Source organism: Carcharodon carcharias, chromosome 19 (genome assembly GCF_017639515.1).
Source record: "Carcharodon carcharias isolate sCarCar2 chromosome 19, sCarCar2.pri, whole genome shotgun sequence".
Taxonomy (NCBI): Eukaryota; Metazoa; Chordata; class Chondrichthyes; order Lamniformes; family Lamnidae; genus Carcharodon; species Carcharodon carcharias.
In genome coordinates, this window is record NC_054485.1 from 2,665,331 (window position 1) to 2,737,419 (window position 72,089).

A 72,089-nucleotide genomic window follows, 5' to 3' on the forward strand; every position below is an offset into this window, starting at 1 on the left:
GAGTAGGTCAGTGTGCTTGCCAGATTTTTCATGATTTTTCATGTGATTTCTGCAAAAGCTAAAACCCACGCCAGAGATGATGCAAAAGATATCATTCTTAAACAGAACATAATTTGGTTCAAATCTTTTACAGAGAATTACATAAAATGCAATGGTTTCCTGAGTAACTCCAGCACCACAGTCCTCAGCCAATTCAATCCGTTCCAGGTGATGTCAGGAAACAGCTGAGCACACTGGACACAGCAAAGGCTATGGGCCCTGGCTACATCCCGCGTGGAGTAGCGAAGATTTTTGTTGCAGAACCGCACCCCTAGCCAAGCCGTTCCACTGCAGCTACAACACTGGCACCCACCCAACAATGTGGAAAACTGCCCAGCTATGGCAAAGCAGAAGAAATCCAATCCGGCCAATCCAGCCAATTACCGCCCCATCGGTCTACTCCGATCATCAGTAAAGTAATGGAATGGGTTATCGACAGGGCTATCAAGCAGCACTTGCTTAGCAATAACCTGCTCACTGATGCCCAGTTTGGGATCCTGCCAGGGCCACTCAGCTCCTGACCTCATTACAGCCTTGGTTCAAACATGGACAAAAGAGCTGAACTCCCGAGGTGAGGTGAGAGTGAATGCCCTTGACATCAAGGCCGCATTTGACCAAGTGTGGCATCAAAAAGCCCGAGCAAAACTGGAGTCAATAGGAATCAGGGAAAATTCTCCACTGCTTCTAGTCATACCTGGCACAAAGGAAGATGGTTGAGGTTGTTGAAGGTCAATCATCTCAATGCCAGGACATCACTGCAGGAGTTCCTCAGGGTAAAGTCCTAGGCTCAACCATCTTCAGCTGCTTCATCAATGACCTCCCTTCCATCATAAGGTCAGAAGTGGGGATATTCACTGATGATTGCACAATGTTCAGCACAACTCTTAACTCCTCAAATAATAAAGCAGTCTCTGCTGGCATGCAGCAAGGCCAACAAGTGAGAATCCAACCTTCGCCCCTTGACATTCAATGGCATTACCATCACTGAATCCCCCACTATCAACATCCTGGGGGTTACCATTGACCAGAAACTGAACTGGACTAGCCATATAAATACTGTGGATACAAGAGCAGGTCAGAGGCTGGGAATCCTGCAGCGAGTAACTCACCTCCTAGCTCCCCAAAGCCTGTCCACCATCTACAAGGTACAAGTCAAGATTGTAATGGAATACTCCCCACTTGCCTGGATGAGTGCAGCTCTAACAACACTCAAGAAGCTGGGCACATCCAGGACAAAGCAGCCTGCTTGATTGACACCACATCCACAAACATTCATTCCCTCCACCACTGACGCGCAGCAGCAGTATGTACCATCTACAAGACGCACTGCAGCAACTCACCAAGGCTCCTTCGACAGCACCTTCCAATGCCCATAACCTCCACCATCTAAAAGGACAAAGGCAGTATATGCATGGGAACACCATCACCTGGAAGTTCCACTCCAACCTACACACCATCCCGACTTGGAAATATATCGCCATTCCTTCACTGTCGCTGGGTCAAAATCCTGGAACTCCCTCCCTAACAGCACTGTGGGTGTACCTACACCACATGGACTTCAGCAGTTCAGGAAGGCAGCTCACCACCACCTTCTCAAGGGTAACCAGGGATGGACAATAAGCTCTCACATCCCATAACTGAATAAAAACAAGTTTACAGCACAGAAACAGGCCATTCACCCCAACAGACCAGCCCTGATGTTTGTATGCCACATGTACCTCCTCCCAACTTTCATCGTCTAACCCTAACAGAGAAGAGAGCTTTTGTTGGATAAATCTGGAACGACTTTTTTACTCTCTTCTCACTGCAGGTCCTCAGTATCATTTTTTCTATGGTCATTTGTCATAAATGAACTAATGTGGTGTGTGTTAGTGGTTTATTTAACAACGTGGACACTAGCTCTGTCTGATCCTGTCCTCATTTAACATCCAGATGCAATCTTTTCAGTCCAGCTAACAAACAGGAGGAAATAAAGCAACGGTTACATTATCCACACATTGTCAGAGAATTAAGGATTAATACCTCACATATAAAGACACAAATATTTCAAGTGACAGTTGCATTTGAAAACATGGCAACTTACTAAGTCAGTGGCTTTCTGCAATAGTTAAAAATCATAGAGACATAGAGTTATAGAGGTCTACAGTACAGAAAAAGACTCTTCGGCCCATTGAATCTGCGCCGGTCAAACAAGTACCTAACTATTCTAATCCCATTTTCCAGCACGAGACCCATAGCCTTATATGCCTTGGTCATTGCAAGTGCACATCCAAATACTTCTTAAATATTATGAAGGTTTCAGCTTCTACCACCCTTTCCGACAGTGAGTTCCAGATTCCCACCACCCTCTGAGTGAAAAAATTCTTCCTCACATTCCCCTTAAACCTCCTGTCCCTTACCTTAAATCTATGCCTCCTGGTTATTGATCCCTGCACCAAGGGGAAAAGTTCCTTCCTGTCTACCCTATCTATGCCCCTCATAATTTTATACACCTCTATCACATTCCCCCTCGATCTCCTCTGTTCCAGAGAAATTAACCCCAGTATATCTAATTTCTCCTCATAATTAAAACTCTCCAGCCCAGGCAACATCCTGGTAAATCTCCTCTGCTCTCTCTCTAGTGCAATCACATCCTTCCTATAATGCAGATTCCAGAACTGCACGCATGAAAAGAAGCACGAAACATTATTAAGGTTTAACAAGTTCTTTAATAGATCATTTTTCAAGTACTTGAAGAATACTGGACCTTACCCTAACCCTAACCAAACAGGATAACAGCAAGGTGCTTATGGTATAACCAGCATCCAACAGGCCCTGATCTGATAGGTAAACACAGCAGCCAGACCCATTACCTGGAATCAATCTGCACAACTCCAACCATTCAGTAGAACTCACTCACTACCATCATCTACCATGTGCACCATAGATTTTAGATTTAACGTGCAGAAAGAACGCCCATTTCTATAGTGTCTTTCACAACCTCTTGATGTCCCAAAGTGCTTTACAGCCAATGGAATACTTTTGAGCTGAGTCACTGTTGTAGTGTGGAAAATGCGGCAGCCAATTAGCACAGAGGATCTGGTGTTTGGGATCACAGAATTCAGGACTGGCCTATTATTTGATAGTAATTATGTCTTAATAACATGCCTGGGCACAGTCAAACCATTGAGAGTCCAGTTCAGGCATGTCCCCATCCCAGCTGCAAATGGTTTCCTGGTAAACAAAACCCACACATTTCTGGCACAACTGCATTCTGCCACAGTATGTCAGCACTTGTTGAATAACCAAGATGGTTAGGTAGTTTCAATCCCCACAATAAAGAGTGTCCTTGAATCCCATCAAGTCACAGCTTCTCCTCAGTCTTATTGACTTGTAGATGTAACATCATTTATCTAAGAAGATATTTCTTTCTCTGAAGTGATTTCCTCTCATCAATCCTGTGCCTAAACCAGGGCAACTATGCAAGGATCTTCAACTGGTGATTTCTGAGGTCGTGAATTTGACCTGAAATTGACAAGGCAATCACTAGATTTGAGATACTGCAACTTAAAACTGTTTCTCTTTTGCTTAAAAGGCAGTAAAGTAGCTTCACGCTCATGCCAATGGTCAGACCGTAATGTTGGGGTCATGTATAGTAGCAGATCTGTACTGTCTCTGCCATGCCAACAAATTCTTAATACTGTTATTAGGTGCAAAGTTTGAAAACGTCCATTCCCAACCAAATCCTCCCTTAGGATGCAGTCCAAGTGAGATCCTCATTAGTATAGAGAGTCACTGTCATTACAGCACAGAAGGAGGTCATAGCGGCCAACAGGAGGCCAGGGTTCAGTTTCCTCATGGTGGGCCAAATGGCCTCCTTTTGTACTGTACTAGTCTGTGTTTCTAAGCAAACACTATTGTGGGTTAGAATCTCCTTCCATTTATGGTAAAATCTCATGAATTACATTCTGTTGAAACCCAAGTTCTGCTCCTCCACCCTCTGCTCACAGGGCTTTTCTGATTTATAGAAGCTCAGTTTCACTGATCTTAGGATGTAACAATTGAAATATTACTGGTGCAATGAGCCCTGTGTGAAAAAATAATACTCTTTTAATATCAGTTATTGTAAGGGAAATTGAATACAAAAGTAGGGAGGTTATGCTTCAGTTATACAGAGCACTAGTGAAACTACATCCGGAGTATTGGGTACAGTATAGGTCTCCTTATTTAAGGAAAGATGTAAATGCATTAGAAACTGTTCAGAGAAGGTTTACTAGACTAATACCTGGAATGGGTGAGTTGTTTTATGAGGAAAGGTTGCATAGGCTAGGCTTGTTTCTGCTCGAGTTTAGAAGAGTAAGATGCGATTTGATTGAAACATAGGGATCTTGACAAGGTGGATGTGGAGAGGATGTTTCCTTTTGTGGGAGAATCTAGAACAATGGGTCACTGTTTACAAATAAGGGGACACCCATTTAAAACAAAGATGAGGAGAATATTTTTCTCTCAGAGGGTCGTGAGTCTTTGGAACTCTCTTCCTGAAAAGACGGAGGAAGCAGCGTCTTTAAATATTTTTAAGGCAAAGGTGGATAGATTCTTGAAAAGCAAAGGGGTGATAGGTTATCGGGGGTAGGCAAGATGCAGATTTGAAATTACTATCAGATCAGCGATGGTGTTATTAAACAGTGTAGCAGACTCGAAGGGCAGAATGGCCTCCTGCTTCTTGTTCGTATGTTTGTAAGTCCCCTGAGATCGGCCCAGTATTTGTGATAAAAGTCGGAAGCAGTTCTTAACCAATGTCCAATTGGCTAAAAATGTAATTAAAGAATCGTAGCCCCCAAGATGCTGATAAAGGGGTGTTCAATGATGGCAATGCCATTGAATGTCAAGGTGATGGTTGATTCTCTGTTGTTGGAGACGGTTATTGCCTGATACTTATGTGGTGTGAATTTTACTTGCCACTTATCAGCCCAAGCCTGGATGTTGTCCAGGTCTTGCTGCATATGGGCATGGACTGCTTCAGTATCTGAGGAGATCACTGCCTGAAAGGGTGGTAGAGGCAGAAACCCTCATAATACTTAAGAAGTATTTGGATGTGCACTTGCGATGCCATGGCATACAAAGCTATGGGCCTAGTGCTGGAAAATGGGATTAGAATAGTTAGGTATTTGTTTCACCAGAGCAGACTCGATGGGCCTTTTTCTGTGCTGTAGACCTCAATGACTGTATGATCATATGACCTTTCATCAAAACTGGAAGATGAACAGCCTCTAAAGACCAAAAAGAAGTTTGAAGAACAGTAGCTCATCATCCTACTCGGCACTTTGCAGCTGTCTGGCCTTAAGATTGATTTAATCAAATGCAGATCTTGTACCACGTTTCTCATTTTCCCTCCGACAGCAGATGCTGGTAATGTAGGAAACGGTTACCAGTCCTTCAGGGGTATGGGGGAGGTTGTGTGTTGGTTCTTGAGATAAGATTCCTCTCGTCCTTGGGCAGACGGGTACTTGACTCCATTGGTATCTATCTAACATTTTGACCCCCTCTTGGACCCCTGGAGCCTACTTCATTTTTTAAAATAACTCGTTTAGGACAGAGAGACTGGGTAGAGAAGTAATAAAAACAATGTTTTATTCAATCAGTCTTTTAAAGCATAATTAAAATGAAAGTAAATTATTGAATCATGATTGATTTTCATTACTTTGAAAACTATGAGATGTACTTTGAGACTTGAACTCACTCTAGTGAGGCTCCTCTGCGATCGACCTATAAAAGAAATAGTACAGTACCCACCAAAGCACCAAATGATGTTTGCTCAGCTCAGCTCAGTTTACCAAGTGAGCTGTGAGATGTCAGCAGACACCAATATTCCTGACCAGGTGAGAGAAAGCCAACTGGTTATGGAGCACTGGAGTCAGCCAACCCTACAGCCAACCCTGTTAACTAGCATGGGTTGATGTGTGAGAATGTTTGCAGTTACTTCAAAGCCTTCAGCATATAACCCTAAAAAACATTTTTCAGTGTCTCAAGTGTATTAGAGCCATGTGCCCTGCTAACCTGAGGATGAGGCCAATATCTTGTTGTAAATGCTTTGTCATTTCTTCAAAAGATATCCTCAGTTACTTTTGCACGGGATCTGTGGAAGGCTCAACTAAGGTGACATACTCACTACTTTTTCTTTCAAATGCTGGCTCTCCAGGTCTCCCTCCTCTCCCACTCCTACATTTTCAGCTATCGATTAAGCATAAATTAATAAATTAAGACATACTTAAAAACATTGACTTTGAACTGCATCAATTAAAGCTGCTCCCAGGCTAAAGATGCTGAAATTGGTTCCAAAAGTCCTGAGTGTTGTTAAAATGACAATGAACACTGGCTATGTGTTACATTTTATGTAATGAGCTACTAATATACACCCATTATCCATATGATTTGTGCAGCATTTTTATACACTGACAGTTCCAAATAACCATGTTTCCTGCAACTATATGCTTGAATCCCTCCAATAAGGTTTCTGCCCAATCAAACTGTCCTAAGAAAACTCAAAGGATATCCTCTGTGCCTGCAACTAATAACGCACTTTCCTTCCTCAGCTTCTCTGTAGGCTTCAACATAGTTGGCATTGGTTGGTCACATCACCTGTCTCCCCTCTAATGTCCAGTTCGATGGCACTGCTGTTGTTTGGTTCCTTTCTAAAATAGAAAGACATGGAAGTTACAACATGGAAACAGGTCATTCAAACCAGCCAGACATTAACAGTTGGAGACGATTAACAGTTAATGTTTTGGAAAAAAACAGTCCTAATTGGATTTCCATGTCCTATTCCTATATCTCTTTGCCCCTCTTTCCTTCATCCACCTGTGAAATCTAATCTTGAATGTTAACACAGTTACTGCCTCATCCACAAACCCTCAAAGAGAATTCCACAGATCGCAACTCTCTGAAGCGGTTTATCATTACTTCTGTTTTAAAACTCCTACATTTAATCTCCTGTCTATGGTCCCTCAATAACTCAATACAGGAAACAGATTGATTCTGACTACCACATCCCAATTTATTATGATTTTAAGTATTTATGCTATATAAAATACACAGAAACAGGCCATTCAGCTTAACTTCTAATCTGCGTTATTCAAACAAAAATCTAACCTTTTAACTTTCTTTTAACTGCTTTCCTCACAACCGGGCAGGATCTTAGCGAATCTGCCTTATAGCCTCTTTAATGCCTCAATATCCTTTTTATAGTCCAGAGCCCTCACTGCACACGATATTCTAATAGGTCTTAATTAGGTTTTATATAGGTTCATCATCATTTCTTGATGTTTGTGTTTTATATCTCATGATAAAACTTACAATTCTATTCATTTGTTATCCCCTAATCAACCTGTGGTTCTGCCTTTATCGTCCTGTGAACCTTTAGTTCCTACTCCCTCTACTCTTACACAGCACTGAATGTACTTCCATTCAATAATTGCTGTGATTACTTTGTTTACTCAAATGCATCCGTTTACACTTACATTGAATTCCATCTGCCAATTTTTAGCCATTGCCCATTTTATTAATATCACTTTGCAGCTTCCTTTGATCTTCTAAGAATTAACTACATGTTCCATCTTGATACAATCTCAAAACTTTGACAGCTCAAGTCTGGAATGCACTGCCTGGAAGTGTGGGTGGAGGCAGGTTCAATCAAAGCATTCAAGGGGGCATTAGATAATTATTTGAATAGAAGCAACGTGCAGGGTTACAGGGATAAAACAGGAGAATGGTACTAAGTCACGATGCTGACACATTGGACCGAATGGCCTCCTTCTGCTCCATAATAATTTTGTGATTCTATGCATGGAATAAAAGCAGAAAATGCTGGAAATACTCAGCAGGTCTGGTAGCAGCCACGGAAAGAGAAACATTTAACATTTCAAGTCAAGGACCTTTCTTCAGAACATTTCAAATTTCCAGTGTCTGCAGCATTTTGCTTTTGTTTATCTGAAGATGTGACTTTAGCTTCTACATGCATACTGATGACAGCCACTCTACCTCTCCTCCACCTCTATCTCGAGCCTTCCATTGCCTCTTGGTGTTTACTTGTTTGACATTCAGTTTTGAAAGCATCACAATTTCATGCATTTAAACATTGGGAAAACTAAAGTAATCATCTTCAATCCCTGCACAACTCCTTACCCTTGCAATTGATTCCACCCCACTTCCTTGGCCACCTTCTGATGTTGAACCAGATTGTTCAGAACCCTTGTTGTCCTAAATGCAAACCCTCTTGTCGCCACTGGTTTGCATTGGGTTCCAAACACACATCATTTCCAATATAAAATTCTGATTCACATTAGAAATTCCTTTATGATCTTACTCCTCTGTATAATTGGAACATTTTCCAAGCCTTCAATACTCTTCAACATATACTTGCATTAGGAGCAGAGCAGAGAAGGTGATTTTTTGGGTGAAGGGGTTATTTTATGAAAATAGGTTGAGCCTGTATCTTTTGGAGTTTAGAAGAACGAGAGATGATCTTATTGCGAACAAACAAATTAGGAGCAGGAGTAGGCCACTCAGCCCCTCAAGCCTGTTCTACCATTCAATAAATTCATGACTGATCTGAATGTAACCTCAATCCCACATTACTGCCAACCCCTGATAACCTTTCGTCACTTTGTTTATTAATAATTTATCTACCTCTGCCTTAAAAATATTCAAAGACTCTGCTTCCACCACCTTTTCAGAAAGAGTTCCAAAGACTCACAACCCTCTGAGAGAAAACATTTCTCCTCATTTTTAGAGGGTGACCCTCTAAATCTAGTTCTAGATTCTCCCACAAAAGGAAACATCATCACCACATCTACCCTGTCAAGACCCCTCAGGATCTTATAGATTTCAATTAAGTCGCCCTTTACTCTTTTAAATTCCAGTGGATACAAGCCTAACCTGTCCAGCCTTTCCTCATAAGACAACCCACCTATTCCTGGTATTAGTGTTGTAAACCTTCCCTGAACTGCTTCTAATGCATTTACATCTTTCTTTAAATAAGGAAACCAGTACTGTTCGCAATATTCCAAATATGGTCTCACCAATGTCCTGTACAACTGAAGCGAATCCTCCCTACTTTTGTAATCAATTCTCCTCACAGTAAATGATAACATTCCATTAGATTTCCAAATTACCTGCTGTACCTGCATACCAGCCTTTTGTGACTCATGCACCAGGACACCCAGATCCCTCTGAATCTCAGAGCTCTGCAATCTCTCACCATTTAGATAATAAGCTTCTTTTTTTATTCTTCCTGCCAAAATGAACAATTTCACATTTGCCCAAATTAGACTCCAATTGCCAGATCTTTGCCCACTCACTGAACATATCTCTTGTCCCTTTGTAACCTTTTTATGTCCTCTTCACAATTTAATTTCCTACCTGTCTCTGTCGTCAGCAAAATTAGCCACCATTCCTTCGGTCCCTTCATCCAAGTCATTTATATAAAGTGTAAAAAGTTGAGGCCCCAGCACTGATCCCTGTGACATACCACTCATCATATCCTGCCAACCAGAAAAAGACCCATTTATGCCAACTCTCTGCTTCCTGTTAGCTAGCCAATCTTCTATCCATGCCAATATGTTACCCCTTACACCATGAGCTTTTATTTTCCACACAAACTTTTGATGTGGCATTTATATTGAAACATATAAGATCCTGCTGGCACTTGACAGGGTTTTTGCAAAGAGAGTGATCCCCTTGTGGAACAGACCAGAACTAGGGGATACAGTTTAAAATACGGGGTCCCCCATTAAGGTGGAGGTGAGGAGAATTTTTTCTCTCTCACAGAGTCATTGGTCTGTGGAATTCCCTTCCCCAGCGAGCAGTGGAGGCAGAGTCATTGAACATTTTTAAGAAGAAGTTAAATAGAACCTTGGTTAACAAGGAGGTAGGTACGAAAGTGGAATTGAGGCCACATATCAGATCAGCCATGATCTTATCAAATGAGGGAGCAGGCTCAAGGGGCCGAATGGTCTATTCCTGCTCCTATTCGTATGTCCACATGTTAGTATAGACATGGTCAGTTTGCTGATTGTGTCATGATCTTTATTGCGTTTAATCAAAGCACCAACTGATAGCACAACTTTGTGGCATGAGTACTGTTGAATTATTCAATAATTACAAATTTGAACCAAATCTAAGTCTTATTTTTGTTTTGCTTTTGGTAAGCTCGACATGGCAATAAGTTAAATAAACAGAATACAAACAAACAGGTCACACGCTGTCCAGAGTTGGTACCCTCCAGCCATTATACAACGCCTTTTCAGGTAGCGTAATGCTGAACACTAAACATCGCTGCCTATTTAAACGTTACTAAGATTCCCCCCAAGTGCCTTGTAGTCGGCTTTCTTACACAATGACTTCTCCAGTCAGTGACAAACTCAAGTGTTAGAATAAAAACAAAAAAATGCTAGAAATACTCAGCAGGCCAGGCAACACCTACCGAGAGAAGCAGTTAACGTTTCATCAGAACCGAGAAAAGGTAGAAACGTGGCAGGTTTCAAGCAAGTGAAGGCTGTGGGGGAGTTTGGCGGGGGAGGGGGGAAGGTATTGGAAGCTTTAAAGGTGTGAGACCAACTTCTCTAAAAGCTTTTTTAAATAATTATCTCCAGCAATGCAATTTGGCACCCAGAAGTTAATCACTCATTGCTTGTGAAACTGGAGGGGGGTGGGTCTGGAGTCAATCACACCACAGTAGTTTGCAGATGCTTTTTCTAATTTCTGAAAACGCTTTATTTAACACTTGTATTTCAGTCAAAGTGAATCTACAAAACAAATCTTTAATTTAAAATGTATAAAGTCAATGCATCCTTAAGTCTCCCATTCCTGGGGGTAAAACCTTAATATGAAATCAGCAGGAAAGAATCATCCACACGTTCATGTACCTTAAAAATGTTGATTCTTGTAATGGATTATAAACTGGAAAATGCCATTTTTTCCCTCATAATCCCAAATTGCCACCTAGGGACTAGACAGACAATTTGCATCAACTGTCTGCAAATCCACAGGAAACCAATTCCATAGTGAATTACTCAAAATCAGTTCAAAACCACAAATAGGGGCAGCTTCTGCTATGAGGGATCATCAGATGATAAAGATTGCAGGAAAATGTAGCCAGTGGCAACATTCACACCCACGTTCAGAGACTGAACAGAGAATCCATCAGCTTCCGCCTTTAAAATAAGAACAGAAAATACTGTGAACTAGAAATTCAGCTCCATTGAGCTGCTCCATTGGAAGCTGGGAAGGGTGTTAATGTGGGCGTTAGTGCACCGCAACTATCCCAATTGGCCAGGTTGTGACACAAAACAGGTTCTGCTGATTTGTTGCAAATTCTCATAACTTTGTCAGCAGAGGTCCACTGGACACATGCCCTATCCATTCACTATTATATTCCAATATTAACTGGGATAGTTTTAGTGTGAAAGGAATGAAGGGAATAGAATTCCTAAGGTACATTCTGAAGAGCTTTTTTGGCCAGTATGTATGTAGCAAGTCCAACAAAAAACGGTGCAATTCTGGACTTAATTTTAGAAAATGAAGCTGGACAGGAGAAAGGAGTGACATGGGGGGAGCATTTTGATGGTAGTGATCAGAATTCAGTTAGTTTTAACCATAATTTAAAAAAGGACAAATATAGAACAGGAGGTAAGGTTCTAAATTGGGGGAAGGCCAATTTTGCTAAACTGGGCATTGATTCAGCAAAAGTGGACTAGGAACAGCTACTTGAAGGTGAATCAGTGTCAGAGCAGAGGGAGGCAGTCAAAGGGGAGATTCAAGGGTTCTGAGTATCACAGAATCACAAAATTTTAATGGCACAGAAGGAGGTTATTCAGCCCTTCGTGTCTGCACCAACTCTCCAAATGAGTGTTATGACCTAGTGCCTTTGCCCTGCCTTTTCCCTGTACCCCTGCACATTGTTTCTATTCAAAGATGTAAGCATGTTCCCACAAAGAAAAAGGGTGAGGCAGCCTGATCTCAAGCCCCTGGATGTCAAGGAGTTTACAGGGAAAGATAAGGAAGAAAAGGAAAGCTTATGTCAGAGAACCGAGAACTCAATACTACAGAAAATTGAGAGGAGTATAGAAAGTGCAGGGATGAAATCAAAAAAATTAGGAATGCAAAGAGAGGGCATGAAAGAATATTGGCAAGGGAAACCAAGGAGAACCCAAAGATGTTTTATCAATACATTAAGAGTAAGAGGGTAACTAAGGAAAGAGAAGGGCCCATAAAATATCAAAAAGGTAACCTACGAATAGAGGTGGAAAATGTGAATATGGTTCTTAATGAATACTTTGCTTCTGTCTTCACAAAAGAGATGGACAATGCAGACATTGTAGTTAAGGAGGAGGAGTATGAAATATTGGATGTGATAAACATAGAGAGACAGGAAGTATTAAGAGGGTTTGCAACCTAGAAAGTGGATGAATCACCAGGGCCAGATGAAATATATCTCAGGCTGTTAAAGGAAGCCAGGGAGGAGATAATGAATGCCATGACCATCATTTTCCAATCCTCGTTGGATGCAGGAGTGGTGCCGGAGGATTGGAGGACAGTTACTGTTGTACTTTTAGCTTAACATCCGTCATTGGGAAAACATTAAGGTCTATTATAAAGGATATAATAGCAGGGCATTTAGAAATGTATAATATAATCAAGCAGAGTCAGTATGGCTTCACAAAGGGGAAATCATGCCTGACAAATTTATTAGAATTCTTTGAGAAGGTAACAAGCAGGATAGATAAAGGGGAACCAGTAGATGTAATATATTTGGATTTCCAAAAGGCATTTCATAAGGTAATGCACATAAGGCTTCTTAATAAGAGCCTATGGTGTTGGGGGTAGTATATTAGCAAGGATAGAGATTTGGCTAACTCATAGAAGGCAGAGAGTTGGGATAGGGGGAATTTTCAGGATGGCAACCTGTAACTAGTAGAGTGCCACAGGGATTAGTGTTGGGGCCACAATTAATGACTTAGATGAGGGAAGTGAATGTACTATCACCAAGTTTGTGGATGACACAAAAATAGGTAGGAAGGCAAGTGGTGAGGATGATACAAAGAGTCTACAGAGGGATATAAACAGGTTAAGTGAGTGGGCAAAAACTTGGCAAATGGAATATAATGTGGGAAAATGTGAGGTTTTGCATTTTGGCAGGAAGAATACAGGAGCTGAATATTATCTAAATGGAAATAGACTAGAGAAGGCTGCAGCACAGAGGGATTTAGAGTCATAGAGGTCTACAGCACAGATAAAGGCCCTCCAGCCCATCAAGTCTGCGCCGGTCAAACAAGTACCTAACTATTCTAACCCCATTTTCCAGCACTAGGCCCATAGCCTTGTATGCCTTGGCATCGCAAGACACATCCAAATACTTCTTAAATGTTATGAGGGTTTCTGTCTCTCCCACCTTTTCAGGCAGTGAGTTCCAGATTCCCACCATTCTCTGGGTGAAAAAATTCTTCCTCACATCCCCTCTAAACCTCCTGTCCCTTACCTTAAATCTATGTCCCCTGGTTATTGATCCCTCCACCAAGGGGAAAAGTTCCTTCCTGTCTACCCTATCTATGTCCCTCATAATTTTATACACCTCAATCATGTCCCCCCTCGATCTCCCCTGCTCCAGAGAAAATAGCCCCAGTCTATCCAATTTCTCCTCATAACTAAAACTCTCCAGCCCAGGCAACATCCTGGTAAATCTCCTCTGCACTATCTCTAGTGCAATCACATCCTTCCTATAATGCAGATTCCAGAACTGCATGCAATACTCTAGCTGTGGCCTAACCAGTGTTTTACACAGTTCTAACATAACCTCCCTGCTCTTATATTCTATGCCTCAGCTAATAAAGGCAAGTATCCCATTTCCCTTCTTAACCATCTTATCTACCTGTCCCGCTACCTTAAGGGACCAGTGGGCATGCACACCAATGTTCCTCCAATCCTCAGTAATTCCCAGGGTCCTACCATTCATTGTGTATTCCCGTGTCTTGTTTGTCCTGCCCAAATGCATCACCTCACACTTATCAGGATTAAATTCCATTTGTCACTGATCAGCCCATCTGACCAGCCCATCTATATCCTCCTGTAATCTAAGGTTATCCTCCTCACTACTTACCCCCCAACCAATTTTCGTGTCATCCGCGAACTTATTGATCAACCCTCCTACATTCAAGTCTAAATCGTTTATATATACCACAAACAGCAAGGGACCCAACACCGATCCCTGTGGAACCCCACTGGACACAGGCATCCAGTCACAAAAACACCCCTCGACCATCACCCTCTGCTTCCTGCCACTCAGCCAATTCTGGATCCAATTTGTCAAATTGCCTTGGATCCCATGGGCTCTTACCTTCGTTATCAGTCTCCCATGTGGGACCTTATCAAAAGGGAATCTAGCAAGCTGGTTACTAAATTGCCTCAGTGGCAGGAAACAAAGGGTAATAGTTGATGGTGTCTTTGTGACTGGAAAGCTGTTTCCAGCAGCATTCTGCAGGGCTCAGAACTAGGTCTCCTGCTTTTTGTGGTATATTCTAATGATTTGGGCCTAAATGTAGGGACATGATCAAGAAATTTGCAGACAACACAAAAATTGGCCACTTGGTTGATAGTAAGAAGGGAAGCTGTGGACTGCAGGAAATATCAACAGACTGGTCAGGTGGGCAGGAAAGTGACAGATAGATTTCAACCTGGAGAAGTGTAAGGTGATGCATCTGGGGAGGTCAAACAAGATAAAAGAATATACAATAAATGGGAGGATACTGAGAGGTGTTGAGGAACTGATGGACCTTGAAGTGAATGTTCACAGATCCCTGAAAGTAGCAGGACAGGGTCGATAAGGTGATTAAGAAGACATATGGAATATTTTCCTTTATTAACCGGGGCATAGAATATAAGAGCAGGGAGGTTATGCTAGAACTGTGTAAAACACTCGCTAGGCCACAGCTTGGGTACTGTGTGCAGTTCTGATCACTTCATTGCAGGAAGGATGTACTTTCATTCGAGAGAGGACAGAGGAGATTTACAAGGATGTTGCCAGAACTGGAAAATTGTAGCTATGAGGAAAGCTTGAATAGACTGGGGTTGTTGTCCTTGGCACAGAGGAGGCTGAGGGGAGATTTAATTGTTGTGAGGGGCTTGGAGAGAATGGATGGGAAGGACCCATTTAACTTAGCAGAGATGTCAGTGACCAAGGGGCATAGATTTAACGTGATTTTTAGAAAGAGTAGAGGGGAAATGAGGGACATGTTTCTCACTCAAAGGGAGGTAGGGGTCTGGAATTCACTGGCTGAAAGGGTAGTGGAGGCAGAAACCTTCAATTCATTTAAAAGATGACTGGATATGCACCTGAAGTCTCATAACCTCCAGGGCTATGGACCGAGGGCTGGAAAACGGGATTAGATTGGGGGCTTGTTTCTTGGCCAGTGCAGACACAACGGGCAGAGTGGCCTCCTCCTGTGCCTTAGATTTTTCTACGTCTTCTAAATAGAAGGATTGTGCAGGAATGTGGGGATGGGGTGGGGGAGTGCCAGTGCATGAATTGCTCCTTAGGAGATCCAGCATGGACACAATGGGCTGAATGGCCTTCTTCTGTGCTGTAATGATTCTGTGATTCTATTCTATAATTCTATTCTGTGACTCTACATCAGTGTTGCTCTTGCTCTTTCTTCTGACGCTACAGGTGGCAGTTCCCGGTAGAAAATCAGATCAGGAAGTATGGGGTGAGGGGAAGGGGGTGGTTGGGAGGAAAACAAGAAGTCCATGGTCACACCATCAGCAAAATTATCAGGCCAGATAGCAGGAGTAGTGTCAAATAGGAGTTCAGAAGTGAGTACCTCTTCTACAGGTGTAATACTGAAACGTAAACATCACAGTTTATTTACATGTTAATGAGATTCCACAACCCGCAAGTTTTTCATTCTCCCATTAGCACGTTTGTCACATGACCTTATATGAGATTCCCCTTCATTATTTTCCTTTGTGTCTGGATTTGCGTCTTCATCATGAGCAACTTCCTGTCTTTATACCACAATTTATCCAATCAATTGTTGCTGGTTAGACTCTTGCAAACATTCTTCTGACCTTCCTTATTTCTACACATACCTCTGTACCTTGTGATGCAAATAGATAGTAAGGTTCAGCGAAAAATCTTGCGCTCATAGAGAAGGCAGCAGGGACAAGAACATCCACAAGCACCTCAATCGCCATGCAGACACCTACAGAGGTTTCACCTCACAAGGCCACACTGACATGGCTAGATTGCGTGCTCTGCACATGCACTTTGTTGTCAGTTCACAAAGAGACTAGTGCATGAATTACAAGATAAACTTGGGATAAAGTTAGGGTCCTTTACAAAACAGGCAGAAATACAAATAGCCAATGTAATTGAATCTCAAACCAGCGCAAGATGTTTCCCCTCTCTTAACCGTAGCTGTGTAATAATCAGCCTGTCATTTTCCTACATTTATGGTGGATTGACTCCTCACTCAGTTCTGGCGGCTATCCATCTACAAAAGATGAACATGCAGCAAACAATCCATTTCAGCTGGGGTGTCTTCACCTTTGCTGATTTTTAATTCTTTCACGGGATGTGGGTGTCACTGGCAAGGCCAGCATTTGTTGCCCATCCCTAATTGCCCTTGAACTGAGTGGCTTCCTGGTCCATTTCACAGGGCATTTAAGAGTCAACCACATAGCTGTGGGTCTGGAGTCACATGTAAGCCAGGCCGGATAAGGACGGACATTAGCGAACCAGATGGTTTTTTGCAACAATTGCTGATAGTTTCATGGTCAGTTGGTCATCATTAATGAGATGAACTTTCAATTCCAGATTTTATTAATTGAATTTAAATTCCACCAGCTGCCAGGGTGGGATTTGAACCCCTGTCCCCAGGGGATTAGCCTGGGCCTCTGGATTATTAGCCCAGTGATATTACCACTCTGCCAGCATCGCTGAAGAGACCAATCTTTGAAAGGTAGGTTCTGGTTGTTATCAGGTGAGTTGTTGTTTTCAGTGTTGGTGCCTGTTGCCATGCTGCTGTAGTTGCTGATCGTCATGGTGAGGCGCCAACCCACAGAGTTGATGTTCCCTGCTTGAGCAGTTCAACTGGGATTCCAGTCTTGCCAGGTGTCTTCCTGTTTGTAAAGCAGTCTATGTCCTTCTCAAGCTTGAGTGATGAGGTTTCTTCATTTAACTCATCCATGACAGGACTCTGCAGGAGGGTGTCAAATGCGGACTAGGAGATGTCCAGCTCACAGCAGTACAACTCACAGTAGCGTTCAACCCAGTAGGGTATCAATGCCTCACCATCTGCCAACTTCAGGGAGGCATTTGTTGATGGTTGGCCCAAGTGGCCTCTTGAGGCCTTCATACATAGCCTGTAGATTTCCATTGTCAACCAGCCTGGATTTCTTGACACTGATTGGTCCAGTGTTTTTTTGCACAGTATCTCCCAGCCTTTTACACAACTGTCTTGACTGCTTTCGGGTCATGCAGTGTTTTAACTATTGGGTTTATGCTGTGCATCATGTAGGCTTTGTTTTTTGCATCAATGACATTGTATCAACTCAGTTTACTAGGTTTCAAACCAGTCTTTGTTGCAGGTTTCATCTTTACCAGATAGTGCTCCAGCTGCTTCATAGATGATTGAGTTCAGTGACTTCCAAGCTTCATCGATACCAGCATCGGCACTTCCCGGTAATCCTTTGCAATCATTCTAGCGAGAGTGTGGAGTGCTGGTATTTGGCATCATTACTTGTGTGAGGGATGTTGATACGTGGTGGACTGTCATGTTTGAAACTGTGAAACTTTCTTGGCCAACGTGCTCAATTGTAATGGCATAGGCAAAATCAACAATAACTGACAACATCTTCTTGAGCTTTGTGCCTTGAATGAACTCTGTATTATCAACATCTTCTTTGTCATAAAGATATCATGGAATTACCCAAAGTCTGGATATTGGCACCAACTTGACTTGGTCATCACCAGAAAGCGCAATCTGCCCAGTGTTCTCCACAGCTACAGCTAGCACAGTGCAGATCGCATCTCACAGCAGCAAAGTGCAGGTGCACCTCTGAAAATGTCACTTCTCATTCAACACTTATTCAGTATCTAGTGGCTCTTTTCCACTTATTAAGCTCTTGACTGCTTATCATTATACATTATATTCTCTTGTAAACTTAATCACTGATAAATTATCAAGTGAGAATGAAAAATAGCATTCAATGGTTTCAGAGTGTAGTTAGTACATAACAAGAGCCTTTATACCAAGTCACAGATCAATTGGATTCTTAATTTGAGAAAACACAGTTTAACTTTCTCTTGTTTTTTAACCCTATCAACTTTTATAGATATATCATCTAAGCATTCTTAGAATCAAAGAAAGACTTGTATTTATATAATGCCTTTTACAACCACAGGACAAAGTGCTTTACAGCCAATGAAGTACTTTGAAGGTAGTCACTGCTGTAATTTGGAAGCTTGGCAACCAATTTACACACAGCAAGCTCCAACAAACATCAATGAGATAACGACTAGGTAAGCTTTTTACTGTTGATGTTGACTGAGGGATAGGTATTGGCCAGGATAATGGGGAGAGATACCTCCCCTGCTCTGTTTCAAAATGGTGCCATGGGATCTTTCGCATCCACCATGAGACCAATGGGATCTGCATGGCTTAACAACTCATCCAAAAAAATGGCATCTCCAACAGCACAGCACTCCCTGAGTACTGCACCAGAGTGCCAATCTTGATCCTTGTGTTCAAGTCCTGAAGTGGACTTTAGCCCCTAACCCTCTGACTCAGAATTGCCACCCACTCAGCCATGGTTGTGTTTCCATTACCTCCAGTTGTCAGGAGAATGATCTCTGCGTGATAATCTTTTGGTTTTACAGTCCTGCTGGAACATCAGTTTCCTTAGACATCCTAGACTATATGGAGAGCACATTTACAAGACCACATTCTTCAAATTGGACCCCTTAGCTCAGACTGTAGACACACTATTTAGAGGATCTTCCAGGAACCTGGGCTTGTTCATCAAAACATGAAACTGCCTTTGCAGCTGAGTGTACTCGTACTGCAAACCTGCCTTACAACCTTCCAAAACTCAGTGTACCTCCAACTTTGACATTTTATGCATCTCCTACTCCTTTTGCCTCACCCTTGGTGGCCATGCCTTCAGTTGCACAGGCCTTAGGCTGTGGAATTACTTCCCGCGAACTCTCTGCCTCTTGAATCTTCTCTCCTTCTGTAAAATCCTCCTTACACCAATATCTTTAATCAAATGAAAGCAAGATAGCAGATGCTGGACAGTCCGGCAGTACCTGTGGAGAGAGAAACACAGTTAAAGTTTCTTCAGAAACTCTTAGCATTAACTCTTCTTCGGAAAAAGTTTGCTTCTTTGTTAATCCTTCCTAATTTCTCCTTCATTGGCTCAGTGTCAGTTTTGCTGGATTATCTGCTGTAGAGGTTTCTGTATTTAAGAGTCTGTATAAATGGAGTTCTGATGAAATACCATCAACTTGGAATGCTAACTACCTGACTTTGCTGGTATTTCTGTTTTTATTTCAGATGTCCGGCACCTGCAGTATTTTGCTTCTATGTTTTTGTAAATTTATATGGCTTTTACCTTCAATATTTTTCCCACCTCTCCTCCTGATTCAAGGATGCCGTTTTCTCATATTTTCCAGTTTAAAAGTTCCAAACTCAAGATATCCTGAGACTAGCAGGTTGAGAACGGCACCAAGCACCAATTGCACTGATAGGTGTATAAAGTTGCGAGGGGCATAGAGGTGTATAAAATGATGAGGGGCATAGATAGGGTAGACAGGAAGGAACTTTTCCCCTTGGTGGAGGGATCAATAACCAGGGGGCATAGATTTAAGGTAAGGGGCAGGAGGTTTAGAGGGGATGTGAGGAAGAATTTTTTCACCCAGAGGCTGGTGGGAATCTGGAACTCACTGCCTGAAAGGGTGGTAGAGGCAGAAACCCTCATAACATTTAAGAAGTATTTGGATGTGCACTTGCGATGCCATGGGATACAAGGCTATGGGCCTAGTGCTGGGAAATGGGATTAGAATAGTTAGGTACTTGTTTGACTGGCACAGACTTGATGGGCTGAAGGGCCTTTATCTGTGCTGCAGACCTCTATGACTCTAAGTCCTGTAGACATGAAAGATGCTATATAAATGCAAGTCTTTCTTTTCAGCCATTGAAATTGACTGATATTTTGTCCTCCCACTTTATAGTAATGCACTGACCCCTCAAATTCTGATGATATCGGGGCACCTGAGGTCAATGAGCAGAAATCCTGCCCTGGCAGCTGTGCAGGCCCCAAGGACATTCCTGGCCACTGACTCATGCTGAGGCATGGTTCACAACAGCTGTCCTCTAATATCCCCTATCTACATGAACTCTCACACATAAGATATCCCCATTGTTCACTTGACCCAAACTAAGAAGGATTTTATCAGCCAAAAACCAGCTTGACTGATTATCAATTCAATCATCAGACCAAGGACTTCTCATCCATCATGGTTTAATTTTTAAAACAAGATCAAGTTTTCAAACTCAATCTAACTTTCAAACATCTCTTATCTGTTAAATTACGTTTACAGACATTTTGCATTCTATAAACACACAAAACAATCTCCTCTGGTAGCTGCTCCCCTCAATGTTTAATATTATTGCAATGGCTCAATGAATTTATCAAATTGCAAGTGAGCCAGCAAGGTTCCATGTTCAATCCCTTCTGCATATCGAATTAGGTGTTCATTGCTGAGGCCTCAGGAACCCTGCATTAAGAAAAGGAAGAAATATCTGAGAGTGTTCCTGCTCTTAAGTGCTATTCATCAAGTCCTGCTGGACCGACCTGTAATTGGTTAGGAACTCAGGCTATACTGTGATACTCTCTTGGTCAAATAGCTTACTGACAATCAGACCCAGGGTTGACACTTGGCCAGCTGTGATACTGAACAATGACCAATAGCTGTGAACCATAGATATCAGTTGATGCTTTAAGGAAATATCATGGGGGAAAGGGAAGATTGTGAACTGATAAGAGAAATTTGGCTACCAAAGATGATTGAAATTTAGCTAATTGAGATTGATGAGTATTCATCTTCCAAAATCTCTCAAATCCAAGGCATGACTCCATTAAATTTGGCCAGAAAAATAAAAAAAATGATAATGACTTTCTGCTGTGAGGGTTATATTTGGTTAAGAGCTCTGGGTTTATGCAGTGTACAGCTAATTCCACTTACATGACTAACTAATTAACAGGCTTGTGTTAAAGTTACTTGTTAAATACACCTACTGTAGTTCTAATTAGAGTTGTGAATTCCTTCATATTGCCCTCCCTGACTACATTTTTGCTCCTGCAGTGTTGTCAGTAAACTGGGATAATGCCATAATTATGGTGTTAATACTGTCTAATGACATGGCAGCCACTGATTTACACTCTTCATGGAAAAATGGATGAACCGTGAAACTCAATCCCAGAAACACAGATAAAAATAGATGGCAAATAATTCAATCATTTTAAATCAGTGATCTGGACATTGTGCAATAAAGCTGACTTCTATCCCCTCTTACTTACCTCTCATTTCTTAACTGCTGTGGAAGTCCAGCTCCATCAGACTTGTAGCCTGTTTCTTTTTGCTGATATTATTTGAGGGATAAATATTACTAGGCAATTGGGGAGAAATCCCCTGCTCTTCTTTGAAATAGTGTCATGGGATCACCCTCTTCAATGACAGACACGCTTAACATCACACCTGAAAGATGGTATCTCAGAGAGCCTGGCACTTCCTTTACTATTGGTTCCACCTACATTTTACGTCCAATTGTCTGAAGTGGAACTTGAACCCAAAATCATCACACAAGAATGTGACCACCAAGACTTGGCAGAAGTCGAGACATTTCTTGTCCACGTGCTGTTACCTTGGCTGATTAACAAGGTCACAAGGACATTGCCAATCGAGATTTCTCAGTGACATAAACACAAGCTTAAAGTCCCAAATTTCCCTAATAGTTCAACAGATTTAGCTCAAGTTAGAACCTTTGGGAATAAGGGCACACCCTCAGGATCAGCAGAAGAAAGCAACAGCACCATGAAACAAGCATTGCTTCAAATCTCTGATTTTCTGCACTACTGTTGGGACAATGTTGAGATAAATCTACACACAATTTTTTACATGATGTATAACTTCCTTATGGTTTAAGGATGAGCAATTATAGCCACATGCTTTCAATTTCCCCATTGGGTCAGGTTTTAACTGCTTGCATGGGAAATACTTTTGGACTCTCCACAGATAACAGCATCAAATAGTTTGGATTTTACACATACTTTGTTTCTGTTACAGTTAAAAATATCCCAGAAATGTGACAACAGAATGTCGACACCAAATGGTTCCAGTGAATTCCTGCTAAGCGAATATCTCTGATAAAGGGGAATTTGTGATAAATGGAATGGTAATTTAACCCTTTCTAGCCAGTAATTCAAAAGCAATACAATACAGATAGAGAGGACAAATAGAGAAGGCAGCCAAATAAGATAAGAACAGGAGGTCATTTAGCTCATGAAAATTGGATCACTCAAATGTTCACCTTGTTAATCCCAATTTCCAGCTATTCCTCCGCTTTCCAAGTATCTATCTCCCATAGCCATTCAAAATCACATGATACTTTTGTCTCAAATAATTCCATCAACAAAGCCCAGAGTTTCACTGCTGGGTCAGGTGCGTAGAGTCAGGAGAATTCCTGGCTCCACGAACCCAACCTTTAAAAATGTCTGTCTGCACTTGCGGCTTACTGTCAGGGGTGGGAGGGGCAGGCCAGATTTGAAGTCAGGCTAGACGATGTCAGAAGTCGGAGGTGGGTCTGGCATGGGATGGGCGATTTGGGCTCAGATAAGAAGCACCCCTTTCAAAAGGTCTGTTTGAAAAGCTCGATGCTATACTTCCTGACCCTCAGAGGAGATATTGTCGCTTTATAGGGTGAATGTCCAACCTGTAATTGTCCAACTGACCCCGGAACAGATGGCCCATCATGGGCATTTCCACTGGGAGAATTGTCATTGCTGCTGCCTATTCAAAGTGTACTCTACTGAACCACTGAAAGCATGGAGTGGGTGAGGGAGGTGAGGAGGACTCGGGAGTGAGGGGGTTGTGGGGAATGAGGGGGATGAGGAAATGAGGGGATTGGGGATTGAGGGAGGTGGGAGAGTGAGGGAGTGAGGGAGGAGAGAGAGTGAGGGAGTTGAGGAGGATTGGGGAGTGAGGGGAATATGGGGAATGAGAGGGATGAGGAAGTGAGGGGATTGAAGAATAAGGGACATGGGGGACTAAGGGGGTGATGGAGTGAGGGGGATGGGAGAGTGAGGGGGAGGGAGAGTGAGGGAGGTGGTGGAGTGAGGGAGATGGGGGAGTGAAGGAGGTGTGGGTGTAAAGGGGGTGGGACAGTGAGGGTTGTGGGGTAATGAGGTAGGTGGGAAGTGAGAGTGGGGGAATGGGGGAGTGTGGAGGATGGGGGAGTAACAAATGTGGGGGGTGGGGGAGTGAGGGAGGTGGGAGGGTGAGGGAGTGAGGGAATGGAGGAGTGAGGTGGATGAGGATGTGAGGGGGATGGGGAAAGAAGAAGGTGGGGCAGTGAGGGAGGTGGAGGTGAGAGGGATGAGGATGGGGAGTGAGGGGGTGGGTATGGGGGAGTGAGGGAGACAGGAAAGTGAGGATGATGGAGATTGAGGAAGTGGGGGAAGGGGGAGTGAGGCAGATGCAGATGGGAGTGGGGGAGAATGAGGAGATGTCTGAGAGTGGAGGATGGGGTGGGGGGGGGTGGGGGTGGTCATTGGGAGTTGTTGCTTTAAGGAGGTGGTGCCAGGCATCTTCGTGGGTCATTTCGAAGACGCCCAGAGAGGTACAGTGGATAGGTGCAGCCTTTTCCAAAGGGGATTCCAGACTGGGATAGCAGCAGGAAGAACAGGGGTTGATTGAGAGAGGAACTTGGGAGCTTGGGGAGGGGACAAAGTCCACAAAAGAGGGGATTGGAAGGCTGTTATGATTGGCAGCCAGGAAGGAAGGGAGGTCGGAGATCAAGACCCAAGAATGACCACTGGGGAAATATAGGAGAGGTCAAAGTATTGGTTATAACCTGGGAAATTTGTTAAAAAACACAATAGGAATGGAAACAAAGGGATTTCAGGCTATATAAGCATGGCCGAGATTAGGTGACACTTGGTATAAACAGGAATGGTGCAGGACATGGAATGAAAAGTGGAGCCTAAGGTAATTGTGCCTGAATGTTTTAAAGCCAATGTGACTGTTTTTATAACCAGAGCAGTTCCTACAGCAGCAAAAATTACAGCTTCTCATTTTCCAAAAGTACATTTGTTCCTTTCCTACTTTTTTAACTAAAAAATAATGTAAGTCTCTCAGTTTCTGGAAAGAGTGCATCCTGTTTCTGCCTATATGGCCTTTACTCAGTAGAAAAAAATGCAAAAACTGAAAAGTCTGAAATTAAACTGAAAAACACTGGAAATGTCCAAGAGGTTTATCAATAAGATCATCTAACATTTCAAATGCAGAGCTAAGGTTACACCTTGCTGAGGACCTTAGTTTAGCTTATAACAAAATCTTAGGCTGTCCTTTTTCTCACTTGATTTCTATTCTACATGTAGCATTCTGTCTTCATACCAGGGTCACCAAATCTGTGGGAAACGAATAAAGAATACTTTGACCGGGGGTTGGGGAGAAGTTTGTGAGACCATTGACTGGGATGAGGGGATGTCAGAGGGGCAAAGTGCACAATGTTTACAGGGTCAAGGAGGTCCAGAAGAGTTGCCCAAGAACAAAACTATGTCCTTGTGACATTCCACAGTTTAAATACTTCAATTAGTTTCCTCCTCTCCATTCTGTCAGCACATTGCTCACCGCTCCCCAGATGCTCAACGCTGCTCCTGATGTTCAATGTTGCTCCCCAACACACAAACACACCTCTGTCCAACTCATCTCCCAAACAGACAAACGCAGAAGCCCCTCTCCCCGACTCCCTTCCGCCACTCAGTCAGAGGCCCCTCTTTCCAAAGTCCCTTCTCCCCCCATTAAATCAGTAGATCCTCTCCTTCCCAACCTCAGGCTTTCCAAATGCCCTTGGGCTTGTTGCTAAATTGTGCCCCAGGAAGTCTACACATGGGATGTTGGACAGCAGGTCAAATTCCGGGTCAATCCTGGAAAATCTGGGTCACCTTGCTACACACAGCTACTTACAGCCTGTGTGTGCACATTGTACCTTGGTGCAAGCAATCTTTTTCTAACAGATCCTGACTATTATACTAACTCCACCAATTCTGCAGGCTGCATTGAAAATGATGCGTCTTATTTTTCTGGTATGTCCTGACAAGACAGCATCACGAATGCGGCGGTCCTCCCAGATTTGGTGACATTCATTAAAGAGAGATGGCTTCGCTCGGGCATATCCACAAGATAACAGTCACATACCCAAGGATTTTCCGTGTGGTGAGGTAGCTGGACTCAGAAGACAAGTAGGGCACCCAAAGTTACACTTCAATGATGTTTGCAAGTGTGAGATGAAGGCCCTAAACATCGGAACATTGACTATTGCACCTGGGAGTCACGTGCCAATAGGAAATTGTTAGTTCACTAGAGGAGGTGTTAGTTCACCTCCTGTGGGCTGGCATACACTACCACGATGACGAATGGCTACAGTAGATTGGCAACAGGCCCCAACACCAAAAACAGTAACCTACGTTGATGCTTATAGCTTCCTGTGTGGCAGAACCTGCCCCTCATAGATTGGCCTTTTCAGCAGTCAGTAAAGATGCACCATATGACAACTGTTCTCTGTGTGTCCATTACCTTTCGTAGATGGAAGGGTGCCAGACCAGTCTTATTTTTCAATGCATTGTACTTGCCAAGTATTTTGCTGATCTGCTGAGAAGTTAAGTCTTGCAATTTGTGTCATTCACTGCAGGGAATATTCTGCATTTTGTAGACAAACTGCAAGACAATTGCGTTCCGATAGTGACAAACACTTTGTGGGTCAGGCTGTGATGTATGGTTTCACAGTCCATAAACTCACTGAATGAACAATTAAACTGCAGATGAGTGTATCTTTTCTCCTTTGTAAATGCTAATTTTTCAATTAACTTTAACTGATCAGTTTAACGTCTTGTCATTCAGTCAAATTGTCTGAACATCCCTGGACAGTCCCAAAGAAATTAGAGCTTGATTTTCTCGATGTTTTTCCCTTCTGTTCCTGCCTCGCAGTATCAGTTCCGTAGCTTTAGTTACACACCAGCATTTCATCCATTTCACAGGCAAACTAAGATGCTCATGGGTTATTCAAGTGTGCGCGACTTAGCTTAACATTCATCTCCACACAAGAAATTTATAGTGCTAAAAACAAAAAAACTGCGGATGCTGGAAATCCAAAACAAAAACAGAATGACCTGGAAAAACTCAGCGGGTCTGGCAGCATCGGCGGAGAGGAAAAGAGTCGACGTTTCGAGTCCTCATGGCCCTTCGATTTCAACTCTTTCTTGGACTCGAACGCAAGTTCTGTCGAAGGGCCATGAGGACTCGAAACGTCAACTCTTTTCTTCTCCGCCGATGCTGCCAGACCTGCTGAGTTTTTCCAATTTATAGTGCAGTTCACTACGACAATCATTAGAGCCAGGAATTCTTAGCCTAATGTAGATGATGGTATGCCAGCTCCATACATGGTTCAAAAAAAACATGGATCATTTATCCAGGGTTTTTGTTTTAATCAATGTTGGGTTGCAACAGTTTCTACGAAATGAGCTGTGATCTGGAATGAGCTGCCTGAAAGGGTGGTGGAAACAGATTCAATCAGGGTGACCAACCTTCTCAGATATTTCGGGACTGTCCTGGAATTTGGCTTTCCATACCATGTCCCAAGTCTGAGTTTCCTGGAATGGCATTCGTGCGAGATTTCACTTGTGTCTGTGCATGTGCACTCTGCTGCTATGCATGAGCACATCCGGACGCAAACAGCCACAAGGGAGGAGGAGGAGCACTGGCCAACACGCTCCTGAGAGTTGTTCAGCTCCAGCAGGCGGGTGGTTCAGGTTAGGGGGAGCCCAGCAGGGGGATGGAGTCCCAGCCAGCGGCAGCAGTTTCAAATTTGAGGTCAGGCCCGAAACCGACATCACTCCAACACTCCTGCAGTCCCAGCAGGGCCCCCTCTCCAACTCCTACAGTCCCAGCAGGGCCGCCTCTCCCAATCCTACAGTCCCAGCAGGGCCGCCTCTCCCAATCCTACAGTCCCAGCAGGGCCCCCTCGCTGGATCCTACATCCCACCAGGGCCCCCTCTCCCAATCCTACAGTCCCCCATGGCAAATTGTCCCCTATTTTTATATCCCAGACTTGGTTATCCTGGAATCAATAATAACTTTCAAAAAGGAATTGGAATTAACTTGAACTGGGGAATCTATGGGGAAGGAGGAGGGGAGTGGGACTAATTGGATAGCTCTTTCAAAGAGCCAGTACAGATACATTGGACAGAATGGACTCTTTCAATGCTGTTTCATTCTATGATTCTATATTCATTCTTTGATTGCAATTCTGAAACTGCTGTGCCAATTCCTGGACTATTTGTAAGGATCCAGCTTTCTGCCCAATGCGGTTTAAATTCAGTCCCCAGTGTTCTCCATAGCCCACCATCCTTCAGGAGAGGTAAGTTGTGTCATTTTGTGGTCAAGGTTACAGGTGGAAGATCAGCACCTCTGAGGACAGTAAACTTGGGATAATTTAATCCCTGCATCACGTTCCTGGCACTCCTGGGTAGTCCTGGAGGGATAGGCCTGTCATGAGATACTGCTGATCTCCTGACTACCCTCCAGCTAATGTTGATGTAAAAGATCCCATGGCACTATTTTGAAGAGGAGCAGGCGACTCTCCCCGGTATCCCGGCCAATATTTATCCCTCAATCAACATACAAAAAATGATTATCTGGGTAATGTCACATTGATGTTTATGGGAGCTTGCTGTGCACAACTTGTCTGCTGCATTTCCTGCATTACCAACAGTGACTGTACGTCAAAAGTACTTCATTGGCTGTAAACTGCTTTGAGATGTCTGATGGTAATATAAATGCAAATCTTTCTTTCTTTTCTGTGTTGATACAGCATCATTATATTTCCATTTTCTACTTATAATTAGACATCGTGTTTAGAAATGAGATAAAGAGTACATCACACATACGCAGGCAAATGGAACAAATTATTTTCATCCGTCTACTTTGATAATATATGGTTGGAAGCACTTTCCAACTCTATCAATGTAGCACCAATCATACTGGCCCATAGAGAAGATCCCTGCCCTGAATGGAGGAATGATTTGACACTATGCCGCTGAGTCAAAGAGCTGTACTAAATCCATCTACAGTCATGTAGAGTCAGGTACAGGATGAATTCAGAGCTTGATCTATATATTACTCTGACATCAATAGAAAGGAGGTGTATAATATGCAGCTGATCTGATATAGCCTCTTTTATGTAACCGCCCAGCGTTAAAATGATCCACTATTAGTTTTAATCTTATAATTTTTACTCAGCATCTCACAAGTGTGGCAATGATTTCCTGTGTCACCAAATGAAAAAAACATCACAAATACCAAAAATATGACATTATTTTTATGATCATCTTCAGACACTGGCCTCTGCAGTACAGATTCTGCAGCTGGTCACATCATAATAAACCTATCATATTTATTAAGACTGGCATCTAAAAATACTCATTGTTTTACTGGTATAGTGATCAATGCAGCATTGGCATGGGGATCTATGTTCGTGCTGCCAATCTGCCCTTTTACTCATTTAATGGCTGGAGATTATCCACCATATTCCACTTACATTTTCCAACTTTCACTCCACATCACTGCATTTGCAGGTCACACATTTAGTCTTTCTTAATTTTTGCTTATTTTCTCACACTTTGTTTAAATAGACTTTTGCTATCCTTTCACAACCTCCACTGACTCCCTGCAAACTATTTCTACATTCTCTTCCCCCTTGGGGGTGAAAATTGCCTTGAATGGTAAACACAAAAGGACAATAGCACTTTGCAGCCTCTTATACATTCCATTTGATTTTCTGGAGCAGAATGAAAGCAGTTTACTGATTCGATATTGCCCGCTGTGTTCTACTGCTCATTGGCTATTGCCCGCTGTGTTCTACTGCTCATTGGTTATTGCCCGCTGTGTTCTACTGCTCATTGGCTATTGCCCACTGTGTTCTACTGCTCACTGGTTGTTGCCCGCTGTGTTCTACTGCTCATTGGTTATTGTCCGCTGTGTTCTACTGCTCATTGGCTATTGCCCGCTGTGTTCTACTGCTCATTGGTTATTGCCCGCTGTGTTCTACTGCTCATTGGTTATTGCCCGCTGTGTTCTACTGCTTATTGGTTATTGCCCGCTCTGTTCTACTGTTCATTGTCTATTGCCCACTGTTTACTGCTCATTGGTTATTGCCCGCTGTGTTCTACTGCTCATTGGTTACGGCCCGCTGTGTTCTACTGCTCATTGGTTATTGCCCGCTGTGTTCTACTGCTCATTGGCTATTGCCCGCTGTTTTATACTGCTCATTGGTTATTGCCCGCTGTGTTCTACTGCTTATTGTCTATTGCTCGCTGTGTTCTACTGCTCATTGGCTATTGCCCGCTGTGTGTACTACTGCTCATTGGCTATTGCCCACTGTTTACTACTCATTGGTTATTGCCCGCTGTGTGTTCTACTGCTCATTGGCTATTGCCTGTGTTCTACTGCTCATTGGCTGTTGCCCGCTGTGTTCTACTGCTCATTGGCTGTTGCCTGCTGTGTTCTACTGCTCATTGGCTATTGCCCGCAGTGTTCTACTGCTCATTGGTTATTGCCTGCTGTGTTCTACTGCTCATTGGCTATTGCCTGCTGTGTTCTACTGCTCATTGGCTGTTGCCCGCTGTGTTCTACTGCTCATTGGCTGTTGCCCGCTGTGTTCTACTGCTCATTGGTTATTGCCCGCTGTGTTCTACTGCTCATTGGTTGTTGCCTGCTGTGTTCTACTGCTCATTGGCTGTTGCCCGTTGTGTTCTACTGCTTATTGTCTATTGCCCGCTGTGTTCTACTGCTCATTGGTTATTGCCTGCTGTGTTCTACTGCTCATTGGCTATTGCTCGCTGTGTTCTACTGCTCATTGGCTATTGCCCGCTGTGTTCTACTCATTGGCTATTGCCCGCTGTGTTCTACTCATTGGCTATTGCCCGCTGTGTTCTACTGCTCATTGGCTATTGCCTGCTGTGTGTTCTACTGCTCATTGGCTATTGCCCGCTGTGTTCTACTCATTGGTTATTGCCCGCTGTTTTCTACTGCTCATTGGCTATTGCTCACTGTGTTCTACTGCTCACTGTGTTCTACTGCTCACTGTGTTCTACTGCTCATTGGCTATTGCCCGCTGTGTTCTATTGCTTATTGTCTATTGCACGCTCTGTTCCACTGCTCACTGGCTATTGCCCACTGTTTTCTACTGCTCATTGGCTATTGCCTGCTGTGTGTTCTACTGCTCATTGGCTATTGCTCACTGTGTTTTCTACGGCTCAATGGCTATTGCCCACTGTGTTCTACTGCTCATTGGTTAGGGCCCACTGCTTTCTACTGCTCATTGGCTATTGCCCACTTTGTGTTCTACTGCTCATTGACTATTGCTCACTGTGTTCTACTGCTCATTGGTTATTGCCCGCTGTGTTTTCTACTGCTCAATGGCTATTGCCCGCTGTGTTCTACTGCTCATTGGTTATTGCCCTCTGTTTTCTACTGCTCATTGGTTAGTGCCCGCTGTTTTCTACTGCTCATCGGTTAGTGCCCGCTGTTTTCTATTGCTCATTGGCCATTGCCCGCTGTGTGTTCTACTGCTCATTGGCTATTGCCCGCTGTGTGTTCTACTGCTCATTGGCTATTGCCCGCTGTTTGTTCTATGCTCATTGGCTATTGCCCGCTGTGTGTTCTACTGCTCATTGGCTATTGCCAGCTGCTTTCTACTGCTGATTGGTTATTGCCTGCTGTGTGTTCTACTGCTCATTGATTAGTCCCTGCTGTGTTCTACTGCTCACTGGCTATTGCCTGGTGTGTTCTACTGTTCATTGGTTATTGCCCGCTGTGTTCTACTGTCCATTGGTTATTGCCCGCTGTGTTCTACTGCTCATTGGTTATTACCCACTGTGTTCTCCTTCTCATTGGTCTCTTGGCATGTAGTAGACAGACAAATCAACTGTCCTCCTGGCCAATCACCAATGGTGAGAGAATTAGAGGTTAAACTGCCAATTTCCTGGCCGGAGAGGGAACAAATGAACAGGGAGCCACATGTTCATGGTCTATTGGTACAGTCTGCTTAGAAAGGCATAGACAAATCTGCCAGAAGAGAGCCAATCTTGCCATTAAGTGGACCCCCCCCCCCCCCCCCGTGCCCAATAATTAAACAACTGATGGGGTAAAATGGGGTGTAATACTCTGTAACAAAAAAATGGATATTGTCCTCTAATTGCAAGATATGGTTGATAGCAAGATCATAAGATATAGAGCAGAAGTAGGCTATTCGGCCCATCGAGTCTTCTCTGCCATTCAATGAGATCTTGGCTGATCTGATAATCCTCAACTTCGCTTTCCTGCTGAGTGAATGATCCTCCAGCTGCAGCTGATGTTTGTCTTGGTGTGTCCCTACGCCAGATTGCCCATGGCTCAGGTATTAATCCCAAGTTTATTATCTTGGACGTTCTGTTTTTTTAATTTAGCTCCTAACTGTTCAACTTCTTTCAGCAGAACCTCCTTTCTCATCCTGTCAATGTCGTTGGTACCGACGTGGATGACGACAACTGGATCCCTCCCCTCCCACTCCAAGTTCCTCTCCAGCCCTGAGGAGATGTCTTTAACTCTGGCACTGGGCAGGCAACACAGCCTTTGGGACTCATGCTCACGGCTGCAGAGAACAGTATCTATCCCCCTAATTATACTGCCCCCTACCACTAGTATCAGTGGTTCAATGACATTGCCCACCAAAATCCTCGGAACCTGCACACGTTGGCATGATTTATTTATTTTATTTACAATGATGGGTTGAAGCTAGATTTAAGTAAGGTAAGATTTGTGTTGTGGCAAATTGTATATTCATGTGTCTATTGTTAAATAAAGCAATTTAACAATTTGTACTTGACCTTCTTTCAAGTGGCTAGAAAAATGTACCAAGGATGCAATTAGAGGACAATATCCATTTTTTTGTTACAGAGTATTACACCCCATTTTACCCCATCAGTTGTTTAATTATTGGGCACAGGGAGGGTGGGGGGGGGGGGGTGTCCACTTAATGGCTGACCAATGACATAGTACCCAAGAAAGTATCAAAAGTCACCATAAATTTGTAACAGCGATTAACACAGTACAGCAAGAACCCTTTCTTCTTCCTGTAACCATTATCCAAAATGTTAATTTTTACCCATGTGTGCACAGATGTTTTTCCAGGTATAATCATCATGTGTGCTCTGCCTGAAGGCAGGTCCTTGGCTTATAGTAGGGTTGTCTTATGTCTTTCTTGTGCCAATCATTTCATTTGTCAATTTCATTCACTTATCAAGCCATTCGAGGTGTATTTATTGGTAAATTAGATTTTTCAAGCATTAGTAAGGATCTGTATTCGATAATTGCCAATTCACAGAACCTCACAGTGCAGAAGAGGCCCTTCGGCCCATCGAGTCTGCACTGACACAAGAAGCACCTGACCTTCCTACCTAATCCCATTTACCAGCACTTGGCCCATAGCCTTGAATATTATGACGTGCCAAGTGCTCATCCAGGTACTTTTTAAAGGATGTGAGGCAACCCACCTCCACCACTCTCCCAGGCAGCACATTCCAGACCGTCACCACCCTCTGGGTAAAAAAGTTTTTCCTCACATCCCCCCTAAACCTTCTGCCCCTCACCTTGAACCTATGTTCCCCCGTGACTGGTACAGTACAAGCAGTATAAATGTACAGATAAACGTGCAACACTACGTTTGTCCGTGTTCAAAAACATAAAGTGGCAAATAGGGATAGAGAAAGCAAAAACAGGGCAGTACAGCCCGTAACATGGATGGAAATTGTTAGTTGTAGAATAAATGAAATGCTGAAGGTAAATTCTCAGTGTCCAATACAAGGGAGAAGCAAGAGACCTTGTTGTACAGTTATGGTACATTGTTACAAATATAGAACAAAAAGCACCATTCTGTCCCTGCACAAGACCTTGGTCAAGCTGCCTCTACAACACTGTCTCATTCTGCTCCCTTCACATGGTTGGAGATGGAGAGATGCCTGAAATGGCTGGAGGAGAGCTACTATGTTAATATCGGGATAAGAACCCTTCATTATCACAAAAGGCTCAGAGAGCTTATTTTCCTATGCTTAAAATGTGTAGTTTAGGTTAAGTGGACTGAAGAATTTAATATGAATGAAGGCACTGGGCTGTGTCTGTCGGATAGATAATTTGAATTAGACAACTTGGTTGAGAATTAGAGTTAAGCAAGGGACATAAGCTTGAGAATTAGGTTAGTTATCAGGAGATATTTATTTTCATAGGTTTTTGGAATCAGTTGCTGATTTGTGCAGTGAGCACAGATTTGCTGCAAATGTTCAGCAAGGAGCCTGGTGGGGTGGGGTGGTAGGGGTGGTTGGGGGTTGAGGGCAGTGGGGGCTGATATCGCTACATCCCAAAGATAAAGGGAGTTTGGGTGATTTCCCTCATGCTCATTGTTAGTTGCTGGAACTCCTTGGTTGTCTTGGTCATCTTGAAGAGTCGGTGACCGATCATTATCGGGAAGGATCACAGGAATGGCAGGTGAGAATAAGTTTGTTTCTTGAATAGTCTCATAATCAAATGACTGCCAATGTTACCTGTCTAGATTTACATGTGTAGGATGACAACGCCAGCTGATGTACAGGAGGGCTGAGATATTTTCAGCTGCTATGGAGACACATCTCAGTCAGAGTTGGGACCTTTGGAAGAAGGTGAGAGAATACTTGAAAAATAAATTGTGAACAGCAGCTTTACAATTTGCAGTGAGATTACCTGAGTTTATAACCTGATTCTGAACAAAAATCTCTCCCAAAAAATTCAATACAAATAAAAAGCATTTTCTTATTACCGTTAAAAAATCAAAACCAATCCCTATAACAGGGAAAAAGATATTTTGGACTTGGCACAATAAGTGTATCTTGGTTTCTCGAATTTGCATTTGCTGTTTCCATAGAAACTGAAATGCTACACAGGTAGAAAGTCATCACCATCGCCTCATAAATTTTTATATTTAGTTCCTTTTTTTAACAACTCCATGCTATATATCTCAAAACTATAGTCCATTTTAAACCTCAACTGACCCTTTCTAAAGAGTGTGAGATCTAACATTGTTGCGCTATCATAATATTTGGCAATAGACCACTGCTTTCCAGCAAATTTGGCTCAATTATTGCCATAGAAACACACCCTCCATCAAACTCAAATAGACGAACTGTTGGAATAGACTAGCTACTTATTACATTTAATTTATTCAAACTGATATTCTTAAGTAATGCAGAACTCCTGAAAATAGAACAAAACAACAAACAGGTGATTTTTAAAATTTCCTCCAGCTTTAAAATTTGAGGTGACAATTATTACACAGAACTTTTAACATGGACAGGCCATTCAGCCCAGCTGATCGAGACTGCTTGTTATGCAGCACATGAGCCTCCTCCTTACACTATTTACTTAACCTCATCCTATCAACATATCATTTTATTCTTTTTCCCTCATCTACTTCCTTTAAATTCATGAATGATTATTGCTATGTCACTGGTGTTACTTTGCAAGTGTACCCAATCATTTAGGTGCAGGATTAATATCAACTTGGCGAAGTTGGCAATACTTGCTTCTGGCTCAAAAGTTGTGGGTTCAATCCCCCACTCCAGGACTTGAGCACAAAATCCAAGTGTCACCAAAGTTAGGGAGTGCTGCATTATCAGAGATGCTGCATGTGCTGAGGCCTACAGCTAAGGCTCCAGCTGCTGGTCACAAACTTTATGTTGCAGTTCATTAAAGATTGAAATTAAAGCCAATCTCACACACATTTTCACGTTAAAAATTCCTAATGTAAACACTGAGGACACTAAGTTTTGTGAGGTGTTTACTAACCATAAAGAGGGCGGCAACAGTTCAATCTGATATAAAAGCAAAATATTGCTGATGCTGGAAATCTGAAACAAAAGCAAAAATAGCTGGAAAAACACAGCAGGTCAGACAGCATCAGTGGAGAGGTACACAGTTGATGTTTTGAGTCCGTATGACTCTTCATCAGAACTAAGGAAATAGAGAAATGAGGTGAAATATAAGCTGGTAGAGGGGGGTGGGACAGGTAGAGCTGGATAGAGGGGCCAGTGATAGGTGGAGGCAAAGAAGAGATTGCCAAAGATGTCATAGACAAAAGGACAAAGGGGTGTTGATGGTGGTGATATTAGCTAAGGAATGTGCTAATGGGGACATTAAGGGTAGAAAGCAGGACAAGCAAGTGGCAGATGGCCCTGGTGGGGGTGGGGGTGGGGGGAAGGGATTGAAATGGGCTAAAAGGTGGAGATAAAACAATGGATGAAAATAAATTTGAAAACAGGTGGGAAAAGGAAAATTTTTTTTTAAATTATAAATTATTAGAAAATGGGGATCAGAAAGGGGATAGGGACGGAGGAGAGAGTTCATGATCTGAAGTTGTTGAACTCAATATTCAGTCTGGGAGGCTGTAAAGTGCCTAGTTGGAAGATGAGGTGCTGTTCCTCCAGTTTGTGTTGAGCTTCACTGGAACATTGAACAGTTCAATTTACCCTGGTTCAAAAGTCTCTTTAGTAGTGGCTTTGTATCGTTGTTCACATTAATTTACATTGGTACAGAGCGAGTTCAGTTATCTTAGTCAAATAATCAAAAGTAAGAAGCAACTTGGTTGAAACATATTAGATGCTGAGGAATCTGGACAGGGTGGATGTGGAGATGATGTTTCCCCTCGTCAGAGAATCTAGAACAGGGGTCATTGGTTCAAAATAAGAGATCACCCATTTTAGACAGAGCAGATGATTTTTTTTTTCTCTCAGAGGGTCATGAGTCTTTGGAACTCGCTTCCTCAAAAGGCAATGGAAGCAGAGTCTTGAATATTTTTAAGGCAGAGCTAGATAGATTCTTGATTAACAAGGGGGTGAAAGGTTATCGGGGGTAGGTAGGAATGTGGGGTTGAGGTTACAATCAGATCGGTCATGATCTTATTGAATGGTGGAGCAGGCTCAAGTGGCCTACTCCTGTTCCTAATTTGTATGTTTGTATGTGTTGATATTCCATAATAATAAAAGCAAAAGTTTGGAAGCAGGGTCAATCAGACTTCAACTGTTAATTCTGTTGCTCTCTCCACAGATGCTGTCAGACCTGCTGAGTTTTTGCAGCACTTTATGTTTTTATAGTGATATTCCATGTTGCCTAGGGTCTAGTGAGGTGAACCTACAACTTTTCAATGCTTCATTATGACATATTCTATATACTGGTACCATTAATCCCATGGTGGTCGAGGAAGTCAGCTCACCACCACCTTCTCAAGAGCAGTTAGGGATTGGCAACAAATGGCCTAGCCAGCAATGCCCACATTTGTGAAAAAAAATACCAATGCTAACTTTTCTCCTGTATTTCTTCTTTAGCTTTCTTCCCATCTCTTATGAAGGGACAGACCAATGACAGCACCAGTGGCCTGGCCATTGTATGACCCCAGGCAGCATTTGTAGGCAGCTTATATTTCACCCCTTTCTTGGATTCACTCAAGTTCTGTCGAAGGGTCATGAGGACTCGAAAAGTCAACTCTTTTCTTCTCCGCCAATGCTGCCAGACCTGCTGAGTTTTTCCAGGTAATTCTGTTTTTGTTTTGGATTTCCAGCATCCGCAGTTTTTTTTGTTTTTATCTCAGCATTTGTAGGTTTGTGGCTATGAAGGGTATCACAGTCCACCCTGATTATAACCTCCAATTTCTAACAGGTGTTACTGTCTAGCAATAACGTTTTGGGAACCCCGGCTGATTTTACTGTTCGTTAACGTAGCATTACCACGGCCAACTGTAGCCTGCCTTGTGTGCTGGCAGCACTGGGGCCTTCTGCTTTAGTGTCACCTTGGGTGATGCCTTTACTCCACAGACCACTGACTGGGGAGCTCCCTGCAATGCAAACCCTATGTAAATAATACCCACACATACTCTCTTACAAAAACCTGACTAATTTGAGAACCTGGCGTTCTACCTTTTATAACACAATCCAACATTTTAGATATTTGCCAGTGGCTTTTTATACAGTGTTACCCATGGTTCAGTTGGTAGCTGCAGAGTCACAATGTTGCAGGTTCAAGACCCACTCCAAGATTTGAGCACAAAAATCAAGGCTGACACTCAAGTGCAACACTGTGGGAGACCTGGACTGTCAGAGGTGCCATGTTTTAGATAAGATGGTAAACTGAGGTCCAATGCAGATGTAAAGCATTCTATGGCACTATTTAGAAAAAAGAGCAGGGGAGTTATCCCTGGTGCCTTGGCCCACATGTTTCCCTCAATCAACATCACAAAAATCAGATAATCTGGTCATTATCACCTTCCTGTTGTGTGCATGCTTGCTGTGCTCAAACTGGCTGCCATATTTCTGACGTTGCAGTGTTGACTACACTTCAAAAAGGACTTAATTGGCTGTAAAAGTGCTGTGAAAAGTCTGGTGGTTGTGGAAATGCAATAATAATAATTTCTTTATTGAACTTTATCACTCTACACTGCAAACTTGCAATCTAAAATGCAGTGAGGTGGGCTACATTGTCAAATCTGAAGTGGGATACATATCAGAGTCATTAAGAGATGGGCCAGAATGTTATGGCCCTGTTGGGGTGGGGCCGGGGTGTGAAATGAGGTGAATCATTCTAAACTCCATGGACTTCAGTGGGAAAGTAAAATCCCACTGGCATAAAATTCGACCCATGAGGTTGGATCTTGCACTCCCGCCAGTTGGTTTGAAGGTGGAGGGCCTCATAAAATCCAGCCCTTGGACTCAGTGTCTCCAAACTATTACTAGAAACATAGAAAATAGAAAAAGGAGTAGGTCATTTGGCCCTTCAAGCCTGCTCCACCATTCAGTATAATCATGGCTGATCCTTTACCTCAGCCGGAATCCTGCTCTTTCCCCATACCCCATGACGCCTTTAGCGTTCAGAAATCTGTTTATTTCTTAAATGTATTCAGTGACTTGGCCTCCACAGCCTCTGGGGTAGAGAATTCCACAGGTTCACCACCCTCTGAGTGAAGAAGTTTCTCCTCATCTCAGTCCTGAATGGTCTACCCTGTATCCTGAGACTGTGACCCCTTGTTCTAGACCCCCCCAGCCAGCCAGAGGAAACATCATCCCTACATCCAGTCTGTCCACCCCTGTCAGAATTTTATATGTTTCAATGAAATTCCCTCTCATTCTTCTAAACTCCAGTGAATACAGGCCTAGTCAGCCCAATCTCCCCTCATAACGACAATCCTGCCACCCCAGGAATCAGTCCGGTGAACCTTCGCTACTCTCCCTCTATGGCAACTGGTTACTGCTCCTACCCCAGCCTTGTTTATCCCAAACAGCTAAATAATAACCAGGACAGATGCATTGTGCAATCACAGAATTTTATAACACAGAAGATGGCAATTGGCTGTGCTGGTTATCCGAGGGCACTAATCTCTTAACTTTCCTCATCCTGTAATTGTTTTCATCTTCAGGTGTTCATGAATCACCCTTTTGTAAGATATTATAAATTCCCATCACTGTCACTGGCCGGGAATTCCATTTCCTTAAAAAAAAAACCTTAAAAAATTTCCCTAACCTTTTCCTTCATTCTTTCAATGATGATCTTAAATTTCTTCCTCCAGTTACTGACTCACCAACCATTGGAACGCTTCTCTTATTTACCTCAGCAAAACCCTCCCATCATTTTGAACATCTCTTTCAAGGGGACCAGACTTTCAAAGGTCACGACTGGGACGCATTGTTAACCTGTGGGAAGGTGGGGTTCTGTGATGATTGACATATTGTGAGACCAATGGGAGGGCGGCAGTTGAACGTGGAAAGTCATGTGACGACATTTCCCAGAATATGTCCAGCCCAAGTTGGCAACACTATTCCATAGATCATTTAAAATGTTCATCAGCAATGGGGCCGTTGGTGCCAAAATGGTAGCGACTGCTCCCTTGGAAACACCAAGGAGGTGGGGGATTGGACAGTGGTGGGGGGTTACAGGTCTGTTGCAGGCAATGCAATGTGATGTGCTGTGATGGGTGTTTACAAGAAGAATGATGAAATTTCACACAGATTTTTCCCGTCAGACCCAGTTTATCTTTGACAAGGGAAAAGGTGAAAACTATCAGGACGCTGGGACATTTAAGGAAAAGCAGGACTGTCCCAGTAAAACCAGGACGTCTGCTCACCCTATCTCTGTCACCTCCCAACTTTCCTCACCTTGATGGTAAACGTTTCCATTCTCTTCTGCCTTTTTACATTGAACAGCCACTTAAATACTTTGGAATAAAGACTGTCGCTATGTGCATAAACACAGTTGTTGTTTTACACACAGCAAGATCCCACAAGCAGCAACCTGTTGAATCCATTTTTTGAAAATATTGGTTAGGATACTGAACCGCCTTCAACAACAACTTGGCATATTTATATAGCATTGTATGTAGCCAGATGTTGCAAAGTGTTTCACAGGAACATTATGAAACAAAATTTTGACACAGAGCCACATAAGGAGGTTAAAATCTGGACCAAAGGGGTAGGCTTTTAATCTTAAAGACGGAAAGAGAGGTGGAGGGGTTTAGGGAGGGAATTCCACCGTTTAGGGCCCAGACAGCTGAAAGCCCGGCCACCAATGGTGAAGTGATTAAAATCGAGGATGTTCAGCAGACTGGAATTCCAGATAGTGTCTTGGGAAGTTTAACATCTGTATGAATTGGCAGATGCATTGGTTTAAAATCTTATTCAAGGGACAATGGCTGTGACGAAACAGCAACACCCTCTGCCCTGGGCTTGATGAGCCTGCACTGTGTGCTCCAGTCTTGAAGCAAAGCTTGAATCCAGAACCTCCTCCCTCAGAGATGCAAATCCCGCCGGGTGAACTCAACTGATAACTTCAGTATGCTCTATTCAGCCATTAGCTGTGTATTCCAGTGGAGAGTGGGGGGCGGGGAAGAGTGCAGCAAACAGCTAGAATGTCTCACTCTTCGTTCTACAGTAATCCTGAGGGACACTGTCAGGCAAGAAACTCGACCGTCTTTCTATTGCTTGGTTCTCAATGAAAGGCTCTGAAGAACCAGGTTCTGGAGGAAAAATTGTTCCCCAAACAATCAGAAAAACTTACTGTACTTTCCGAACACGTTTTAAAAGAAAAAGTCCGATCTTATTCATTGAATATTCCTAACATGAAAAGACTGACCGTTCCCATTGCAGCCTCTTGACTGTGAGTTTTGAGAGTGTGTAACAGGCGCTTGAGACACTAAACCCCCCACCCCCCTGGGTAAGGAGCACAAGAGGACTAGAGCCAGCCAGCCGATCCTTAGCTTCTGCATTCACTTATAGTTGAATTCTTTAAACGAATCACCGCAATGTTGGACATTAGAAACACTTAAAAATAAAAATAAAGTTACGTCTCTGACTCTCTCTCCCGCTCCCACATCCTGAAAATATCCCCTAACCCCAAGGTCCCCCCGCATCAGCTGCCGTGTCTAGTGAACAATACAGGGGATTGTTTGGTGAATCGCATTCGGGGCTCAGAAAACAGGCACAAGTGGGGTGTCTCGGCAAAGGGAACAAAACGGTTCATGGACTTCGCTAAAAAAAAAAAGAATTGGTAACTCTTGAGGGTTTCTTGAAGAAATAATGCAATAATTTCCTATCAGCCATTTTCGATTAAAAAATTGAATCCAGTTCAACGCAAACATGGTCCATTAGCAGAGCGGAGTTGCTGCAGTTGAACACGGGAGTTTTGGTTAAATCACACAGCACTTCACCCGGGAGCAGGCAGTGTCACAGAATGTGTGTGTGTGTGTGAGAGAGAGAGAGAGAGAGAGAGAGATGTGCATATTAAAACAGGCAAAAACATAGATTAATATCACAATCCACATGGTAATCCCAGTCAGATTCACGAATAAAACTTGCTGCATCGTGTAAAATAACTCGACTGATTTGCCAAGCATAAAATCCCAAATAAATTCATTTTTTTTTGGGGAGGGGGGTGAATAGTCTTCAGAATGTTTAATTCTGTCAGCCTCCTTGTCAATCAAACCTCATCTGACAAATAAACAGCCGCGTCTCTCTCCAGCTTTTTGTGCCCTTTCCACAGCCTCTAAATATCAGCTTCAAATCTTTACATTTTGTTAAAAATCACCAAATCGTCTAGACTTTATCCAGCTACCTACCCTCCCTCCCCCCTACCCCCACACCACACCACCCCCCCCCCCCCCCCCCCCCCCCCCCGAAAAATTGGGGATTTTTGTTTGAAAGAGGGGGCACTTTGGGGTTTTTTTTTTCTCTATTGTTTGATGACTGCTCCAGCCCCTGAGGCTTGACGATTGGACACGTCTTCCAAGCCGTGCCCTATTTCTCCACCTCCTTTATCTGTTGGGGCGTTGGTGCATATTAGACAGGCTGGGGTTTTACGCAGTTCATTTCTGTGGATGGGGAAGTGCTGATCGGAGCAAGGGGAGAGAGAGGGAGAGGGAGAGAGAGAGAGAGAGAGAGAGAACAACGGTTCACAGGGGAGAGCGGAGAGAGAATAAAAAAGGGGGCTTCGTTCTGTCTGCCCTCTCAATGCTTGTCTGACAGAGGGGGAGTGTTGGTCGTTTGCAGGTTGCGCTCCTGGAGCCTGTGTTTCCGAGTTGGGGGAGCTTCGAATTGCATTGACTCGCTAGTTTTCTTTGTTTGAATCGGTGTGTGTGAGTGAGATACAATTAACCAGGATGGGCAGCACGCTGACTAAACCAAAATCCCAGGATGCCAGTGGAGTAGTGGCCGGCAAAACTAATGGCCAGGTAGGATTTTTTGATCATTTTTATTATAAAAAAAACTGATTTTTTTTTTAAAAAAAGAGACAGAGAAATCCCTTGCAGCAGCAGCAGCAGCAGCACTAAGGGATACGCGTGGAACAGGCTGGATGTGTATTGGGGCTTAGAATTTAAAACACACTGTACCTTCAAATACCCAGCATGGGGTTTCCCCCACCCACCTCCTTTTTATTGAGTTTGGGAAAACATTTGAAAATGTTCAGGACAAGGATTTATCCAGTGTCGAGTGTTGCTTTTAAAAGATTTTAAGCTCCTCATATGGATCTTTAAAAGAAAAAATTAAAGTAAAATCTCCCAGAGCATCCGACGAGGTGTTTTGTTTGGGTATTTAATGTAAAAACAGGGGCTTTAAAACCAAAAATCATTTTTACTGAAGAGATGGGTTTGACATCAAGAACTGAACATTGGGGAGGAGGGGGTGGGAGGTGGGGTGAGGGGAGAAAAAAGAGTTGGATTTTATCCCATTGATTCTCCCTCTAGACCCCGGGGACCCTGGCATTCTGGACTCTTTCAATTGTCTTGTGTTAAATGCAGCATGTCCAGGGCGGCGAGTGGGGTTTATTTGTGTGTGTGTGTGTGTGTGTGTGTGTGTGTAGGCTGGTAAACGAGTTTTTCATTTTCATGTCGGGTTACTTGTGTGTATTTTACAGTCGTGTATTTGTGGCGAGTTGCTGGCAGAGTGACCACTCCTTGTGGACTGGCGGTAAGCCGCCGCGCCGTTCACAGGCTCAGAACAAAGGAGCGGGGCTGCAGCTGAATATTGCGCTGGATTTTGATAGATTTCACCTCTCGCCGACAAATGGAAGAGAATCTCTCAAAAACTCCTAAACTGCACGATGTGACCCTAAACGACAGGGTGAGGGGGGGGGGGGGGAACCCCAAATTGCCGCCTATTTACACCGAGCGCTGAGCAGATCACGTTCTGCTGTTTGAATTTGGGATTTTAAGTCGATTTTAGGTCGTTGCGCCGAAGAACAATAGCGCCGCCTGGCGGCGGCGAGCGAGAGTGCGGCCAGCTGCCGCCGAATTTCCTCCCCCACCAAGCCCGGGCTGGGTGACGGCGCAAATTGCGCCCAGTTGGTAGCAGTGAAGCCGGCTATCTCGGTGCAAATTAAGCTGCAAAGTTCATCGCTCTCTGAACAGAGGATTGTTCTGTCCACATTCACAAAGATCCGAGTTTCAGATTCCACTTTTAGAGAGCGGGGTGGGGGGGGAATTTCCCCGGGGGCAGGCGAAAGTTCTCCCTCATTAGCATTTCTGAATTGGTTTCAAATTGCTTGTTGGGTTTTTTGGGTACTTTCCCCCCCCCCCCCACCTTGGTCGCCATCCTGAAATAACACCGAAATTTTTGTTTTCCTTTGGTTGTGACTTGAATTCATCACAATTTTTTTTTAACCTTGAAAAACTCAATTCTGCACCCCCTCCTCCCCCCCCCCCAAAAGGTGGGAGTGAGTGACTTGGGTTGTTTACTTAGTGTTTGAAGCTGTTGTTGTGGTGCAGAGTTTGCCTGGATTTTAAACGGGGTGAGAGGATACAGGTTAAATTTGCAGTAGAAAAGCTCCCACTCCGCTAATCCACTGCCCAATCTCATTTCCAGGAAAATGGCCATGTGAAGACCAACGGCGACGTGTCTCCGACTAAACCCGATGGAGATGCCGTGGCTGTCCCAGCAAATGGAAGTGGCACTACAGAGGGCTTGAAAGAAGCAGCTGAAAGTTCAGGCGATACCATCGAACCAGCACCACCTGCAGAGGGGGAAGGTACCAAACCCGAAGCCACTGAGACTCCCAAGAAGAAGAAGAAAAAAACCCTGTCTTTCAAATCCTTTAAGCTGGGTAAAATGTCTTTCAAGAAGACCAAGAAATCCGAGGCAGCTGAAAATAGTCCCGCCGAAGATAAAAGTGAAGCCAAGGCAGCTGAACAAACTAAAACAACCAGCAACGAAGCTAAAGAGAATGCTGCGGAGGAGATGAAGGAGGAGAAACAAGCAGAAGCCAGTGCTTCTGAGGGACAAGAAACCAAAGCTAACAATGAAGAGTCTCAGACTAAGGAGGAGACAGCCCCTGCAAAGGAGGAACAGCAACAAACTTCAGGTGAAGAGGTCAAGCAGGAGACAACTGAGGAACCTACAAAACCAGCAGAAAGTGAAGAGCCCAGTTCAACACCTGCACCAGCTGACCAAAAGGAAGAGTAAAACTGAAACTGTTTACAAACTCTATCTGTGCCACGTGTTCACACAAGACCAACTGCCCCATCAAGCAGTCGACCCTAATCATGGACATGCACACAGCCCACTTCTTTTGTTGCTAGATCTGTTCAGCCAACTAGTCTTCAAATTGTCTCAGTATTAAAGTTTGCCTTTTCCACCATTGAATTTTAAAATGTATTTTCCTGGGAACAGCTTGGGTGCAATAAATATCCACTTCCCTAGTTTTGGGATTAAAATTAAGTTTATTGAAGAAATGAGAGGATGTAACCTGACCAATGCTGAATTCCTTCAATTGTCTACACGTGGCATTAATCCTTTTAGTCACATGATCTGAGAACATTGACATTTTAACTGGACATGGGTTTGACTGACACACTTTGGAGAATCCCTTTTCATCAGTTCATTAGCATTTGCATTTCCTGCTTTGTTTCCCGATTTGAGACATTTTTGTGCTTTTTAGGAAAACAGCAGTTTGATTGAAGCTTCTAGTTTTTTTTGTAGTTTTACAGTCTGACTACAACACTATTGAAATTTAAGTATGTGTTCCCATTGATGATTTTTTGAGGGGGAGTGCAAAGAGTTTTAAATGTGATATGTTTTTTGCTGTTTTTTGTCCTGTAAATAAAACTTTGGCCAAATTGATTTGCAATTTTTTATTGCTAACTTTTAAGGTGGTATAACTATTGTAACATTAAAAGGGAAAATAAATTTCACCAGTGTAAATCAACTTCCCCTTGCTATATTGAGTTGGCTGAGTGGTACAGTAACTTCAATCTCGGTCCATTTATGGCAGTTTACATTACCAGCTCTACAAAATACCTGTTGGTATGATAAGGGTGTAGAAATGTTTCAGGAAGAAAAGTGAAATTTCACAAATAGTGCTTTTAAACAGACAATTTAAAATACTGATTTGTCAAAAATTGGAAATAGATTTCAACAGTTTAATTGTCACAGCATAATTGTACAGTTTTAGACTGAAAATACCAATAAACTAAATGGAGAGAATTTTGTGCTGTGGCCACTGACTTGATTCTACTGCAAATGAAGTTCACAGCATTTGAAAACTCTTTAGTTCATGGCGAGTATTGTTTTCTGCTGACACTGCACAAAGCAATCATTCTAGAATCGAAACCCCAATCATTCAATGGTGCTCAAATCACGATGGCAATTCTTAGCATTCAACCTTATTGTCCCTCTTCCTACTTAAACAATCACTTACTTGAAGCAATGCTCAGAAATATGGGTCTTGAAGTCCAGGCAGCTGAATATTTGTACATTGGTTTTCTTGATACTCTTCCTGTTTTTGGGCCTTGGGGGTTCCAAAAAGGCTGTTCTTCACCTTGCCGAGTGCAGTCTAAATCAAAGCAGCTAAGATCATCAATTTGAAATTGCGAGCATTGATTTCATCTTCACGTTTTGTGGCAGAAGCCATGAATATTCCTATTTCAGAGACACTAGTTGGTATGTCACCCAAATAACGATGTGAGTTGGTGTGAGTATACTAGCAGGTTTTACTGCTGGGGCTGACCTTGTCTTAAATGTCTAGATATGCATTTTGGCCAAGGGGTCAGAATCAGGAGAGGAGTCTGGTCTACTCCCAGACTCTTCAAGCTGATTACAACACCGTAACTAAGCTAGCCGAGGGGAGTTGAATCACCAGAGACACAAGATTGAAGCTGCAAACTCCTTTGTAGTTTGTGAATGTAGATATAACACAACTACTGGATGAGTTCACTGATCTACTGGAATTTTGAAATAAATGGTTTTCCATTACTACCTGCAGTAAGCTGGTATTGATGCATAGGCAATCTCCACTTGATTCTCCTTTTGATATGTTCATCAAAATGGAAAACAGTTTGGTTATTGACTCAATATGGTACTTGAAAAGGCAATTGTTCAAAATTCCCCACTCAGGAACCAAATGAAAAAATACACAATTATTTAGGTGGCTGAAAGAGGCAGGTACAAGTAGTGTGGAATACATAGGAAAAATTGTGGAACAAATATTTCTTTGTTCATTAGATCTTCTAGCCAGTTGGAGTAATGGGACACCAAAGATTTGAACCCTGCTTCATCACTACAGGATTGGATAATACTGGCAAGATAGCAAAAATGTTGAATATGTGGAAACACTTCGAACATCAATAAAACCAAAGTCAAAGTAAAATTGACACATTTCCCCGATTCTATGAAGATAATGATTTGTAATGGTACATTTCAGGGACCTGAAATACTTTGTTTTAACTGTTTTAATGTGAGTCTGGTTACTAAAATGGGAGAGGCAGAGCACCATGAAAGAGCATCATTTCCCATACATTAACAGATCACTCTGTACGATGACCGTGATTCAAGATCACTAAGTTCCAAGTGTCATTCTGCATAAGGAATAAGGAGTAGGCTGTCAGCCTTTTGAGTCTGAAATAAAATCAGAAAATACTGGAAAAACTCAACAGGTCTGGCAGCATCTGTGGAGGGAGAAACAGAGTTAATGTTTCAAGTCCATGTTTCTCCACAGATACTGCCAGACCCGAGTTACTCTTTTTATTTTAGATCTCCAGTATCTGCAGTATTTTGCTTATAGCTCTTGTGAGTCAGCTCTGCCATTCAATTAGATTCAACAAGGGAGTCTCATCAATCTTCGTCTTGAATACAGTCCAAGTGGCCAGCCACAGCTCTTTGGGGTAGACAACTCCAAAGATTCACAAGCCTCAATCAAGTATGACTGACCCTTTATTCTAAATCTTAGATGAGTTCTTAACGGCATGAGGTAGGGATCAAATCTGGGATCTTCCTGGTAGGTAATATGACTCAACTCCTTGTACACATCATCTCAAAAGGATGTAAAACATTCCAATTAAAACTTAGCTTTTAAAAGAATTTTTAATCTCGTGTCATTTTGCGAGGGAAGAAGGTTGTTCAGGATTCTGAAATAACTGATGAGCTCAAACAAAAAGGTCAACAACATGAAACGTTAACATTATCTTTCCAAAGATGTAGCCAGTTTTGCTGAATAATTCCAGCACTTTGATTTAATTGCTGGAATTTCTCCTGCTCAACTTCAGTTCAACACCTCATCTGAAAGACAGCACCTCCAGCAATGCAGCAACCACCATACTAACTTCTGCAATCAACTCTTGCTGTAGTGGAGCATTCCATATCTGATATAACAGATCGAATACGACAAGCTGTTTCTCTCTCCCAACTAATTTCCTTTCCCTCCAGCATGAGACTAAACGTCAAAATTACTTCACCTGTGGAGAGGTTGCAATCATGTTCCCCGCTCAAGGTGAGCAAAGACTCACCATTCCAACAGCATTCTCTGGACAATGGTAAAGAGCAGGTGTTCCAAATCCTTTTCTTGGGCTGTTGAAATAAACTCACGGCAGGCTTGGCAGGGATTGGGGGGAAATTAAACCCAGGTCCACGTTGTGGATCACCTCCTCAGGCAGGAAAGAGTTGAACAACTTACCTCAATCACCCTGCTCACGTGAAAGAATGATTCTGAGCATTTAACTCAAAGAGATGACATTAAAGCAAGCATGTACAAACTGTTACAGTTACATCACAAAACATTCAATTAACAAAAATAAATAAAATCAATAAATCCCCCAGCCAGTTGTAATTGTTAATCATTCAGTGCTGCCTTGGATTGTAGTTATTGCGTACTTCCTTTCTATATTCTTGTCACCAATAAACCCATTTTAAAAAGGAGCTCTTGCATAAATAAAATTTCTATAGCACTTACTTCATGACCATAGGATATACCAAAGTGTTTTCTTGCCGATGGAGTACTCTTTTTTTAAATGTAGTCACTGCTGTGTGGAAAGATGACATGGCAGTTCTGCAAGGAGTAATAAGATAGAGATAACCTGAGGGCAACTGAGGCCTTGATTAAATATCCCAACTGGAAGGCTCTGGACTGCAGCATTCCCTCAGTACTGCACTAAAGTGCCAGCCTGGATTATGTATTAAAATCCTGGAGTAGGGCTCGAATCCGCAGCCTTCTAATTCACAGGCGAGAGTGTTACCTTCTAACACAGTGCGAGACCATTGGATCTAATCCAAGTGACTGAACTGGCATAACCAATAAAGGCAACAACAAACTGCACAGGAGTGTTCAATTTGTCTTGCAAAGATTATCTTTGTAAGTCTACATGTGACAGGAGAACCACTTTATAGGACCATCGAACCACTTGAGGTGGAGATGTTTTCATAGGCAATGGGCATCCTCATACTTGGTCCAATTAATTCCTCTTCATGTGTGAGCATGAACAGCAAGTGTAGGAAGCTTAGGCATCACTGGTGAGGCTAATTTGCCCAACCTCTACACAAGCAGGGCTCAGAATAGAAAAAGAAACCCAGCTTTCTTTCTTTGCCCCCCTCTAGGACATTCAGATCATCTGTAGCATTCTCGCTCCGATGCCAGCTAACATCCTTTTAATATCCTTTTAACCTTGAAGATCCCAAAGTACTATTCAGGGTTTTGGAGAGACATTTGGTGAAAGACACTCATGGTACAGAATTAACCAAAAGCAGTCTTCTACACCACCCAGTGATCAGTTTGTGAATGGACAAAGCACTTACTTCACAATGTGTCTGATTCCTGATTATATGCAAAAGTCAGGGAGGGACGAAGGGACAAAAACATTCACATTTGGAGATAGACACATACCCAAAATTGTGAACAATCTGCAAAAAAATGACTTTTAATGCATAAATGCCACATGTTGGGTAAGATTGGCCTCGGGATGGATGTGTGTTATACTCCCAGCAGAAATATGGTGATGCATTGTGGTAGAAAAATGTTCACCATCTCCTTCAGCCATCTGCAAAGAGGCAGCTCCAGGGAAACCGGGGTGAGAATAGAAAAATCAACCTCTGCTACTCACATAAACACAGGATGCACAGCAGAGACTTAAGGTCAGCTTGGGGTCTATTTGTTGAAGAGGAAGGAAGGAAGGACTGAAAACATGGGAACAAATAAATACAATATAGAGTGCGAGGGTCACATTAACATCATGTTCCCTTTCTTTCTCACATAGATGTTAGATAGATTTTTAAGATCCCCTTTAAAGTTTAGTGTGACAAGTCATTGTATGCTTGGACTAAGCCTCCTGTACAACCAGAGTAGAGTCTCGGGAACGCGCAGCGACCGGCACTCGGGAACGCGCAGTGACCGGAATGTGTATCAGCATCAGGTAAACATTTAACAGATTTATTAAACTGACACATACTAGTTGGAGTTTTTCTTGATGGATAATAAACAGGGCCTTACCGTTTTTTACTGTAATAAGTGCTCATCTTTAGACATGGAACTATTGAAATAAAGGGCACTCATAGGAGTCTACACTGAAATATTATTTTAAATGAACTCCAGGGGTTTGAGCCTACAGCCTCAGCTCGGATTTGTGTAACATTCAGCAAGTTCAACACTGTTAAAAGAGCTGTCTTTTTAGAGTAAGCAATAAGCAACACAACCAATAGAGTAAGCAATAAGCAACACAACCAATAGAGTAACAATAAGCAACACAACCAATAGAGTAACAATAAGCAACACAACCAATAGAGTAACAATAAGCAACACAACCAATAAAGTAACAATAAGCAACACAACCAATAGAGTAACAATAAGCAACACAACCAATAGAGTAACAATAAGCAACACAAACAATAGAGTAAGCAATAAGCAACACAAACAATAGAGTAACAATAAGCAACACAAACAATAGAGTAACAATAAGCAACACAAACAATAGAGTAAGCAATAAGCAACACAAACAATAGAGTAAGCAATAAGCAACACAAACAATAGAGTAACAATAAGCAACACAAACAATAGAGTATCAATAAGCAACACAAACAATAGAGTAACAATAAGCAACACAAACAATAGAGTAACAATAAGCAACACAACCAATAGAGTAACAATAAGCAACACAACCAATAGAGTAACAATAAGCAACACAACCAATAGAGTAACAATAAGCAACACAAACAATAGAGTAACAATAAGCAACACAAACAATAGAGTAACAATAAGCAACACAAACAATAGAGTAACAATAAGCAACACAAACAATAGAGTAACAATAAGCAACACAACCAATAGAGTAACAATAAGCAACACAACCAATAGAGTAACAATAAGCAACACAAACAATAGAGTAACAATAAGCAACACAACCAGAGTAACAATAAGCAACACAAACAATAGAGTAACAATAAGCAACACAAACAATAGAGTAACAATAAGCAACACAAACAATAGAGTAACAATAAGCAACACAAACAATAGAGTAACAATAAGCAACACAAACAATGGGCCTGAACTTGCTCAGAGTGACAATCAGAGTCGAATTGCCACTCATTCCACTCCTACTTTTTTCCCAGAAACTCTTTCTGACCCCATCTCACCCAACCTTCAGTTTCAGGCCAGCTGAGACCCAGGCAGTGCAGCATTCCCCCCACCACCCCCCGAGACCCAGGCAGTGCAGCATTCCCCCCCCCCCGGGACTCAGCGCCGAGGGCGGGGCGGCTCAGTGACATGTAAGGAGATGTTTTTTTACGGCACCAGCAAACCAGGTAAGTTAAAGATCCGGCCAAGGTGAAATGCCATTGAGAAGGTAGGTGGGTAGGATTTTGTGGAAGGGTGTTGGGTCTGGTTGTGCCTGGGGGTGGGGGGTGAGGCAGTTGGGGTTGATTCAGGCCTCTGTGTAGGGGTGGGGGGGGTGGGTGGTGAGTGTTGATGGGAGATGAGATGATGGGCTTTGGGGGGGTTCCGAGAATGGGGGAATCCCGTGGGGGTGGAGGGGTGGTCAGGGGGTGGGGGGAATTCCGTGGGGGGGTAGGTGTAGGCGTGGGTCTGTACAATAGTTACCCAGAAGTTAGAAGTGGTGGTAATCCTAATTTTTTTCCGGGTAACTATTGCTGTTAGACAAAGGGAACCAGCCAAAGTTTGAGATTTAAATCACATTTTCGGATGGTTCCCAGGTCAGGGAAATTGCCCAAAGGAAGTCTGAATTTCCCAGGCAATTACCGTGCAATCCTTACCTGGGAACGTCTGCAAGGGGTAGTGGGGGTACCCCCCAGTAACACTGCCCTGGAGCTCGCAAGTTATGACCCATTGTCATTACAGTATTTAAAAGGAGCATAAAACTCTCCTGGCATCTTGTTCAAAACTTACCCCTGAAACCAACACCAGAACAGATAAGCAAGTCATATATTTCACTTGCTGTTTGTCTGAGCATGCTATCTCCGCCTGTATTTACCTATGCAACTGCACTTCAAAAAGTAACTCATTGGCTGGGAAGCACTTTGGGATGTACTGAAGGAGTGATACCACACTATATAAATCCAAGTTCTTTCTTAATCATCTTCCACAGTTCAAATAAACTTAAAGTAGGACATTTGAAGTTATAAAAACTTAAAAATTAAAATGAATTAAGTTATTATCTAGCTTGGATGATACTGGCACAGCACCTGCAAATCAAACCCGATGCTAATACTTAAAAAAGAGCCTTCAAAATGCATCTAACTTGTACATTTTAATTATACTTGACATTAAGGGAACATTGAACAGTGGCCTTCCAGCACCATCAAGTGTTCATAAGCGGGATTACAGTGGGTCAATTTCACATTTCAACTGTAGTTCAAAAAAGCGTTTTGAATGAAGGGTGAAATTTTGTACTTCAACCTATCTTTGCTTTTATTGTTTAAAGCCAGTTTGTCAATAAATACCTTCATTAAATTAAACATCCCAATCTATGAATTGGTCTAACATCTCTGCACTTCAAACGTATACATTATATATGAAACCCACTGATATATTTGAGACAAGGCACTCCACAAATACTAAGATAAAAGCAAAAAACTGCAGATGCTGGAAATCCAAAACAAAAGCAAAAATACCTGCAAAAACTCAGCAGGTCTGGCAGCATCTGCGGAGGGGGACACAGTTAACGTTTCCAGTCCGAATGACTCTTCAACAGAACTAAGGAAAAATAGAAAAGAGGTGAAATATAAGCTGGTTTAAGGAGGGGTGAGACAGGTAGAGCTGGATAAAGGGCCAGTGGTAGGTGGAGATAACCAAAAGATGTCATAGACAAAAGGACAAAGAGGTGTTGAAGCTGGTGATATTATCTGAGGAATGTGATAAAGGTACAGATAGCCCTAGTGGGGGTGGGATGGGGGGAAGGGATCGAAATAGGCTAAAAGGCAGAAATAAAACAATGGATGGAAATACATTTAAAAATAATGGAAATAGGTGGGAAAAGAAAAATCTGTATAAATTATTGGAAAAAAGGGGATCGGAAAGGGGGTGGGGATGGAGGAGAGAGTTCATGATCTAAAATTGTTGAATTCAATATTCAGTCTGGAAGGCTATAAAGTGCCTGGTCGGAAGATGAGGTGCTGTTCCTCCAGTTTGCATTGAGCTTCACTGGAACATTGTAGCAGGCCAAGGATGGACATGTGGGCATGAGAGCAGGGTGGAGTGTTGAAATGGCAAGTGACAGGGAGGTCTGGGTCATGCTTGCAGACAGGCCGAAGGTGTTCCGCAAAGCGGTCACCCAGTCTGCGTTTGGTCTCTCCAACGTAGAGGAAACTGCATTGGGAGCAGTGAATGCAGTAGACTAAATTGAGGGAAGTGCAAGTGAAATGCTGCTTCACTTGAGTGTTTGGGCCCTTGGATGGTGAGGAGGGGGGAAGTAAAGGGGCAGGTGTTGCACCTTCTGTGGTTGCATGGTGCCGTGGGAGGGGGTTGAGGAGTAGGGGGCGATGGAGGAGTGGACCAGGGTGTCCCGGAGGGAACGATCCCTGCAGAATGCCGCCGGGGGTGGGGGAGGGGGGGATGTGTTTGGTGGTGGCATCATGCTGGAGTTGGCGGAAATGGCAGAGGATGATCCTTTGAATGCGGAGGCTGGTGGGGTGATAAGTGAGGACAAGGGGGACCCTATCATGTTTTTGGGAGGGAGAGGAAGGTTTGAGGGCGGATGCGCGGGAGATGGGCCGGACACGGTTGAGGCCCTGTCAACCACCGTGGGTGGAAAACCTCGGTTAAGGAAGAAGGAGGACATGTCAGAGGAACTGTTTTTGAAGGTAGCATCATCAGAACAGATGCGATGGAGGCGAAGGAACTGAGAGAATGGGATGGAGTCCTTACAGGAAGCGGGGTGTGAGGAGCTGTAGTCGAGGTAGCTGTGGGAGTCGGTGGGTTTGTAATGGATATTGGTGGACAGTCTATCACCAGAAATTGAGACAGAGAGGTCAAGGAAGGGAAGGGAAGTGTCAGAGATGGACCATGTGAAAATGATGGAGGGGTGGAAATTGGAAGCAAATATTCCACAAATATGTCGCTCAACACCATTTTTAAAAAAAATGCTGCAAAGCCTAACATCAAGACATTTGGATTTTGTTCAATATTACAAAATAATTTTGCCTTCAAGTGTTAAGATGGTTGAGAGTTCAACTTCCACTTGGAAAATTATTTTCAGGGTGTAGGCATGAATGGAAAGGTCAGCACTTACCTGTTGCCCAAAGGTGGTGTTGTCATTTCATGGAGTAACTGTTCTGTCAGGTCACGTCAGAATCTGGTGGTGTGGGACTGGGGTCATGCCAGACCAGGTAACCACAGTGTACAGCTGCCTGGTCCTTTTTACTTATATCAGATTGCTCGAGGTGGGATTATTTTCTTTCTTCACTTACAGGGTGTGGGTGTCACTAGCTGGGCCAGCATTTATTGCCCATCCCTCGTTGACCTTGAGAAGGTGGTGGTGAGCTGCCTTCTTGAACCGCTGCAGTCCATGTGGTGTAGGTACACGCACAGTGCTGTTAGGGAGGGAGTTCCAGGATTTTGACCCAGCGACAGTGAAGGAACGGTGATATATTTCCAAGTCAGGATGGTGGTGTTCCCATGTGTCTGCTACTCTTGTCCTTCTAGGTGGTGGTGGTCATGGGTTTCGAAGGTGCTGTCGAAGGAACGTTGATGAGCTCCTGCAGTGCATCTTGTCGATGGTACACACTGCTGCCCCTATTTGTCAGTGGTAGAATGTTTGTGGAAGGGGTGCCAATCAAGCGGGCTGATTTGTCCTAGATGGTGTCAAACTTCTTGAATGTTGTGGGAGCTGCACTCATCCAGGCAAGTGGAAAGTATTTCTGGCTTGTGCCTTGTAGATGATGGACAGACTGAGTCAGGAGGTGTGTTACCACAGGATTCCTAGCTTCTGACCTGCTCTTGTAGCCACAGTATTTACATGGCTAGTCCAGTTCAGTTTCTGGTCAATGGTAACCTCCAGGATGCTAATAGTGGGGAACTCACTGATGGTAATTCCATTGAATGTCAAGGGACGATGGTTAGACCCAAGCCTGGATATTGTCCAGGTCTTGCTGCATTTGGACATTGACCGCCTCAGTATCTGAGGAGTCGCGAATGGTGTACATTGTGCAAACATCCCCACTTCTGGCCTTATGATGGAAGGAAGGTCATTGATTGAAGCCGAAGATACTTGTGCCTAGGACACTACCTTGCAATGATGTCCTGGAACTGAAATATTTGACCTCCAACAACCACAACCATCTTTTCTGAGTTAGGTATGACTTCAACCAGCAGAGTCCCCACTCCCGATTCCCATTGACTCCAGTTTTGCTAGGGCTCCTTGATGCCACACTCGGTCAAATGCTGCCTTGATGTCAAGGGCAGTCACTCTCATCTCACCTCTGGAGTTCAGCTCTTTTGTCCATGTTTGAACCAAGGCTGTGATGAGGTCAGAAGCTGAGTGACCCTGGCAGAATCCAAACTGAGCAATAACCTGCCACTGATGCTAAACAAGTACCGTTTGATAGCGCTGTTGTTGACACAGTTGAAAACCACCAAGTGCCATGGTGACAGGATATTAATATTTTTGTCTTCAACAGCCAAGCTGCACAGAAAAGAGTTTTTCAGCAACGCTCCTGAGACCAACTTTGGAAAATGTTTACCAAACGTGTAAATCGTCTTGTAAATCTTCATGTTCATCACAAAATCTATTCTGGAAAGAGGAGTAGGCTATGGTTTACAGGCCATCGCAATAAGAAAGCCCACAGGAAGGAGAAACTATAAACCTGAGCTAAACATTCTTGGTGGAACAGCGAATCCTTCAACAAAAGAGGAAGCCTGGGTTGAATTTGAAAAGCATTAAAAAGGGAGATTGGACACGCCAAACATAAATACAAAATTAAATTGGGCAGGACAGAAAATCCCAGGACGTTTGAGGTATATTAAATCAAAAAGGATAATACTGGAATACCAATTCTGCATGTAGGAGATAAAGTTACTACTGGATGACAAGGCACAAACTGAAGCTCTCAGTTTAGAGTGTCTCCAAGGAAAGAATCAGAGCACTTGAGTCAATCTGTCAACTGAGGGAAGTCTTACAAAAACATGCTTGATGTTATAACAATAAAAAGTGATGAGAAATTCCTCCATGACAAAGCCTGTGGCTCAGATGACATCCGAAACCATGCGCTTAAAACTGCAGTGAGTTTGTACCAATGTTAAATGTAGCTTTCAACAATCTATACACGCAGGAGAATTACCTATCAACAGGCTATGAGCTAATGTCTCTCCAATTTACAAAGACCCCCTACCAAACCTGCAAAACATCGATCTATTTCGCTCACTAGTGTTTGCTGTAAAATATTAGAAAACATCATTTATTGTCAGCTAATGGGACATATTTTATGGCAGAATATTGCATGCATTTTCTAAAGCCAGATCAACAGAATCACAACTCATCCTTATCATCCACAATCTGACCTCTCACCTCGACAATCTCATCACCACAGATCTAGCTTTTTTTAGATTTTTCCAAGGCCATATACTTTGGCCATATACCAGACGCAAGGGCTACTGGACAAACAAGATCATTTGGAGTTTGAGGAAATACTAAGCAATGGATAAGACAATTTCTTACCAAAAAGCAACAGAGTCACAGTGAATGGGGAAGCCTCAAACTGGAAACCAGTCTTAAGCAGCGTGCCCCAAGACACTGTCCTGGGCCCACATTTGTTTCTCTTTCATAAATGACAGCCAGGGTGGAATAGCAAGTCAGATCAGACTCTTTGTAGGTGATGTTTAGTCTATAGAGCCATTATTGAAACAGATGAGGATTACCTTCTGGAAGATCTAAATAATCTCAAAAATGGGTCAATATATAGGGAATAAAATTCAATGTAGAGAAATTATCATGAGAAGCAGCAATATTCGATGTCCATCAGTAACCAACTACACAATGCACAATTCCCTCGAAGTTACTAAAGAATGCTGTTACTTCGGAACCCTCATGAAAAATAAAGTGGAAAGTACAAAGTCATTAGGTAGCTCCCAAGGCATTAAATCCAAGGCTTGGGTTTGGGAAATGGAATTTCCATCGCTCTTTGACTACAGTAAATGAAATGCTGTACCATTGGTTGGACCGCAATTAAGAGTGCAGTGGACCCATATACTGCTAAAAAAAAAAATTAGCCTCCTCGATAAAGCAACACCAGGCAACTTGTTTCATTAAAATCAATTACTCGTGAAATTCCACTGTCTCCCAGTTGCTCACATCGCTAGGCTGGCACAATCTCCAGAACTGAAAAAAAGGCCTAAAAGGTGACATGACTATGAAATTTTGAATGATCAAAATTTTCAATTGAACAATTCCTAAGCAGTACATGAAGCCCAAAAGTGACCGAGCTTCAAGAGTTCATAAGCAACAGCTCCAACTGTATACACCCCAACATGCTGCCTTTGCTAACTCCTTCCCCATCAACCTTCCACCACCCCCACCAAGAACAATTAAGGACTGGAACAATCTTCCACAAACCTTAATCCCAATGGTCTCTAAGGATTCACTTAAGGAAAATCTGTTGAACTTTTTAAATTAAGGTGACTAACAGCTGTACTCATTAGGCACTCCTGTGAAAACTCAGGATTAAACAAGTACCAGGTTTATATTTCCATACTTTTAAAAACTTAAGTTGTCATGCAGGATTTGAAATCATTTTTCTACAATAATAACCCAGTTTGCTGAATTACCAATGCATTAAAATAATCACATTACCATATAATCTAGACTAACATTTCAGTGCAGTACTGGGCTGGTGGAAGATTCCATATGCAGATTAGAATATGGAGCTTGCTGCCACATAAGGAAACTTGCTATTCTATAGTGCCTTTCACAGGCACAAAATGCTTTACAATCAAAGAAGTACTTTTGAAGTCTAGTCACTATAATAATACAGGAAACATAGCAGTCAATTTGTGCACAGCAAGCTCCCACAAATAGCACTATAATGACCAATCTGTTCTTGTGATGTTGATTGAGGGATAAGTATTGTCAGGGGACCAGGGAGAATTCTCCCGCTCTTCGAAATAGTGCCATGGGATCTTAGTTGTCAACACAAAAGATACAAGGCTAGGATCCAAAGTTAAATTATCCAACCATCATTAAAACAATTAACTGGACATTTATCTATTTTTTTGCTGTTTTTGAAACCTTACAATGGGCAAATTGACAGCCGTGTTTCCTTACAACAATGGCGATGCTCAGAAACACCAAAGCTGTGAAGTGCTTTGGAATGGGCTGTGGTCACAAAAGTCACTCTAATTCAATAAAAAGCTCTGTAGAAGAGTCTCATAGACTCAGAACGTTAACTGTTTCTCTCTCCATATGCTGCCAGACCTGCTGAGCTTTTCTAGCATTTTATTTTTATTTCAGATTTCCAGCATGCGCAGTATCTTGCTTTTGCCACTAATTCAAATTCCTCTTCGAGACACTCCATTTCTCAATTCTAGGAAGAGGCTAAACATCTCTTGTATCTATCCTGTGTGTGTTTCAGGCCCTCTGGGCACCACATTATCCCACAGAAGGGAGAATCCACCTTCTTGCAGCTTCCTGTTCATTGCCAGGGGGTACAAGGATAAGGACATAGATTTTTCAAGCCCTTCTGCTGTGGCAAAGGGTGTGCTCCACAACTGTGGGAAGACATTTTGGAAATAGCAGTGAAAGTTGCACCAGCTTGCATCTTTTAGAAGAGGTATCCTTCTTAACTGGTAAGCTCAACAGGCATAAGTTCAGGTTTGCAATAATGCAAGGCCCATCATGTTATCCATGGCCAGCTTATTGCTCAAGGTTCTTGCAGAGTTAGGACCATATAATGCAGTGTACCTCTCTGGCCTCAACCCTTCCAACTTAGAGATGTGCTACATTTGTTCACTGTGTGGTTTTAAGTTGGTTCTTTCACATTCTGCTGTAGATGGTAGTCGAAAGTCTACATCCACGCTCCCTTCTCTTTGAGTTATGTGGAAGCTCATCAAAATGAAGGATGGCAGTGCTGGAGAATGGAACTCTTCCCATTCCATGCACTATCAGCATCAAGCACTCAGGCCAGAGTAATAGTCAGATGCAAAGTAATGCTCTCTATTCTACCCCAATCTCCAGAAAATATTGAGCTGCACCAGAGTGACTGACATCCTTTGTTTCATACTCTAGCCCTCCTGTCGAAGATTGCCAATGAATATGAAGTTAGGGGCGGTATTGTTCCATGGAGCCACGCCCTCCAAGAACCGGACTGAAGCTGACATTCTATACGAGGGACATGTCAGTTTTGCAATAAACTGACCCAGATGAACTCCTTGGATGGGCTATGAAAGTGTAGGGAAGTGAGATGGAAGGACTAGTCACGTAAAGCAGGACACAGTAAAAAGCAATGCATGTTTGTTTTCCAGTGATATCCAAATTCACTTGTCACTGTTTCCAAGGGAAAACTGGCCAGCATAATGAGGAAAGGGGGTAAACTCATTTCATCCCTCTGTGAAAGGAAGGGGAGTGGGGTTGGCGGTAGATGAATGTGGAAAAAAGATGGTTTGAAGCTGAGGCAATTTGCAGACAACATGTCAAATATACTTCCTACACCTAGGGAGCCATTATGGCAGGGCTGTTGTTGCTGCCATGGTGCACAATTTGGAATAAGTGTTCACTACTATTCCAGTCACAACCCCCTACGACATTCATTTCATCAATGTAGACTACTAGAATGTGGAAACTATTATCCATTTCCCCTCACCCCCCCTTCCATCATTGATGACACAGCCTTCAGCTACTCCACCCCAAATGCCTCTGCCTTGCCCATCTTCAAAAACCAGACAGAAAACTTCACTTAACTATGCTTTAATTAGCTCCCTAATCTGGTGCGTTCACTTACCTCATACTCCCATGAAGGTATTTGGTAGCTTAAGGACATAATGTAATCGTCCTACCCAAAAAACGTACATCAATGCTTATAGAACAGCAGAAGCCACAATTTGACTGAATATTTTAATTAAGTTTTGGTCAAAAAGGTCATGAAGTAAACTTAATTCACACATAGCAAGAATAAAAAAACCCACACACATCTGGCCCATGTTTCAGTTGGGCTGTAAGAGTTTTACTATAAAGTTTTTTTAAAAATGGAAAACATTTCATTAAGGAGCCTCTCTAAGTATAAGTCAACTGATTTTACCCAGTTTATAATATATAAAAAAATTAATAGAATATCCATCTCACACATCTGATTACTACTTTTAACAAGGGAGGGTTACATGATTCTCAGTATTTTCACAGAAATACAAATGGTACATTATGGGATAGTAAAAATGGAAGCCAAGTTGTCATTCTCAACAACTTTACAGGGTTGACTTAAGAGTGCTATGTGCTTAGCAAAAAGACTGCCCAAGCAAAGAGTAAAAAAAATGCCATTTGTTTACACTGGAAAATACAGGAAAGGTTTAACAACTCCTTAGTCAACTTCACTTAACAATTTAACTTTTTTTTGGATCACAGATTAAACAACTTCCAAGGTCAAAACTGTGTTTACAAATAAATTACATGGTCCATTGTACGTTGTAAAAAAATAAGCATTTCTAGGGTCATCTAATAATGCTACGCTACAGTAACCATGCTGCGAAGAAAATGAAGCCAACGCCTTTCCGTCTTGACTTATGCATTGCTTGGTTTTGTCTCCTCCACCTTAATTCTAGAGAGTAAAGCATATCAAATTTGGTGAGTTGCACAAAAATCCATGATAATATTGTAGCATTAATATTGTATTGGTCCATGCTAACCATATAAAACTGTAAACCAATCAATCAGAATACTGGGAAAAGTTCAACTCATGTTCAGCCATGATGGTCCCCATTAATGACCTACCCTGGAAATTTTTACCCAAGTCCACCCAGATCCTGAGGCTTCATGATTGCTTGCTTTCTCCAACCAAGCCCATTCCACATGCTTCACCTTTGACTTGGTTTCCTCCCTGCTATCAAGGATTCAAACTGCAGTTCACCGCCTGCCCAATCTGGTGCAAGGACAGCAATCAATTCCCAGCACTGTGCCAACAGGCTGCTTAACTATGAATCTAGTAGGAGAGTAAACAATGAACATTCAAATGCTATTAAAATAGCACAACTGTTCATTTCTAAACTATTAAAACGCTCTTGATAAGTATTGGCTTATTTAGGGCTCTAATATTGCTAAGTTTATCATTTTTTTTCTAGACTGTAGGGTGTTTACATCACAATTTATGGAATTATTCTACTTGGTCCCTCCAAAAGATTTGAACCATAATTGACCAAGCCAATTGGTCCAAGCTAGCCACCCAACCATTATTGCCTGCATGCTCATCGCCAGCCACTTAAGCAATCCGCACCCAAACTCCCCCAACTCTAAGAGGCCCAGGTCCTGATATTAATACTGCTGCCTCAACACAGGAAGCAACTTACGACACAGATAATTTCACTAAAAATCAAGAGGTTTGAAATTCAGGATGCACAGCAGCTTAGGGGAACTGAACACTAGATGAAAAAGAGTACAAGCAAGAGCCAGAGGAAAGCATGAGAACACAAGAGAGAGAGAGAAGGGAGACAGTGCATCCAAGGGTGAGGGAGAGCCAGTATGTGAGAGCAAGAGATGCAGAGGGCATATGCATATGATAGGAAAACAAAGACGGTATTGCAGGGAAGTATGTACGTGTAAAAAAAGAACAGAGATCAGTACGTATCTACAGACAGAGTGAGCATGTGCATGCAAGAGGCAGAGCAGTTGTCAAACACTTGTGTGTGGTTGTCGTGCCCTATCACGCATGTGTGCATGTCAAGGCATGAAAAACTGCACTTAAGTGTTCAACAATTGTACAAGAGGCAGGTAGGAGGGTGGATGTCATACGCAGGAGAAGTAGCACAGGAAAGACAACTTTCACATGAAGAGAAAATTAAACAGAAACATGATTCAGGGTGGAAGACAGAATACAATAAATAGAACATAATATGAGCCAGAAAGGGAAACGAGGAGATAATTTTGAGACCTTTTTTATTTTTAACTTTTAAGACAACTTGTAATACTTTACACATGTAAAAACCATACCCTTTTGTTTCTAATTTCTCTGGAACACCATCTTTGGCCTTTTCTTCCTCTTTCCCATCTAGAAAACAAAAATAATTTTATTATTTAATCTGAAGTTAAGGTGCCACACATTTCTGATCAGACAAAAAAGTGTTATATAGAATATATAGCACAAACAGTCCATTCAGCTCAACTAGCCTGTGCTATTTATAATCCACACCATTCTTCTGCCATTCTATCTACCTCATCTCAGTCTTTCAGCATATCTTTCTATTCTTCTTTCTCTCATGTACACATCAAGTTTCCTTTTAAAAGTATCCAAGCTCTTTGCCTCAATCCAGTGATAGAATAGATAGAATGTGAAACTCCTGAGTAAAGAAATGTCTCCTTATTTCCCTGCTGGATTAACTAATTATTTTTTTTTTTTAAAATGGACTTTGGTTAAATGGATAGTTTTGGATTCTCCACAATTGGAACAATCACTCCACACCTGAAGGAAAAAACTCAACTTCATCAATCTTTCCAGATAATAGTGGTATTCTCTCAGTTCAGGTACCAACCATCCTGGTAAATCTCTTTCTGTAATTTTTCTAGTGCTTCTATACCCTTTATAAAAAGTATAGAAACCAGAACTATGCACAGTACTCCAAGCATGGCCTGGTCAGGGTCCATACAAGCCTAATATAACTTCCTTACTTTTGAGTTCTGTACCTCTCAAAATAAATCCCAATGTTTTGTTAGCATTTTCTTTGCTGATCTGTGATGCTGCTTTCAATGATGTATTCCTAGATTCCTTTGTTTCCTATTCCATCCAGCCTATTTTCTAAGGTATAAGCAAAGCTAATTTTTTTCAATCAATATCATCCCAGATTCATCTATGTTGAAGTTCAATTTGCTGCTTAACTGCCTAGTCTGCAAGTTGTCTTGTATTATTTATCAAGTCTTATGCATTAAGTTACATTCAATGTTAACTATACCCCTGCCAAACCACCATCCACCCCTAAAGATTGGCATCATCTGCAAATTTTGACATTGTGCTGCTTATTCCAAAGTTCAAATCATTAATATGAACTACGAACACTTCTCCAGCACTGATATTTGTTTAATATAGCTTTCCACCAGTTCATTGTTGATCCAACATGTGTGAAGTTAAGTTTATGACAAAGTAAAATTAAAAACAGGCATTATCAATCTTAATGTCTTAAAACTGCTCAACAACCTATACTACCGAATTTCTGAACTTTCATTTATTTTTGTTTGTTTCTTTACTCCAAGTTAGCATACTGTCTTATACAAACAGAGCTCCAGGTACTTCATAAATCTTATTTACATTTCCAGTATATTATATCCTTACTGCGTTCTAGATTATTGGACTGATCCTCCAGTAACATTATATTTTGTTCTGACTGACTTGTCAGTCAAGTTCATGGAGCATCTGTTGGGAAACAGATTTTATGCCATCACTTTTTTTTGTTATCTACACCCTTTTTTCCCCTGTAGGTATATGAGATGCTCCCTGCTCTGCCTATCACCAATATGGTACATCAGATATCACAAGCGACTCCTAATTTTTTAAATCTTAAATATGCCTAAAGTAATACCTTCACAACTCAGTAAACTTTGCTGGTACAACTTTGAATCAAACCATTTGCATATCTCTGCCTTCACTGTTGCATGATCAGACACCTACATGCTTCAGGCACTTATTATCAGGTTTTTCCTTCACAAATAGCGTGGCAACACTGTATTGCTGATGTTTTATATAATCGAGTGTTGCCGCTAACCAAATGGAGTTGATCAATTCCTATTGCCAAAACTTGTGCATTATTCGGTGACATTGAATCTGACATTGCAGTGCTGGTGCCAGGATCTAGTTATTGAACCGTGGAAAATTCACACACACTTTCAGCACAATTGGTGAATTCAAGGCAATTGGAAGAGTCAGCATGGTTTTGTGAAAGGGAAATCATGTTTAACCAATTTATTGGAGTAGTAATATGCGCTGTGGATAAAGAAGAGCCTGTAGATGTACTGTACTTGGATTTCCAGAAGGCATTTGATAAGGTTCCACATCAAAGGTTATTGCAGAAAATAAAAGCTCATGATGTAGGGGGTAACATATTAACATGGATAGGAGATTAGCTGGCTGGCAGAAAACAGTCTGCATAAATGGGTCTTTTTCTGATTGGCAGGATGCAACGAGTGGAGTCCCACAGGGATCTGTGCTGAGGCCTCAATTTTTCACAATCTATATCAATGACTTAGATGAGGGAAGTGAAGACATGGTAGCTAAATTTGCAGCTGACACAAAAGTAGGAAAGTATGTTGTGAAGAGGACATAAGGGGGTTGACAATGGATATAGATAGGTTGAGTGAGTGGGCAAAAATATGGCAGATATAATGTATAATGTGGGAAAATATGAAGTTATTCACTTTGGCAGGAAGGGTAAAAATGCAGACTATAACTTAAATGCAAAAAGGCTGCAGAATTCTGAGTTGCAGAGGGATCTAGGTGTTCTAGTGCACAAGTCATAAAATGTTAGTATGCAGGTGCAGCAAGTAATTGACATCTCAAATAGTGTGCAGTTTTGGTCTTAAGGGTGTAAATGCTTTGAGGGCAGTTCAGAGGTGGTTTACTAGATTGATACCTGGAATGAGTGGGTTGTCTTATGAGAAAAGGATGGACAGACTGGGCTTGTTTGCACTGGAGTTTGGAAGAGTGAGGGGTGACTTGATTGCAGTATAGAAGATCCTGAATGGTATTGACAAAGGTGGATGCGAAAGAAAGGATGTTTCCTCTTGTGGGTGAGTCCAGAACTAAGGGGCACTGTTTTAAAATTAGGGGTCACCCTTTTAGCACAGAGATGAGGAGAAAATTTTTCTGAGGCCTGTGCAACTTTAGAACACTCTGCCTCAGAAGGCAGTGTCATTGAAGATTTAAGGCGGGGGTAGGTAGATTCTTGTTAGGCAAGGGAATCAAATGTTATTGGAAGTAGATGGAAATGTGGAGTTCGAAACATATGCAGATCAGCCATAATCTTCATGAATGGCACAGTAGGCTCAAGGGGCTGAATGGCCTACTTCTACTCCCTATTTCGTGTGTTTGTGTGTAAACTGTCACCAACCTGTTTTTTTCTCTTCTCCCTCTTTTTCTTCTTCCACTTTGGCACGCTTTAGTTTCTTGTAATTTGCGGTGTTTCGTCGGCCTCCTTCTCCTTCATCTTCAGAATCGGAGAACTCTTCATCGCACGCTATTCTCTTGTCTGAAGCACGGACTGTCGAGAAAGAAAATTAAGTGTAAGTAGATGTTTAAATCATGGTTTTGATTTGCAGGTGGTAGTTTGTTTTAGACATTCATAGCAAGTCGTTTAGGCTCTCTAAATATTCCACTGCCACCCACTCTCCCAACCTGACCCCAGATTCAGCTGCTGAGTGAACTACTTCGAGTTAACGTGTGATGTCTGGAAAGTGCCTGAAGTAACTGTATGCTGCTTAGCCTGAAATCAGGAGATTCACAAACAAAGACAGTATGATAATTCCTCATTTCCCCCCTCCCATTTTTCTCTTCCAATATTCAAAATGCTTCAAGGTATTTATAAGACCAGCGAATGCTTATATCCCTTAAATACTTACTCCAAATTTTCAGAATGTTTTTCTTTTACAAAATGAACATTTCTGTACAATTTACTATCCTGACTCCAGGTTTCTTCCTCTTGCCCATTTTCTTCCTTATTATGAAGACAATGGTGCTCCCCCATTAATCACCTACCCTGGGAATTTTATCCAAGTCCACCCAAGTGCTGAGGCTTCATATTTGCTTGCTCCCTCCAATAAAGCCCGACTTTGCAGGCTTGGCTTGCTACAAGCACCAATAACATTCTTAACTTCATCCAACTGACTTGTCTTCATTGTAGAAATTGCAGTAGGGAACAGAACAGAGCACTGAGCAGCAGAGATTCTGACCTCTCTCCCCTAGCCCAACTGTATTGGTACACAAAGTGTCATCTCACTGCAGGTTCTGAAATGCATTAGCCTAACACAGATCAAAGATAAAATATTGAACCCATCTGATTAGTACCGCTTTGTATTATACTGGGCCGATAGGTTATCCACTGATCCACTGGGAAGATATTTTGATTTTACAACAAAAAATACAACCAGGTAGCTCTCTTTTAATAAACACAGGTATCAAAATAGGCTCCCAATGAATTATAATTTATAAAAATCTATCTTCCATTTCTAGTGTATTATTTTTCTCTAAAAAATACCATTTCGAGAGAGAGTAAATGGAGGCACTGCTTCTCATCAAAATTGTGCGAAGAAGCTCATCTACTGTTCAGTGAGTTTGCAAGTACCTTCTTACCCACACTCCTGAAACTATTCTCTGGGATAACCTGCTTTTGAGTGCCAATTGCATGGGGAAGCATGCACTGATTCACAAAGATTTCCTGTAATTTTATATCTAAAACGCCATCTAATAAGGTCTACAATAAATGTGGTGGTCATGTTTCTTGCCTAATGGCAGGTTATAGCCCATATAAGCAGTTTATTGGTACGAAGCCTGATTTCAGGAAGCCGCCTTAATTTCCCCAGTCAGGTCTATCCATTGTTGTAAGCAATACAGAACAGGCAAGTTTAACCCATAGTCAATGTTGAAATAACTGATCAACATTTCGCTATGCGCTACAATTAATGAAAAACCCTACCAATTCTAGTTGCTATTCAGAAACACCTGAAGAGTGTGTGTCCATCATATGAGGAAATGATTAGGCTCAACTGCAATAGATCTTGTACAAATGCATACACAGAGATCTCTCCGGGTAGCTTGGGTTACAGCCATGCTTAGACAGAACTCAGCTATTGGCAGCTATCCCAAAACTATAAGTAATAAAATGTTCCTAAATCCTAAATTTATAACATGAAGTTTCAATGCAAACACCATGAGAACTCACTCGAAATGCGTTTGTCTGCATCTTCCTCCTCCTCATCCCCACTATCTTCTGGAACCGCATCTTCTGGGATAGCTTGCATCTGAACGCCTGGTGCATGGGGCAGCATCCGCAGGTTTTCAAACAAACGCTGCCTGTGAATTTACACCCAATAGTTATTTTTCTGTGGGACATGGTGAAAACCAATTGAGCTTAAGAAAGGACGCAAATAATTTTCTCAAGAATGTACATCACCACGATAAAGCATTGTTTGAGGGAAGATTAGCACTATGGTTGAAAGCCTTAGCAGAATCAAACTAGCTTGTGTATTGTTAATATTCTTGCTTTTCTTTTTATCTTCACCATTATTCAATTATGAAACAATTCAAAGACACCTCCAAGCTATATCATACAGCAAAACAGCCTGTTTTTAATTCGGAATTTGAATGAACGGCATCTCTACATTACAAAGTGAGCCATAGCACTTTTTAAATCATTTAACTATGCTCATTTAATATATTGCACTGCAGCCTAAGCTGAAAGAGCAGATATCCCTCCCATTGAGTTCAGACATGGGTATAATCAACTGGGCACAGCCCCCTGTACCAATGTCATTCCAATCAGACCTGCTGTATGATAAGCCTCAATTTTCTAAAGGAAAATCCACAAAATCAACTTTTAGCTGGATGAGTATAACCAGGAGTGAAGTCTCCAAGAGGATGAGGGCACAAGACATTCAGAGTGAATATTTCCAGCTGTCAGTTATGAAGAATCAACTTACCTGAACCCAAACAAGCAAGAGTTACAAAAATAAAGAGATAAAAACAAAAAACTGCGGATGTTGGAAATCCAAAACAAAAACAGAATTACCTGGAAAAATTCAGCAGGTCTGGCAGCATCGGCGGAGAAGAAAAGAGTTGAGGTTTCGAGTCCTCGTGACCCTTCAGCAGAAAGTTGGTTCTGTTGAAGGGTCACGAGGACTCGAAACGTCAACTCTTTTCTTCTCCGCCGATGCTGCCAGACCTGCTGAGTTTTTCCAGGCAATTCTGTTTTTGTTATGCAAGAGTTACATCTGGGTAACAAAATTTAATTTAATAGATAATACTTCTGCTTTTTCTTTTAATGTCCAATAGGTGGCCAGATTTACTGTTTTAGTTCCTGCTTAGCTAAGTTGCCAAAGGTACTTGTCCACATGTCACAGTACAAACAAAACTAGTTTTAAACAATCAGTAAAACTCCAGGGTTATTGGGGGTCATATTACAACATTCCTTTTGTCCACAGCCAACTGTTGCCCACAAGTTCCTCTCCCAACCCCTCCACTCATCTCCAACAAGTCAAATTCATGGATTTCTTCGTTATTAAAAGAGACCATCGTTCAGCTGCACTCATCACCCCTTGTCCAAGACAAACCTTCTCCAACGGTCCCCCTTCCCATGTACCCACATCTTTCTCCAAACACAAACTCCTGCTGCCGACTAGAATGGCATCAAGGAAAGTCATGCATGAGTTCTCAGTCTACACTGCGGCTACTGGTGCATGTGCAACTGCTTCTGATGCCTTTTTGATCAGCAGCAGGAATCTGGAATGTGTTTAAAAATTCAGTTTGCACAACAGAGATTTTAAATCCTTGCTGTGGGTCCCACTGATTAACCCAGACTAACATTGAAATGGAGGTGAAAGCGTTCCTTAGGCTAGATCCAGTGTTTAAGGCTATGCACATGGGGCTTGTACAAAGCCTGAGCAGCTTAAATGGTATTTATGGGACTCAAGAATTCAGTTGCTAAATGAAAAGTGGACTAGACACAAGAACTTGCAATTGGTTAAGGACTGCACAACCTAAAAATGGGTAACTTGAACGTTATTGTTAGTCTGTCCCAACACAGACACACAGACACAGACACAGACACAGACACAGACACAGACACAGACACAGACACAGACACAGACACAGACACAGACACAGACACAGACACAGACAGACACAGACAGACAGACACAGACAGACACAGACAGACACAGACAGACACAGACAGACACAGACAGACACAGACAGACACAGACAGACACACACTCTCCACAGTTTCAAAACTGCAGTCATAAATCCCTCCTCAAAAAACTCACCCGCACCCCCTCTTGCTTGCATACTGCCACCCCATCTCCAGATTCACTTTCTTCTGTACGACAGGAGGACACCTCGTTGGGCTCATGCAGCGAGGCAATGTGGGTAGAGCTCCGGAATAGGAAGGGTGCAGTCACAATGTTGGGGGTTTACTACAGGCCTCCCAATTGCCGGCAGGAGATTGAGGAACAGTTATGTAGGTGGATTTTGGAAAGATGTAAAAGCAATAGGGTTGTTGTGGTGGGTGATTTTAACTTTTCCTATATTGACTGGGAATCACTTAGTGCTAGGGGTTTGGATGGTGCAGAATTTGTAAGGTGCATCCAGGAGGGCTTCCTGAGACAATATGTAGATAGTCCAACTAGGGGAGGGGCAATACTGGACCTGGTATTAGGGAATGAACCCGGCCAGGTGGTCGAAGTTTCAGTAGGAGAGCATATTGGGAAAAGTGACCATAATTCAGTAAATTTCAAGGTACTGGTGGATAAGGATAACAGGCGTCCTCGGGTTAAGGTGCTTAATTGGGGGAAGGCTAATTATAACAATATTAGGCAGGAACTGAGGAATCTAGACTGGAGGCAGATGTTTGAGGGCAAATCAACAACTGACATGTGGGGGGCTTTCAAACGTCAGTTGTTAAGAATTCAGGACCAACATGTTCCTGCTAGGATGAAGGATAAGCATGGCAAGTTTCAGGAATCTTGGATAACGAAGGATATTGTGAGATTAGTCAAAAAGAAAAGGGAAGCATTCGTAAAGGCTAGAAGGCTGGGAACAGATGAAGCCTGTGGAGAATACAAAGAAAGTAGGAAGAAACTTAAGCAAGGAGTCAGGAGGGCTAAAAGGGGTCATGAAAAGTCACTGGCAACCAGGATTAAGGAAAATCCCACGGCCTTTTATACATATGTAAAAAGCAAGAGGGTAGCCAGGGAAAGGGTAGGCCCACTCAGGGACTGAGGTGGGAATCTGTGTGTGGAGCCAGAAGAAATGGGAGAGATACTAAATGAATAATTCTCATCAGTATTCACCAAAGAGAAGGACTTAGCGGTTGATTTGTCTAGGGAAGAGCATGTAGACAGCCTGGATCATGTTGAGATCAAAAAGGAGGTGTTAGGCGTCTTGAAGAATATTAAGGTGGATAAGTCCCCAAAGCCAGATGGGATCTACACCTGAGTACTGAGGGAGGCAAGGAAGGAGATTGCTGGGGCCTTGACAGAAATCTTTGTATCCTCACTGGCTACGGGTGAGGTCCCAGAGGACTGGAGAATGGCCAATGTTGTTCCATTGTTTAAGAAGGGTAGCAGGGATAATCCAGGAAATTACAGGCCAGTGAGCCATACGTCAGTGGTAGGGAAATTATTGGAGAAGATTCTTCATGACAGGATTTACTACCATTTGGAGGCAAATGGGCGTATTAGTGAGAGGCAGCATGGTTGTGTGAAGGGGAGGTAGTGTCTCACTAACTTGATCGAGTTTTTCGAGGAAGTGACAAAGATGATTGACAATGGAAGGGCAGTGAATGTTATATACATGGATTTCAGTAAGGCCTTTGACAAGGTCCCTCATGGCAGACTGGTACAGAAGGTAAAGTCGCACAGGATCAGAAGTGAGCTGGCAAGATGGATACAAAATTGGCTTGGTCATAGAAGACAAAGGGTAGCAGTGGAAAGGTGCTTTTACGAATGGAGAGCTATGACTAGTGGAGTTCTGCAGGGATCAGTGCTGGGACCTTTGCTGTTTGTAGTATACATAAATTATTTATCGGAAAATGTAACTGGGCTAATTAGTAAGTTTGCAGACGACACTAAGGTTGGAGGAGTTGCACATAGTGAAGAGGATTGTCAAGGATACAACGGGATATAGGTCGGTTGGAGACTTGGGCGGAGAAATGGCAGATGGAGTTTAATCCTGACAAATGCGAGGTAATGCATTTTGGAAGGTCTAATACAGGCAGGAATTATACAGTAAATGGCAGAACCCTTAAGTGCATCAACGGGCAGAGGGATCTGGGTGTACAGGTCCACAGGTCACTGAAAGTGGCAACGCAGGTGGATAAGATAGTCAGGAAGGCATATGGCATGCTTGCCTTCATTGGCATGGGTATTGAGTATAAAAGCTGGGAAGTCATGCTGCAGCTGTATAGAACCTTGGTTAGGCCGCACTTGGAATATTGCGTGCAATCCTGGTCACCGCATTACCAGAAGGATATGGAGGCATTGGAGAGGGTACAGAGGAGGTTTACCAGGATGCTGCCTGGTCTGGAGGTTATTAGCTATGAGGAGAGGTTGGAGAAACTCGGATTGTTCTCACTAGGGTGATGGAGATTGAGGGGCGACTTGATAGAAGTTTACAAAATTATGAGTGGCATGGACAGAGTAGATAGTCAGAAGCCTTTTCCCAGGGTGGAAGAGTCAATTACTAGGGGACATAGATTTATGGCGAGTGGAGAAAACTATAGAGGAGATGTACGGGGCAAGCTTTTTTACGCAGAGGGTAGTAAGTGTCTGGAATTTGCTGCCAGAGGAGGTGGTGGAAGCAGGTACGATAGTGGTGTTTAAGAGGCAGCTTGACAAATACATGAATAGGATGGGAATAGAGGGATACGGACCCCGGAAGTGCAAAATGTTTTAGTTGACGGGCAATATGATCGGCGCAGGCTTAGAGGGCCGAAGGGGCTGTTCCTGAGCTGTACTTTTCTTTGTTCTCAAAACCTTCAGCATTTGCTTCCCAAATCCGTGTGAATATTCCCAGTTTCATGTCAAAAAGCTCAAGTTTTTGTCTTTGCTGCAGCACTGAAACAGCTCTAATCAAAGTTATAAATGACGCCCTCTATGACTGGAGTGCACTTTCCTTCCTCATCCTCTCTACAGCCTTTGACACAGACTACTAGGTCATTCTTTTTCAATGCCTTTCCTTTGTTGTCCAGCTCAGTGGGTTCCACTCCTACCAATCTAAGTTAGCCAGAGCATTTTCAACAACAGCTCATCCTTCTGCTCTTACATCATTACCTTTGGGAGCCCCTCTCCCAAACCAAGCATCCATCCTCCTCTTCCCCTTGTTCATGCTCTGCCTTGGCAACATCTTGGCAAAGATACAGAGTTAGGTTTTATATGGGCACTAACACCTAACTCTACCTCTGCACCATACAGCTTAACTTTTCCACTGTGTGTTTGTCCAATATTTAGTTCTGGATCAGCTGAAATTTCCTCCGCATAATCAGAGAC

At 42.5% G+C, this 72,089-nt stretch overlaps 2 protein-coding genes and 1 long non-coding RNA gene across 3 annotated transcripts in view; 1 reads left to right on the forward strand and 2 right to left on the reverse strand.

Moving 5' to 3' along the window:
- Positions 1 to 5,745: 5,745 nt before the first annotated feature.
- On the reverse strand, positions 5,746 to 48,260 carry LOC121291889. Its single transcript, XR_005946107.1, has 5 exons — positions 48,167 to 48,260; positions 45,641 to 45,775; positions 33,985 to 34,086; positions 19,216 to 19,378; positions 5,746 to 6,710 (listed from the first exon to the last, which is right to left on the reverse strand). It is a non-coding gene; the product is annotated as an uncharacterized LOC121291889 (long non-coding RNA).
- marcksl1b (MARCKS-like 1b) lies at positions 41,786 to 45,148 on the forward strand. Its single transcript, XM_041213536.1, has 2 exons — positions 41,786 to 42,179; positions 43,810 to 45,148. Exons 1-2 carry the CDS (start codon positions 42,108 to 42,110, stop codon positions 44,404 to 44,406), a joined length of 669 nt encoding a protein of 222 aa, XP_041069470.1. The 5' UTR covers positions 41,786 to 42,107; the 3' UTR covers positions 44,407 to 45,148.
- Positions 48,261 to 59,742: 11,482 nt separating the features above from the next.
- The window catches only part of hdac1 (histone deacetylase 1), a 50,608-nt gene continuing 38,261 nt past the window's right edge, over positions 59,743 to 72,089 (reverse strand). The window contains exons 11-14 of the mRNA XM_041213059.1: positions 66,770 to 66,900; positions 64,943 to 65,092; positions 61,839 to 61,896; positions 59,743 to 60,453 (exon numbers count right to left, since the gene is read on the reverse strand). Coding sequence (XP_041068993.1) covers positions 60,417 to 60,453; positions 61,839 to 61,896; positions 64,943 to 65,092; positions 66,770 to 66,900 — 376 coding nt within the window. The 3' untranslated portion in view covers positions 59,743 to 60,416. The remainder of the gene's footprint in view (positions 60,454 to 61,838; positions 61,897 to 64,942; positions 65,093 to 66,769; positions 66,901 to 72,089) is intronic.

What these genes read in the sequence shown, in the direction of transcription:
- marcksl1b (XM_041213536.1), top strand. Translation starts at nt 42,108, where the DNA reads ATGGGCAGCACGCTGACTAAACCAAAATCCCAGGATGCCAGTGGAGTA. An exon ending in CCGGCAAAACTAATGGCCAG is followed by an intron (nt 42,180 to 43,809) that starts GTAGGATTTTTT and finishes TCTCATTTCCAG; the next exon opens with GAAAATGGCCATGTGAAGAC.